At 41.3% G+C, this 72,089-nt stretch overlaps 2 protein-coding genes across 4 annotated transcripts in view; one reads left to right on the top strand and one right to left on the bottom strand.

Moving 5' to 3' along the window:
• ppp2r5cb (protein phosphatase 2, regulatory subunit B', gamma b) overlaps positions 1 to 2,108 on the top strand; it is a 29,918-nt gene extending 27,810 nt beyond the window's left edge. For all 3 annotated transcript variants that reach the window (XM_028604936.1, XM_028604937.1, XM_028604938.1), the window contains one exon: positions 1 to 2,108. This exon is cut by the window's left edge and continues 764 nt beyond it. The gene's annotated coding sequence lies outside the window, so the exon portion shown is untranslated.
• A 29,222-nt stretch (positions 2,109 to 31,330) lies between these two features.
• Positions 31,331 to 32,522, bottom strand: LOC114573444 (thyroxine 5-deiodinase-like). Its single transcript, XM_028605659.1, has one exon. The coding sequence runs from the start codon at positions 32,466 to 32,468 to the stop codon at positions 31,671 to 31,673; it is 798 nt and encodes a 265-aa protein (XP_028461460.1). The 5' UTR covers positions 32,469 to 32,522; the 3' UTR covers positions 31,331 to 31,670.
• Between the last annotated feature and the right edge of the window lie 39,567 nt (positions 32,523 to 72,089).

The raw sequence follows: 72,089 nt of genomic DNA on the forward strand, positions 1-72,089 counted from the left end.
ACATAGTGTATATTAGGAGCTCTTCCCAGAGTAAAACACACTTCCTATCCGTATAACTGCTCAGTTTGGAGCCAGCTATTTTTTTTTCTCTTTTCTTTTCATTAGCTGTGAAGATTCATTGATGGTTCTGGTAATCAGGACAGGGTCATCTGGGACTACCGGTAGAATGTTCAGGATTCAAAGCTACAACACAACTCTGTTCATCCAACGGGGCTGGCCGGACAGGGGTCCAGAGTGTGTCCAAGCCTAGTTTGGTGCCAACTTCTCTTCAATTTAGTTCCTTTCTTTTAATTGTGTCGGCAATAAGTTAACGCAGGTTTGCGGTGTGTGTCGGTGGCTCAGATAGTTTGTTGTTACGTGGCTGGATCCGTTCGATTGGTCCTTGGGATGAGTCCAGCCCGAGCCTGGTTTGCTTCGCCAGTTACATGAGAGGGGATTGTTGGATTTATTTTTGGTTGCCCGTTCACATCCAGCCGTGGTCGGAGCGTGTTCAACAGCGCTCATTAGCATTCAGTACAAGTCGCTGTCATTCATGTGAGGCTTACGAGAGGTCAAAGAGATGGAGTTGCTCGTCTGGGATTTACACAATGCTGCTGTGTGTTGACAGAAGTCAAACGGGGGCAGAAACTGTGCTGATAGCGATCACTTTTTCTACTCTTCTCAAGCAAGACCCTTTTATTTATAAAACACGTGTTAGACTGCTCCATAGATGAGGTATGTTTGGTTTGAAGAGGTCAAACATAAGCCTTTCTTTTCACAGTGCCTTTTATAGTCTAAAGGGATATTTGCTCAACCGAGAATTGTGTAGTAGCATGACCTAAAAAGCCAGATCATTGAAAAAAACAATTGTAACCTTAGTTTCCAAAAAACAAACAAAAAAAACATCCCCGACGCGTTCAAGTCCAAACTTGGCACACCTCCAGCCGCTCGGATTCAAGCACATGCCTTGTTCAAGCTGCAAAGTCGATTTTGTAATTAAAAGCTAAAGAGGAGAAGCAGAGTGGTCGCCCCAAGCCATTTCAGTAATGAAGCACTTCCTGATAAAACTTGAAAGAAAAATAGAAACACAACTGAAAAAAAAAAAAACCAAACTATTAAAGGATTGAAATCCGTGATGCTGTCTGTCTCGGTGTGTGGGGCGAATAAGAGCTAGCCTCCACAGCAGAGGAAATCACCTCCGATTGTGACTTTTTCATTCTGCGCCCCCACTGTCCCACTCCGCTTCTGATTTGTGCCATTTTTTGACCCCCTCTGCCCAGACCTGCACACTGACTGTAACCCCCTTAAGTAAAAACGCACTACCCTCTAGGGCTCGTTATTTGGACACCTGTTTGATCTGCTTCTGGATGCTTGCAAGTTCTTTTATTTTTGTCGTGGTTTTATTCTTCCTTTGCCTGCAGAACCTCTTGTCAGTGTTTCAACTGAATGTGCAAATTGTAAATAATACTGCAGTCACGTTGTTTTCTTTTTCTTTCTCTCCATGTTTGTCTTGAAGAACAACATTCACCAAAGGCTTTTTACCAACCCCGTATCCCCCTGTGCCCTGGGTATTCCAGTGGATTTGATCAAAGTGATTCCATCCCTTCAGTAATCTGCTTCCTCTGCTTGTTGGTTGTCATTGGTGACTGTTGTTCTTCTTAAAATGGCTTTAAAATTTGCTTCTTTGGAGCTCTTCATTTTACATAAGCTTTGTTTTAATTTTCTTTGAAAAGAATGAAGTGTCCTTTAGTATACGTCTCATGCTAAATGGCTTCATTTGATATTGTATATATAATGTACTTTTATTTTATGTAATATTAAATGGTTAGATTTCACATTTTTTACAAAACACCCTGTGTAAAGGATACAGAGGTTATTAGCAACCACAGACAGTGGGTATGTGGCACAGACTTCAACACGCGTGACTACATTTAGAAACCGTATAGAATTTGGATAGTTTTTTTTTTTTTAAATCTATTTTTAATCCAACATCTTTTCCGTTTTTGTTTTTCCATCTTCAGACGTGTTGAGATTCTAAATACATGAGCTTTTTGTGTGTGCTTTTATCCAAATCTCCAGTGGTGTACATCTATCTATATACAGCAAATAAAGAGAACATGTGAGTTTTATATTTTCATCCTAAAAAAAATTCTGTGAGTCGTCATTGGTCATTTTTCTCCCCCCCCCTTGCAGCTCTCTTGATGAACACCAGCCCACCTCTGGCCCAGAAGCAACCACACGTCACGTTGCAGCTTTTTCGTGCCTTGGTTGTCAGGTTAGCATGAACATGAGCTTCTATGTCAGAGTAGACATTTGGCATTTACACTCTACTCTCTGAAAAAGCCTCTGACATGTGTTACGAGTGGTGAAAAAAAATGTCTTTCTGGGTATTCTTTCTCGGCAACCACTTCATGACACTTCCACCTATTGGGACAGTTGAATTAACAGCAGTCAATGTCATTAATGTTAACTGAAATTTAGCGTTAGATTGTATGACTTGACTCTTTATCCATTTAACCTTCTACCCATGAAGTAACCGCTGGAACTTTACACGATACTGTAATAACTATTGTAAACATTTTCAAAAATGTTTCTATTCTATATTGAGTAAGCAAGTCATGCACTTGCCTATCACCAGGTAGAACGGGTATACAGAACAGTTGGTGAAATACAGAGAGGTAAGTTTAATCTTTTACCTTTTTTAGTCCTTAGAAGATCTGGTCAAGCATTCGTATAAATTATTTAATTTCTTTAAATTACATTTGAACAGGTTTGTAGATATGAAATATGGCATTTTTGTTTTAAATCTTCAACCAAAAACAATGTAAAACCTAAAGAAAGGAACCAAATCTAATCCTAAAAATACGTTTCATCTATAATCCCTGTCAAATTTGTCCAATTTAAATGGCAATGTAATCCTTTGCTGCCATCTGCTGGACAATATTGTTAAACATTTAACAGCATTGAAAGCCTGATGATTCATCTCGAGGCTTATCATAATCGGATCACTGCGATGAGGAATTACACTATTACTGTTTTATCCTATTAAAAGGTGAAAGTCTCTCGCTGTACAGTCAACATGGACTACTATACTTCTACCTTACAATGGGATCCTTTTTAACTGAAGGTTTCATGAAGCGTACTTGTAGCCTATTACTACAGATCAATGCCTCTTGATATTTCTTTGACTCTTATTTTAAAGCAGTTTCTATGAATTCGTTAACATCACACAAACAAAGTTAACTAATATAAGAAATGTTGCATTTTCTCTGAATTGTGCTGCCTCTTGTTTAAATAGTGTGTGTTATGTGTCTGCTTTTGTTGTTTTGATCGGTTATTTTATTATTGCTGCAGAAGTGAATTTGAGTCAATTTGTAAATGACTGAATAAACTGCCATTGATATTCTGGTAGATGCTGCTGGGCGCTGCCATCAGCCAATAACAGATGCCCTAACACTCTCTAGATTTGGCTTGTCGGAGGTCACTTAAGTTCCTCTATTCATTTGAAAACAAAAGTGAGGTTTGGCACCCGCCCACCCTCTTGTGTCTGTTACCCCTGCTGGGATCTGCACTGAACCCAGATGAACCACGCGGGGATTCGGAAAACAAATAGACTCGCGCATATTTCGCCTCTAAAACACAAACTATAGGCCTACTTGTTGGGCTGCTGCTGTAGCAGTGATGATGACGACACGGTGAACAAGACATTGCAATCGTTGATTTGTAAGTATCCCCTTTGAACTTGTTTTATTGCTGCATATTTTATCTGAGGGATTCACCCTCGGTGCATTCCACAGATCCTATTTTTCAGAGCCAAACATAAATTCATGTATTAGCTTTGGAAGAGCAAAACACTGTAGCATAATAGACTTTTTCTCTAAATGACTGCCGTAATGAGGATGCAAATTGTCTCCTCATTATCAACACATTGTACCCCAATTATCTAAGAGGAAATATTCCCCAGGGCTGGATACGTCATTAAAAATCAAAATACGTCAGTGGCTTTTGTGCGTGGTTTAAAGACTATGTGCCTCTTTCTCTCTCTCTCTCTGCTGTCAGATGAGGTCACTTGGGTTCATAGGTTTTGCCTGCAGTGGGAGTGCTGTGCTGTCGATCTTGACTCAAAGTATGTTGTGTTGCTTTCTATGTGTGATCAGGATGTTCTGACAGCCTCCTTTGACTGTCAGTGTTCAGATCTCCCCCATAAAAAACCCCCTGGTCTTTGCATCCAAAAAACCTCTTGTCAGAACATATCGTCATGGAAACAGAGCTCAAAAGTATGGAGCATCAACCCCATTGTGACGACATCCAATCAGATATAAGGAAAAGCTTTCAGCGCTGCATTACTTTACTCTGAAGTGTAGTGTTGGTACGTGTGTGTGTGAGTGTGAGGATTAGGAGCCAGACTGACTCATCACACCACCCAGGGGGACTGAGATCCGACTTAGCTCAGTGGTCCAAAGTGACGAGTCACACCTTGTCTCCCCCCCGCCCCCCGCGGACGAAGTGTTGGGGTGCAGCCCGGTCCCACTCTCTTTGATGCTCGACCCTCAGGCTTCAAAGTCTTTGGCATCAAAGCAGGGGACTTGGGATCAGGCCCGGCAGCGGCCTAACACACACACTAACTTCCTAACAGGGGCCGTGACAAGACAAAGTTGGTGAAATGACACTTTAAAAGACAGAAATGTTTTAATCCCAAAGCCTTGTGAAAGTATTTTTCTCAGGGGGATAATCAGATAAGAAGTACAAAACATTTAATAAGGACAGAACTACAAATTCTAAGGTAAAACTGCTTTCACCTACTTTATGCACGTTAGAGACTATACCTGCTAATAGTTAATAGCTTATTTCTAGTATTTTCTATGTTAGTAAAACCGACTACAGACTAGAAACATTATCATATCATTCTGAAAAGCATTACTTACTTTTTTGGAATTTTCATTATCAAGTTATCTGATGATTATTGCCTCAATTAACTGATTAAATGTCAGAAATTACAAGTTTAAGTTGACATCTTCAAACGTTCTGCATTTCCCGCCTCTGCCCCTCAGACAGCCACCACTGGGTAAAAAGTGTAACATTTGTCAATTGCTTTTATTAAACAGACAGCAGAGTCCTATCTTAGTATTACTACTAATTTGAAGTTTTAAATGTGTACATTTACCAATTTTCAGCAAAAATCACAAACACCATATGCTGGCTCTGGCGTCTGTCTGTTTATGATGTAGACAGCTCAGGTCTGATAGGTCTCAGAGCTCTGGCTCCAGATGAATAGGAAAATCAGAGTTATCACCCACCAACCCTAAATACCACTTCTGCCAAAAAAAAAATGGAGTGAGTGTTGACATTGTTAGTCTGTTCTCCAAAAAAAAACATGTGTTTGTGTATGTGCAGCACCATGTGCATATCTGTGTGTTTGTGGGATAAAAGTGTGACAACCTCTTGAGCAGTAATCCTGACACAATCTAGGCACACCAGAGCCACTTTGACTGTCTGGATCTCGCACACACACACACACACACACACATTTTATTATCTTCCAGTATCTGGGGCACCTGGGGGTGTCCCATTGTCTGAAGCCATGCAGACACATAAGCCTCAGTCTGTACAAGGGACACAGGTAGCTGTTTGATTATATGTAGAGCAGTGTAGACACTGCAGCCCCACCTGACCGTCTGGAGCCTCGTTTCTCTCAGCACACAAGGTCTGAACACACTTGAGGGACACGGAGGGGAGAAAACACTGAGCCGAGCACTGGCTTGTGTTTGGAAATGAGGGACGAGGAAGACAGAGGGAACTGGATGCAACTGACAAGCAGAGAGAGAGAGAGAGAGAGACACACACACACGCAAAAGTCTTTCACACTCTTTTGCTCTTTTTCCACCTGGCTGAGCAATAGACGGCTGTGCAGAAAGTGATGGAGGCAACATTTTGCAGATGGGGATGTTCATATGAGAGGCTTTATCCATATAGCTCGGTGAACGTTTTTTCTCAGCATGTGCATGAGTGCATTATGTGCTTTATGTGCTTAGCAGGTAAATTGTTTCTGGGCACATTTTTCCCAAACTATAGTATACTATAGTATATATATATATATATATATATATATATATATATATATATATATATATATATATATGTGTTACAATGATTTGTACTAAATCAGGATTACATGTATTTAAACACGCACCAACTTAAAATGTACAACTAACTTACAGTATTTATAGTAAGAACAGGCTACATTAATAAATCAGGATTCCACCTCATCTAACCCCTTTCATGTTCCACTCAGAGAAGCCGTAAGCACACGTGTCTTCTGCAAACAGACCCAAGTTCAAGCTTGTTTCTTTGGCCGGTTATCAGCATGGCCTCCCATACATCATTGCTGGATGTAAACATAAACGGTTCAGTGTTTTTACAGATTCATGTGAATATAAACACATCACATAGGAATAGTGTATGAAAAATTTTGTAGAAAAGACAAACATGATTATACTGAGCACGTTCTGCACTTTAGAAACGATTCTGTCCATGAAAGTCATGCTTCCACACGAGATCTTTTAACGGATGCCCTCCATTGGTAGAAAGCAAATAGGAGCCTCTTCTGCTGGATCTAATTGAAGCGTTAGCCTGATCTCTGGTAGCCACGTGGAACGCATGCTCGGGCTCTAGAGCGTCTCATACGAACACAGAAAGAAACAGACTTTACTGATTTTGTTGTACACTGAAAACCCAGATTCAGTTGTAATTCAACTTTTTAGTGGTCACTACTTATTCTTTCATGTTCTGTTAAAAACCATAATTCATTACTAAATCGCATTAGTTGTTTGTAATTATCAGCTTAATAATGCAGTGCACAGATCTTATTAAACAGGGATAACTTAGGATAAGTTTCTGTCTGGGAGGGGCGTGGTCATTTGAACTGTTCGGTGCTGAAGCAGAGGCTCATAAATAATATATGTTCTGAAAGATTTCTGTCTTAGTTAAAGTGTGTTTTGTTAATGTTTTGAGTGTGCATTTATGTTATCTGGGTTTTAGTTTTGTGTGGTTGATTGATTTAGTGATCATGTTTAGCTTCATTTATTGTTGCACCATGACTGAGACCCGGCTGGGGACTGATGAGGTCTAGACAGCGCTGCCATTCCAACGGCATACACAGATTGGAAATTAGTAACTCTAGAGTCAAACTTTCCACTTTTCTAGAATCTACATATTGAATACATTGTTTTTTGAGCTATGTTGTCATAAAGGAAAACAAATATTTATTTATGGAAATTATGTCTTTAGTTGTGAAAAGTTTTGTGTTTGTTGTGTTTCTTTGCATGTTAAAAGTGTCTATGCTTAAAGGCCTTTTCATGGTTGTGCGTTGAATCGGCGCCGTGCCCCTGCAGACCCCTCCGCGTCTACGCCGGACCCTACGCCGTAGCCTGATGTGCACCTCTCGGAAAATGTTACTACACGTCGCAGCGACGCACATCGCCTGGCCGTGGCTTGGTAGCGTTGCATTTACCCCGGCTCATTTCCTGGTTCTCCTTCTCCATAAACAACATGAAATCAAGGAGAAGGTGAACTTTTCCTGCTACAGATTTCCCACCGTGGTCAGAAAACACAGGGGAGACACTTTGTTTCTCTCGCTATGACTCTAGAGTCGCTACTCGCTTCGAAGCTAATCGCTGTCACTCTCTCTCCCTCGCTCTACCACACACTCCAACACACACACACACACACACACACGCCGGCTCGACGCACACACCAGCGCACAAGTATAAACATCAGGCCACTTACGTAGGCTACGGCGAGAGCTCTGCGTGGAGCCTGCACAGGACCATAACGGCCTTAACTTTAACTTGGTGTTGATGCTAGTGGCCACTTTGGACAAAAGCGGTAGTGTTTTTACCACACCTACTGTCGGAAAGGTCTTTTCTTTACGGTGCTTTATTGCCCACTGTAGATTACTGAGTTAGCATTACCGGGAGGTCATATAGTCGCGATGAATATTTTGCTCAGACAGAACATAATTCATTTACAATAAGAGAATACAAGTGTTGCATATGGTAACTAATGGCTGTTTTATGGTCCTGTGCAGGCTCCACGCAGAACTTTCAAGCCACGGCCAGGCGACGTTTAGTTACATTTTTTGACAGGTGCACGTCAGGCTACGGCGTAGGGTCCGGCGTAGACGTAGTAGGCCAACACAAACACAGACTAAAAGGAAACACGTCCGCGCTAAATGGAAAGGGGGGCGTAATTTAATGTTGGTTACTGACACACAACCACATTGCGCATTGTAGGCCTAAAGTTATTTTATGAATTACATAGACATATTACATACCTGAGGGCCAATTCAGGGACGTTTTTGAATCATTTACAATCCCGTAATTGTCTCCATCTGTTGAGCGCCCGACCGAGATTGCCTCGGTTTCGCCCGTCGTCTTTCACTTTCCCTTTTAGCTTTAGTTGTTCTTGATTTAATTTCCTTCTTTTCTGTGACCTTTTACCTGACTGGATACACTAATACAGGCTTTTCCAGTAATACACTGTGTGAAATCTGTGACCCTTCAGATTATGTGCTCTGTAGCGCCGTCTACCTGCCGCAAATCATTTTGTGAATTTGCGGAAAAAAAATCAAAATCCAGGCAGAGGCTTTACTAAAAACTATATAAAACTAGCGTTCTTTTCACCGTTCGTCTCATTCACTGTTACAGGTCATTTATGATCATCAGATGGAACTTTACACAGTTTCAGAAACGTGTAAAAGTTCCATGTAGTCACTTTAACTTAACATGCTTATTTTAGACAACATGACTCCAGAAAAAAAATTATTGATGTTTAGCATACAAATGATTTTTTTGTAATGATTACTAATGTAAACTTGATTTGTCTAGTGCATCAACTCACTGCTCTGTGTTAACACAACTTGATCTGGTTTAATGCAACGGGTTTTCACGCAAATTTCTAGTAAAATCAACTCATTTGGGATAGTGTAGGTGGCGTTGGAAGGATTATCTGCTGGATGTCCACCCTTAGTGTCAGGATAATAATAAACTAATAATATATTCTTTATTTTGCCAAGTACATTTTTACACATACAAGCAATGTATCCTCTGCATTCAATCCATCCTAACAAATTAGGAGCAGTGGGCAGACATAATAGGCTACAGCGCCCGGGGCCCGGGTTTTCTTCAACAAACCTCGAGTTTCTCTCAGTCTCCTCCCTCTGACACAGCGCTCTTTCATTTCCTCATTCATTCATTCAGTCAGTCTGTATCAGGCGCATTTTAGCAGTTTGTTATTTGCATGAATAAATAAACATCCTTAGTTTATTAACTGTGTTAGGCAGACTATACGTTTTTTTTCTCAAAACATGGTATTTCCTTTTGTCGACAATCCCTTTGATGAAGAAGCTGTATTACCTCGCAGGGAGTTAAACATACGTCGGGAGATGATATTGAAGCCCCGACTATAGATGCATTTTCATTTCCAGATACTAGCCTACGGTGCCTACCTATTTGAGCGGTATCGTTTTTTTCAGTTATGTAGCCTACATAACCTTATCAGTCGTCATATCACTAACGTCACCCATCATGGACATGCTCTACATCCCAGCAGATTATTTGTGTCACATAAAAAAAAATGTCATTTGTTTTCTTTACAACATTGGTAATGCGGAGCATATTAGTAAAGCCACTGTAGCAACGTGGTGTCAGAAGAGTGTGACTCGCTCTGAAACGTGTTTTAAACGTTTGTATAGCTAGTGTTCCCTGGACACAAACCAGTAAAAAGGAGTTCCACAGTATTGCAGGTGAATGATCATTTGAAATACAAGATTATGAATTATAATTCTGTTAATGATGCTGCTGTAGCCTCAGAATGGGATTAGTAGGCCTAATATTTTTCACCCGCAGTATTGCACCTAAATGAAATAGATTATAGGTAATACCATTTCACCAGTGATATTAGGCTATACTTATGATTAAATATGAAATACACTATATTGGAATATACGCATTTACTCTAGCATGCCCACGCAAATTCTCTCTCTTGCAGCAACCGCTGTGTTGCTTTTTTTAACGAAATACATGTTCAAACTCGCTGTATGTGAGCATGAGTATTTCCGCCGACCCATTTGTTTGTGGTTGTTACCACGGTGAATCGTAGTATCATGGTTCCATTCATGCTGCCTTTTTATTGTGGTGGTGCACACACATTGAACCAACTCAAATCAGCTATTCTGGAACCGAAAAACTCATACCCCGTTTACACGTACATGGTTATTTTGGAAAACTGACACATTTCTCTTCGTTTGTGCCCTTCGTTTACATGCAAACGGAGAATTTGCCTCTGAAAATGAGTCTTTCTAAAAACTCCGGCCAGAGTGGAGATTTTGGAAAACTTTGTTTGCATGTAAACTTACTTTAGGCAGCCAAGGAAGTGAGGAAGATAAGAGAGAGGAAGTAATTTGTTGCTGTTGTTGCTCTTTTCAGGATTGTGATTGGCTAACGTGGGCTTGAGCTTCTCGTTACACTGCCACCTACAGGTTTGCCATGCTCTTGATGGCATTGATGGCATATATACACGGGTATGTGTAAACAAACACTTTTCTGAAAACTGACAGCTCTCATTGAAAATGAAAAACGGAGAGGTTGAAATGTCCGTTTATGAAAATAGCCGGCCACGTGTAAACGTAGTGTCAGAGTTTCAACTCAGACATCAGGGTTAGACTCAGAGTTTGTTAAACCTCCTTCCTGAAACTGGAACACCTGGAGGAAACTCCACGCAAACACGGGGAGAACAGGCAAACTCCACACAGAAAGGCCCTGGCTGGACCAACGATCAAAACCGATACTCAGCAGTGCCTACTTGCTGTGAGGCAGCAGTGCTCACCACTGAGCCACCGTGGTTGCTGCTTGGACTAACTTCCACCCCTCTCAAGATAATTCCCAGTTCATGGCTGTTGGATAACCCTGTCTGCACATGTTCTAGGAAAAACACTTATGAAAGCACGTTGCCTCAGTTTACCTTAGGAGTCTTGTGCCTGATGATCCTTGAACACTCATGAGTGAGAGCAGCGCTGAGTTCAAGGATGTTCAAAGCGTGCACTGAACTGACACATGGGTTTCTGTTTGTAAAGTGCATCTGAGGATAAATAAATCATTTGCATTGATTGTGTCAGATGCACATGAGTCAGAAAGAGACACAATTCAACTTAAAACCATATCAGACAAACAACTGATCATCCAAGCCTTATACTTGCGTTCTGTGTGTGTGTGTGTGTGTGTCTCTGTCTGTCTGTCTGGAGGATTAAAAGTATGTCCACTTGGCAGCTGACCAGGGCTGAATCAATCTTCCTTGACAACTATAGATTTTGCACAACGGAAATGCTCAATGAGGTTTCTACTGTATAATGTTAAGATCATGGCAGAAAAAGTGACAGCGGTGACAAGCTCTATTGGGTTTTCTTCAAAGCTTTCCAAAACTGTTATTATGGTTTGTTCAGAGTCTGCTGCCGGCCTTACTTGACATCCTTACTGGCATCTTTCTGAGAGGTAATTTCCAAGGATGCACACAAGAAGCACCCATAAACACAGGATACGCCAGATGGCCATCATATGCACATAGACTTTTCCCTTATTGCCTCTATGTTTGAGATTACATTAAGCAGTGTTACATTATTTTACAAGGATATCTAATGGAAACAGTACATACTGGGTGAATAGTGTACACAATGGACCAATAGTATGGGGTCAATTTGCAGGTGTGTACAGTACTGTATGTAGATTGTTTTTATTGACTTTTTTGACAACATATGAACAAAATATAAAAAACAACACCCAAAATACAAACTAAACACACACACACACACACACACACACACACACACACACAGGGAGAGCTACAAGTATGGCCAGTTCATCTTAACCCTACATTTAGCCCTATATCTTAACTTGCATTATTTTACACTCAGGTTTTGCTTTTGTTTTACAGTAATGAGCCTTGTTGGAGGTGCCTGAAGCCTAAGATTTTCATTGCCAACGACTACTTCTGTTATTGTTGTGCAAATGACAAATAAAGATCCTTGAACAATGTGAAACAGGCAAGGTAATGAGATTTACAAGGGACTGAAAATCAAATCCAGTTCCACAGCTTTGGTGATTCAATCAGTCTGTGTGTTGTGGTCTAAATATAGATTTTGAAAGGGTTTTGCTAGTTGAATTTAAGTCAAATGCTGGACCATCACGGAAATAACTGATTGGTATTTCTTTTTCTTTTTCACATGCAACACAACAGCGCATCCATTGCTAATCAGATGAAACCCTCTGACACTGTCAGTTCCACTTTAGTCTTTCCACACACTGGCTCGACTGAATCAATTTGTTATTATGTGATGAGATGGTTAAGTCAAATGTCAACAACAAAAAAATTGAACAATCTCAGCTTCTATGGTACGCTGCGTTTGTCCCACAACTAGAGTGTACTTAGTGTACGTCTATTCAGTTACAACTATATAGTGAACAGTACTTGTGTACTGATGTAGCCACATGACAAACTTGCGTTACACTTCCCACGAAGTGCAAAAGATACGCATCCTTCCGTAAAATGTAAATTACTTTATTACAGTACTATAACTTTTACTGTTACACGCACATATTGCTAGTAAAGTTACTGCAAAATGATGGTACTTTAGTTAGCTATATATTTTATCATTAGCTACATTAGAGGAGGTCTGGTCTTCCAAAGCCTCATCCTCTCTTAGCTTGTTGTGAGCAAAGGTTTCTGAACCAACATTAAATGTAGGTTTTGAATTTCTGATTTCAATCTCTCCTGTTCTGATATTTTCCATCAGAAAAATAATAATCTGCTATCCTGATCTAACCTGACGCGCCAGATGGTTTGTTAAACAGAACCATCTGAGAAGCCGCTGAGAAGAGCGATAAAGAAAAACTTTTAGTGCCGTTCTTTGTTCTTCTTTCAATGAAGAAAATTTCTCCAGTTCTGATGTAACTGATGCTATTGCAGTACCTACGCTAACCTCTTGGCGGCCATTGTTGTTTTGAACGAACAGTCGCCTCTCTGTGTCGTCACACGCCTAAACCACGCCCGTAGGTGCCAGTAGCTCTTTGCATGATGCTGATCCTGTGATTATTACTTGATCTTGTGATATGGTGAGACTTCATCTGGTGTGCATTTAAACCCTGAGCAATTGTGGTGCAAAAAACCCCAAGTGCAAGTCTTAAAGTCTAGAGGTATGTTCAGAAGAAATGTGAAGGGAATTTTTGAGGCAGCACGGTTGCAAATAAAGTCTATCAAAATACACAAGTGGATGCAAATTTGCCCTTATAACACAGCCCTGTCTCAAAGTCTGCGTAGGGGGAAGTCGGGGGCGATGGACAAACACAGGACTTTCACCCAGGAGCCGTTGGTCCTGTCCCGTGTGAAACGTTGACTTATTTTAACTTACTTATGATAGTTAAGTTATGTAACAAACATACTTATTTGAACCCAAACCATAATCTTATTTTCAACCAAAACCAAGTAGTCGTTTTGTCAAAACCTAAATTGTTTCCTGGCACGTCATTTTAACATATTATGTGCCACCACCACGTAAGGTAATGGTCATTTCACGTATTTCTGTAGGAACAGGATGCAGCTAATCTATATTGGCTGTTTCGATTAAATAAACGGGCAATGCAAAAAACAGTCTAGCAGCTGAATTTGTGGGACTTACTCCCACCTCTGGCACTGACTGGTGTCCATCATTCAGGTCTGAGATGTTGGGTGTAGGGGAGCTGATCATTTTGGAAGCGACGTGTGTGATCTTGGTGAGTTTGTTTTTGATTCTCCCCCACCTTTGCCTCTAATGATGAAACAGGCTAGCACGGCTAAATGGATTCAGCTTCTGTTCATGGGCAGGCAACAGGTGGGCAGCGTTCAGAGGTGTCGTCAACACTAATGGGACGCACCTGGAACTGATAAGCTACTGCTGAGTTTAAAAAAAGTTAAAACAATGCTGATCTTTGATATCAATGTACTTGTATGTTTTGATGTATTCACAATGTAAGCTGCAGCTGAGTTAGGAAAGAAAATTGCAACCCAATCAATATCCTTCTCTTTCATACTGATTCCACAGTAACAATTAGCAGTAGAATTAGCTTCTCCACGCACTTGTAAAAAATATTCACACATGTGATCTGAATTTGAAGTCACAAAAAGAAAAAAAACGAGAGCTTGTAAAAAAAATCTGAACTTGTAAATTGAAATTTGCACTTGTAGAAAAAATATTCACAAATGTGTAGATTGACATTTGTACGAACACAATGACAGCTGCAAACTTGTAATGCAACATTTACTCGTGTCCTTTTTTTTTTTTTTTTTACTCAGGTTCATTTTCCATCACAACCACAGTTCAGTGATTACAACCTCTCAAATCTGTCACTGTATGCGCTCTCTCGCATCACAAAGTGGCGAATCTGCGCCTCGACTTTTGCAACACTTGTTGCGATACATTTGGTGCAAAAATTATTTGTACCTGTGGACTTCTGTAGACTTCTGTAGACGGAGCATCACCAGTGGGGATTGGCCAGCGTAGCGGCATCGCTATTATTGCCAGAAAGCTTCGCTGCCGACCACGACCTGCACACGGTAGCAGCGGCACATCCCCCGGCCATGACCACAGCTTGCTTTGCTGATGTTGTGCCCACATTTTGCATCACTGCCAATCATTGCACCCGCTTGGGCAGCAACAATAGCTTCTGCAGAATTAGATCCACCTCGCGGGCAGCAGTAATCATTTCTGCCGAATAATGCGTCATCTCTTAACCCTCGTTGCTGCCGAGAATTGCACCCAGGTAGCAAGGAAATGATAGTCTGATAAAACATTGATGTCTCTAAACGTTCTAAAATTATAATCATCATTGATGAACATGACAAAGAAATGTATATAGCCTAAATTTTAATTAAACAGTAGCTACTTTGCCTTATAAAATCATTATTTCCCCTTGTGGATGGAAGTCTTGGCAGGGATGCAGAACTTGGCACGTGTTACCCGCTGATGACGGTCCATCTGCGGCTGCAGGACCTGGAGCTCACCGCCAGTGTTTCAGTTTGACTGTTAAAGTGTTTAGATAACTAAAAGGTATTTATTTAGAAGCTGGTTAGTTAGCTAACGCTAACTTGCTATTCCACCAACACTGGCAGTGAGCTCCAGGGGGGGATGTGCCGCTGCTACCGTGTGCGGGGCTCTCCGTGTCCCGCTGGAGCTCCGACTGCAGGTCGTGGTCGGCAGCGAAGCTTTCTGGCAATAATAGCAATGTTGCTCCGCTGGCCGATCCCCATGGTGATGGTCCGTCTACAGCTGCAGGACCTGGAGCTCACCGCCAGTGTTTCAGTTTGACTGTTAAAAAGTGTTAAGATAATTAAAAGGTATTTATTTAGAAGCAGGCTGGTTGGTTAGTTAGCTAATGCTAGCTTGCTATTCCACCAGGCTTCCATGCTACATAGCTAAATAAGCCGGACAGAGTTGTCCCTCATCTGGCGATAGAAACCCTGCTTTCCCCGTTCTGTTGCTCCACAACTTAAGTCCACAGGTACATATTAGTTTTGCACCAAATGTATCGCAACAAGTGTTGCAAAAGTTGAGGCGCAGATTCGCCACTTTGTGATGCGAGAGAGCGCATACAGTGACAGATTCGAGAGGTTGTAATCACTGAATTGTGGTTGTGATGGAAAATGAACCTGAGTAAAAAAAAAAGTACACGAGTAAATGTTGCATTACAAGTTTGCAACTGTCATTGTGTTCATGCAAATATCAATCTACACATTTGTGAATATTTTTTCTACAAGTGCAAATTTCAATTTACAAGTTCAGATTTTTTTTACAAGCTCTCGTGTTTTTTTTTCTTTTTGTGACTTCAAACACACGTGTGAATATTTTTTACAAGTGCAAATTTTAGTTTTACAAGTGCAATTTTAATTTTACAAGTGCAAATTTTAACATACAAGTTCAAATTTTTTGTTCTGCAAGTTCTCACATTGTATTCTACAAGCTCTCACGTTTTGCACCATATTTACCTTCATAGTATTAACTACTGGAAAGCAAGGATGTGGTATTCCCACTCCTGTGCAGATCCACGCGTCAGAGGTGCAGAGACATGCGTCATGCAGGGGCTGCCCAGCAAGGGTCTGAAATGGAGGAGAATGGGAGAGAAAAAAAGAGGTTGGAGGGGAGGGACTGTATGTCAAACTGCTAATCTTGACTGGCATCTTATGGTATTCATCTGATATAATGAATACTTCACAATATGCATTTGGTTCAGTGTTTTTGACAAGATGATCAGAAGAGGTAGAAAAACAAACTGTGAAGGATTCACTACCCCAAGATATGTTTTTTCTGTCAGTCAGGGTCATTATAAGGAATGAGTGTGAGCCTTAACTGTAATTTGACCGAGGCTTTTTTATGTAGAGCAGCACCCAGTGACATCTGCAACTGCCAGATCTTCAGATAAATTGATCTCATAGCAACCACATTGCCATGGTAACCAGGATACAGATGCCATGCTGAGGTGATATGCAGAGTGACTGTCTGCCAGACTGACACTTTTTCCAAAAGAAAAAAAAAAACATAACTGAATGATTCATCTAGTTTCCATCTCTGAATTAGTGTCTGCATCAATGGCCTCCTACTATTTCCGGCCTATTCTTCTTACGCTAATTGCTTACCATTTTTCCAAAGCAGCCTCCTCTCACCATGATTGATGTTCCTCTTTAGTATGGATCAGTGATGTTTGGTAACATTTGTAAGTACTTTATTTTTGTGTTAGAAATTCCATTTTGTGGTTGGTTATACTTCCTGTAAGGTCCTTTAAAGGAGAATTCTGGTCGATTTCAACCCGTAGCTCTGTTGTTTGTAAATCAGGAGTACTGTCAGTAGCGAGAAAAACGAAAACAAACGGTGCCGCCTACACCGAGTTATCCTCCTGCTAGATTTTGCACCCAACAGTCTTAAACAAGGCTTAAACAGGGCAAGTTTTAAATGTGTTTTTAGCCTCTAAACATGTTCAAAATGCCATTACTAGTGCTTAGCCATGTGCAGTTATTCCTTACGAGGGAACACAGCAAATTTGACGGCAGTAGATGTGACAGAAAGGCATAAAAGTTGTGTTAATCCTTGCCTCTGTTTATGTACTGCTTTCCGGTCAAGTCCCCACCAGTCGAGTGCCGATCTCATACAATCAAATATTCCAAAATGTATTTTTTCCACAAAAAAACGATTTGCCGAGGTCCTGTCCATAGTTATGAGCATGTATCAACAGGCTGTAACCTGACACCGCAGTGAAGCAGAGCTGACCTACAGTTCAAGAGTTCAGGAGCTCATTTGCATAGGTAACCTAGCAACGGCGGAGCCTGCCTGTCGGCAGAAGCAGGGAGGAGCTCACAGAGCTGACAGATGGAGCTTGGAGTTAGATCAAGACTAATATGAGAAAATGCTTCGAGTTTGTGCTTTTCCAAATTGCGGCAACCAAATGAAGGGATATTTGAGCTTTCACCGTCTACAACCTCCGCAGCCAGGAGATTTTACGGTGGTGACTGGTTGCACTTCAGCTCCCTTGATAACTTTAGCTACATGAGAGAGATTACCGTGTTTGTAGCGAACATTGACTTCACCGAAAAGAGCGTCCCGGTATCTGAAGGAAAATGCTTTGTTTATTCCTAGTAATGGCCATACCAAGTATTACTAGAAATGATAGTTTTTGACTCAGAAAATGTCTTCTGCCTCTTTGAATCCTGTGTAACTTCCAGTTGGGGAGGGGTACTCTTGTCTGATTGCGGCTATAACACAGGTAGGCAATGTTCTTCTGGTGCCACGGCCAAGGCGCTCTCCTCTCAGAACCCACTCCGGAATTACCCGGTAGGCCACGAGTCTGCATTGGCTTGGGGGGGGAAAGAGGGCGAGCTTTGGTTATTTCACTAAAGAAGTGAGGCATTTATTTATAATAAATAACAATACATTTCATTTATAGAGGGCTTTTAATCATACTCAAAGACACTTTACAGTAAAAACCAGCACATATATCACATTAAAAACAGATAAGCAATAAAACCAACACATACAACAAGCATATTTAGAAGCAATTAAAAACAATAAAAACAGTAACTATCTGGTGAGAAATGTAAGATTATTGTATGTGGAAAGCTAATCTGAAGAGGTGTGTTTTGATTAGTGATTTGAATGTGTATACAACTAAAAACAAATGTACCTAAGCTAGACAGAGTCACGAAAAGTTAGGTTAGGTTAGGCTAGGTTGTACTCACTCATTAGACAGCTGGCCATCAGGTCTGTCCGGTTAGATCATCCTTATAGATCAGATGGGGAAACCTCTCTGTATGGGCGAAACAATGTCCGTTGACCCGTCCAGACCAGGCTGGATGAGATCCCATTCCTTACAGCACAGGCTTTCTTCCTCGGTGGTCATTGCGATACAGTATCCACACGAGCACCACCATGTACCCGCATCAAGTGCAACCAGCCATAACGGTAAAATCTCCCGGCTGCGGAGGTTGTAGACGGTGAAAGCTCAAATATCTCTTCATTTTGTTGCCGCAATTTGGAAAGGCACAAACTCGAAGCATTTTCTCATATTAGTCTTGATCTAACTCCAAGCTCCGTCTGTCAGCTCTGTGAGCTCCTCCCTGCTTCTGCCGACAGGCAGGCTCCGCCGTTGCTAGGTTACCTATGCAAATGAGCTCCTGAACTCTTGAACTGTAGGTCAGCTCTGCTTCACTGCGGTGTCAGGTTACAGCCTGTTGATACATGCTCATTACTATGGACAGGACCTCGGCAAATTGTTTTTTTGTGGAAAAAATACATTTTGGAATATTTGATTGTATGAGATCGGCACTCGACTGGTGGGGACTTGACCGGAAAACAGTACATAAACAGAGGCAAGGATTAACACAATTTTTATGCCTTTCTGTCACATCTACTGCCGTCAAATTTGCTGTGTTCCCTCGTAAGGAATAACTGCACATGGCTAAGCACTAGTAATGGCATTTTGAACATGTTTAGAGGCTAAAAACACATTTAAAACTTGCCCTGTTTAAGCCTTGTTTAAGACTGTTGGGTGCAAAATCTAGAAGGAGGATAACTCGGTGTAGGCAGCACCGTTTGTTTTCGTTTTTCTCGCTACTGACAGTACTCCTGATTCACAAACAACAGAGCTACGGGTTGAAATCGACCGGAATTCTCCTTTAAGCGATAAGGGTGGGCCAAGTATCTCCTATTGGTTTCCATGAGACCTGGCCATTGGGGTTAATCTATTATGACACAGGGGCAACACATCAAACCAAAAGTACAATTTTAAATGAACCCTAACCCTAAGCCACCATTGTGTTTACTTATTTGTATTGTGGACAACTTAATATGTGTTCATTTACCAACCCAGAACATTTTTAAATGACTTTGTTTAATTTTTCCCAGTAGTCTTTTGGGGATGAGGGAGTATCATATTGGAACATAAATTTACTCTAGGGAGAATATCAATCTTGATTATAGAGATTAAAGCTGAAAAAGACTCACATATTTTTGTCCATCTATCAAAGTTGTCCTCTATTCTTAGGATATTTTGAAAGTTCTTCATGAAAATAGATTGTAAAGAGGGATGTATATGAACACCCAGATACCGTACATTAGTTGGGACTTGGACCAATTGATCCTTTATCCAGAGAGAGACTTAAATTAGGCAAAGACATCCAAAATGTGAGGAACTGAGGAGGGGGCATTATTGACATACAGTAATAGGCCTACATCGTCTGCAAATAAGGACAGAGAATGGTGTGTATTGCAAAAAGTGATAGGTTCAATAACGTTGTCTTACCCTTTGGCCTAAAGGTTCTTGGGAAAGAGAAAATAAAAGAAGAGAAAGACAACAGCCCGGGCAGGACCCTCTAGAGATGGAGATTTGGATAGATAAGATGTTGTTAGCTGTCACAATGGCTAAATGATAAAATACAACCAGCTCAATGAAGCCCTGACAAAAGCTAAACCTCTCAAGCAACTCCAATAGGTATTGCCCTTCGAGCAGATCAAAGGCTTTTTCTTCATCAAGTGACAATACAGCACAAGTTGTTTTAATAGCTTTTGAATAATGTAACACAGAAAGAAATCTGTGAATGTTGTCTCCCGCCAGACAGGACTTTACAAAACCGGTTTGGTCATGATGCACAAGTGTCATATGTGTCTCAATACTGGCGTACAATCTTTACTTTAGCACATGAATGTCATGATTGCGATTTTCTGTTTTTCCTGCTTTTCCTGTTTTATTATGTTAATGTATTCCTTGTTGTTTACTGTCTCTTGTGTTCTCTGTTGTGTTTTACCTTGTTTTCATCCTTTTGTATGTTTTATGCTTCAGTTTCCTGTTTTATTTTGTAGTCTGTTTTCTCCTATGTCATGTCCTGTTTTACTTCCTGCCTTGTGTTTTCCCGCCTTTGTGATTGTCTGCCCAAGGGGGTAAGCTTCGCTTCAGAACTCGAGCCATCATGGCGCCATTTTGTTGCTAACTGGCCATCACCTCCTGTTAGCATTCCGCTGACCGCCATTTTTTTTTTACGTCACTTGACTGCGAATAACTTTACATCTGAAGCGTTTAAAGACTCTATTTGTCCGTTGTTTAGTTCCAAAGAAACACGACAATGTATAAAAGGCTCCATTACCTGTACCTCACGTTATAGCTCCGTAGCAGACGTTTTTGTAAAAATAAGCTAACGATTGTGTCATAACCAAGTGACTTACTGTCGCATAGTAGAGGAATTACCGTATAGTACAGGAGAAGCTCGCAGGCAGTTTCGACTTACATGAGATGTTTAGGTTTAATTACTAATGTTAACTAGCATGTTAGTGATCAATAATTAGCCTGTGCCCATGTTATCTCCTTACATACACCTACAGTCTCCGTATCTGTAAGATTGGGAATGTTTGAGATTTCTCTTGGCACAGCTACCAGAAGACTTACAACTTTCAGACACGTTGCTCACGTCACATTCTCTCAGTTGGAGGCTGCGCAGTAAAGCTGGCCATCACCGGAAAAGTGCTTCTAATATCCTTCACTGGTCTCCGTCCAGAGCAACGGGGTCTATTGGTCCATTATATACTGTCTATGTGTCTGCCCCACCCTGATGTGTTTCACCTGTTCCTGAGCACTCGTGTCACCTGTCCCTTGTTTCACCCTCGTTACCTAGTATATTTAGTCTCTGTGTTGACTTTGTCTGTTTGTCTGTTGTGTGTATGTCTACCCCCTTTGTCCTGGTGTGCCAGTTTATTTTTGGATGCCTGGTCTTTTGGTTCCTCAATGGTTTTTGGTACCGTTTTTGGCTGCTTTCTTCAGGACTCCTTTTGTTGTATCCCTTTTTATTTTATTAAATCCTCAAGTTCACCACTACCCTGTTGTCTCTGTGTTTTTGGGTCTGCCATTTCCCTAATCGTAATAATGAAATGCTTAAGGATCTATGGGGGACCCAACTCTATGTAGTATATTAGTTTTTAGAGTGGGGTCCTTATTTGGTTCAGGCAAGACAGCAAGTAAAGCCATGTTGACATCACCAAGAACAGAATCCTTTTCAACTGCAGCTTGAAATATAACCTAGATTGTCCAAGTTCATCCCTGAAAGTTGAGTAAAACTTGGGGGCAATACTATCCCACCCTGGAGATTTCCCTTCTTTTATACCAAAGATTGCTATTTTATAGTTGAACTGGTGCATTTTACACTCTCTCGCAACCGACAGTGTTATTGTTGAAAAGGGTTCCTTTAGATAGACCCTTAGGCATTTTATGTGTTGAAGAACTGATTCACATCAAAGTCTTGGTCTCCAGGATTGAGACACATACTGCATGATTAAACTTGTGCACCATGACCAAACCAGTTTTGAAAGTTCTGATTAACTAAAAACAGCACAGTGTTTTAATATCACCCCTTCCCAAATGGTTTCCTTCTTTGAGTGACCGGAAAATTGATATCATGAGAGCTCACTGTATCAGCCCACAGTGAAAGCCTCAAATTAACGTCAGCTGAATTTAGGAAGGGATCTCTTCACAGACAGTAGCCTATAGAGAGAAGGAATGATAACGGAAATTCTTATAGTTGTACGTTTGTGAGTAATGCTTCAAGCCAGACTCTGAAAAAATGTGAACCCATCTTGCAAATGCATCAATGTCAAGAACTGAACACTGGTCATGTGACTTTTATATATTAGTTTAAACTTATATGAACTTATATCAAACTCAAATACCAGCATACTGTCATCTCTGGTCAACTCCCCACTGGAAATGACTCCTCTCTGCTCTTATGATACTTTTAATAATAATTTTATTGCTTGTGCTGTCTGTATAGTTTATGAAACTGAGTGGTATTGTCTAGTCCATTCTATTTGTAATTAAGTAAGTACAGTATACCCTTGCTGTCAGGTGAAAACCTTGTACATCCAAAACCATTGCTTTTCAGGAAATGAAAAAAGGCTAATTTGTTGAGCTATTTTTCTCCAACGAAGTCAGACAAAATCACCTTGTCCCTGCTTGTAAAACCCTTGTAAAATACTTGTAAAACCCACAGTCAGGCATAAAGGGGGTGACCAATAGCATTGATTTAAGCAACAAAAATGGGAATGATAAAATATGGAGATACAAGGTTTCTGCCCGCTAGCGACGTTATGTTGGTTTCACAAGTTATATTGTGTGTGCATTTCTACACACTGATTTATGAGACTTCACCCTCAGGAACTAATATCCACAAGGCTCAGGCTTGTTTCTCTAAAAATGCTGCTCTTCTCATAACAGGTGTGAAGCCACTGCATGTCATTTGTTTTCCTAATACCTTCCGTCACGTGTATGCTATTTATGATATAATATTAGGTGAACCTGTCTCTGATAAACAGCCAAATCTCTGCATTCAGTCTTATACCAAATAAAAACCTCCTGTGATAAAAAACAATTAAGTAAACCTGAGGGTCACTCAGGGACATCTAAAATTAAAGTAAGTAGCAAAGTGTGTTAGAAAGTGTCTCCCTACATGGATACACTGTCCCATGGCCACAAACCTTGTTTTCTACATCATATGACTTCAAGTGCTTTCAGCTAAATGGAAAGTCATGGGATTGGCTAGATGAAGAGATATGTTTTTAACAAGGCATTTTATGTCCTGTCAAGCTTGTCTCCAACAGCATGATGATCGTTTTATTTCATGAACCGTACTCACCAGAATAGCTTTGGGATTTTTTTTTTTTACATGTGCTGAGTCCTTTGGCTCGGATTTAGAAGCATGAAGCCCATTTTTGTCGCACCAAAATGGGCCTTGTGTGCTTTGCAATCCAACCTGCAGGGGGTGCAGTCATGGGTGGAGTTGATTTATTGGAACAAAAACAACACAAGAATATGTGCATACTTCAGACACAGATACTTCAGCAATCAATAAATTAAAATAATTTTAATACCCTAAATATAAAATATGCTGATTATGAAAACAAGTTTTGTTCTTTCTATGAAGTCAACTTTATTATCAATTCTCTCAAAATATGTGCTAGACATACAGAGGAATCAAAAATACGGTGCAATAAGTACAAAATAGATACAAAGTATATACAAAATATATACAATACAATAAATACATTCTAATTAGTGCAAAAATGAGTCAAAACCAAAGAGTATAGAAAACTAAAGCAAACTAAAGAAATTGAAAATGTGGATGAATGAGGAAAATATTAAATATTAAAAAAAAAAAAAAAAAAAAAAATATATATATATATATATATATATATATATATATATATATATATATATATATATACAGTACAGGCCAAAAGTTTGGACACACCTTCTAATTCAATGCGTTTTCTTTATTTTCATGACTATTTACATTGTAGATTCTCACTGAAGGCATCAAAACTATGAATGAACACATATGGAATTACGGTATGTACTTAACAAAAAAGTGTGAAATAACTGAAAACATGTCTTATATTGATTCCTCAAAGTAGCCACCCTTTGCTTTTTTGATAGTGCTGAAAACCCTTGGTGTTCTCTCAATGAGCTTCATGAGGTAGTCACCTGAAATGGTTTTCACTTCACAGGTGTGCCTTGTCAGGGTTAATTAGTGGAATTCTTTCCCTTATTAATGGGGTTGGGACCATCAGTTGTGTTGTGTAGAAGTTAGGTTGATACACAGCCGACAGCCCTATTGGACAACTGTTAGAATTAATATTATGGCAAGAACCAATCGGCTAAGTAAAGAGAAATAAGTGGCCATCATTACTTTAATAAATGAAGGTCAGTCAGTCCGGAAAATTGCGAAAAACTTTGAATGTGTCCCCAAGTGCAGTCACAAAAACCATCAAGCGCTGCAACGAAACTGGCTCACATGAGGACCGCCCTAGGAAAGGAAGAACAAGAGTCACCTCTGCTGCTGAGGATAAGTTCATCCGAGTCACAGGCCTCAGAAATCGCAAGTTAACAGCAGCTTAGATTAGAGACCGGATGAATGGCACACAGAGTTCTAGCAGCAGACACATCTAGAACAACTATTAAGAGGAGACACAAGGAATGGACATTAGAACAGTGGAAATCTGTGCTTTGGTCTGATGAGTCACAATTTGAGATCTTTGGTTCCAACCGCCGTGTCTTTGTGCGATGCAGAAAAGGTGAACGGATGGATTCTACATGCCTGGTTCCCACCGTGAAGCATAGAGGAGGAGGTGTGATGGTGTGGGGGTGCTTTGCTGGTGACACTGTTGGGGATTTATTCAAAATTGAAGGCATACTGAACCAGCATGGCTACCACAGCATCCTGCAGCGACATGCCATCCCATCCGGTTTTGCGTTTAGTTGGACCATCATTTATTTATTACAGGACATGACCCCAAACACACCTCCAGGCTGTGTAAGGGCTATTTGACCAAGAAGGAGAGTGATGGAGTGCTGCGCCTGATGACCTGGCCTCCACAGTCACCGGACCTGAACCCAATCGAGATGGTTTGGGGTGAGCTGGACGGCAGAGTGAAGGCAAAAGGGCCAACAAGTGCTAAGCATCTCTGGGAACTCCTTCAAGACTGTTGGAAACCATTTCAAGTGACTACCTCTTGAAGCTCATCAAGAGAATGCCAAGAGTGTGCAAAGCAGTAATCAGAGCAAAAGGTGGCTACTTTAAAAAAACTAAAATATAAGACATGTTTTCAGTTATTTCACAATTTTTTGTTAAGTACATAATTCCACATGTGTTCATTCATAGTTTTGATGCTTTCAGTGAGAATCTACAATGTAAATAGTCATGAAAATAAAGGAAATGCATTGAATGAGAAAGAAGAGAAGGTGTGTCCAAACTTTTGGCCAAACCTTTGGCCTGTACTGTGTGTGTGTGTGTGTGTGTGTGTGTGTGTGTGTGTGTGTGTGTGTGTGTGTGTGTGTGTGTGTATATATATATATATATATATATATATATATATATATATATATATATATATATATATATAAAAATAAAAAGCTGCATTAATTGATGTGGCCACTTGGGGCAGCGCAGCAAGCTGTACAAATTGACATTTATTACCTTCTAAAATTGATCAGGTTTCAGCAAACAGTTGCCTATTACACACTATTACTTTGTATGGCTGTAGTATGGTGTTGGACAGATAGCATACAATGGGTTTTAGCTTATTTTGTGTTGGAAAATAATCTCAACATAAAACACAGCGCTTTCAAGTTGGAGAGCAGAGTCCACTTTGCGGTGAAAACAAAATACTTTCACCCAGGAAATGCTCGTTTGTTCCTCGGGAGTGTTTTAGCCACGATCTTTTTCCTAAACTTAACTTGTCGTTTTGGTGTCAGAAAGGGGGAAATCCCACGTATGCCACTTACCCCCCCCCTCAGCAAATCACACCCGGCATAAAGTCATTTAATTGATTGTTACTATCGAAACATTGATTTGTGCAGCTTTAAATTAACATCTATTTGTGGTGCGATTACATGTAGCACCACACATGTTATTTATCTAATTCGCTGCCCATGTGGTTTAGCTTATGTGGGTAAAACAACGAGAGCGATACGGACCAGAATCAGTGAACACAGAAGCACCATTAGAATAGGGGATGAGCGCAGCCCTGTAGCAGCTCATTTTAAACAGGCAGGGCATAATGTTAGCGGCCTCAGATATATAGTGGTGGAGCGAGTCAACAAACCTAGAGGGGGAGACCAGGATAAAAGGCTCCTCCAACGGGAAACCTTTTGGATTCATTATCTAAACAAAATGTCTCCTCATGGCCTTAATGAAGAATTTGATATAAAACCATTCTTATAAAAAATGTTGTAAGATATTGTTTGTTTCTTAATGAAGAATTTGATATAAAACCATTTTTATAAACAATGTTGTTAGATATTGTTTGTTTCTTATATAAAATATTGTAAGATATTGTCTGTTTGTGTTAGTACTAATGCAGCAGATTTTATGAATATGTGGGGTAATGTTCATTAATTTCTTAACTGTTTGTGGTAACTTTATATGGAATTGTTTTCCTCTTGAATGTTTATCTCTTTATTTTTTATTTTTCCCTTTTTCTCCAGTTTTGTGCAGGGTAACATCATGTGTCTATTTGGATATATTGTATTTTAAAAAGCGCCGGCAGCTCACACCTAATCAGGCTAATTGAAGCTAGATGGTGTGTCAGCTGAATGTGAGCCCTACATATATCCCTTCATCAAATGTGTTCACCATTTGCCTGAAGAAGACCCAGTTGGGTCGCAAACGTTGCATTTTTATATTAAATATGGGAGTTTAAAGCAGTGTTGTGGACATTACATTATTTTCATTTGTCCTGCACCTGCCAGAAGGTGGGATGTGCACACAGTTACTTTTATAAATGTCACGTAAGTTTTACCTTTAGACCTGACTCCAATACATCTAGACAAGAACTAGACTAACTAGAAAATATATTTACAAAATGAGTGAATAAAAGAATGCTTCATTTTAAATCTGATTCATATTTTTATAATGACAAAACATGAGTTAAAACCGGAATTTTAAGTTATTAAACACATAGCAAATATCCTAGCTGACAGGTGAAAACCGTGTATGTCCAAAAACAGGCTAATTTGAAAACATATTATTGAGCTACTTACTTCAGACGAAATTGCCTCGTCACTCTTTAAATATTTGTAAATCACACAGACAGACGTAAAGAGTGACCAATAGCATTGATTCATGAAACAAAATTTAAATGACGAAATATGGAGATGTGTAGGCAATAAAAATGTTTTTCATCCGTAAATGAAATCAAGTATTAGGAGTACAAATCTAGTCCAGAATCCAAAAAAAAGTGCTCATTTTCAAAATGAAATAGTTTTTTAATTTAGTATTTATAATTTAGTTTTGCTCTCACAAGTCAATAATAGAAAATGAAAACACACTTCAATTCTGTGTATTTTGAGAAAGAGCACTTTAACTAAATCCTTGAGTCTAGTCTGTCACAGCAACACTTGGTCCAATGGAAATAAGATTCCCTGGAGGACCATGTTGCCTGACAGAGGCATTATCTGATTAAACTCCAAGCTTTGACGTAATGGCTCCTTATGCAAGGCACATTACGTGTCCCAAAGCTGCAACTGCAGTGTTTTTTCATTGGTCAGTTAGCCTGACCCTAGTCTCGCTTTGCCAGACTCTCCTCCCAGGCGCGCTGAAGGAGGGTCTGGTTACTGTGCATAGCATTTGGGGAGAAAAACGTGCTCTGGTTTAATGGCATTTCTTTAAACCAATCACAATCGTCAAGGGCGGTGCTGAACTCTGCACAGAGACGCTGCAAAATAGTCATGCGAAAAGATTGGACAGATAGTCTAGCTAGCTGTCTCAATTTACCCTGCAGAGGTCTGAGGCGCAGTCAACAATAGTCGTCATTAATCCATCAAATTTAAAATTCCAACACAAAGAAAGCGGAAGGAAACGGAAAATACATGCATCCGGTGGAATTTCCTGCAGCACCGGAGCAATCCCGGAAGTGGAACGTCAAGGATATAGACTAGCCTGACCCTAATGCCGTCCAAACACAATTAGTTGCTTTTAAATTTCTGAATTTTTGAATTTTAAATTTCTATTCTGAAATGGGATTTAAAAAAATTACTTTGAAAATATTTCCTATTACAAATCCCAGATTTCGGGAATGTTCTCAAATCAAGTGCTCTCCGGATTTTCGTGCAACATTCTGAAGTCTCTCTCTTTTTTTTTTTTAAGACACAACACACATTTCTGGAAAAAATTGTTCTAGTTTAATGACTGCCGTCAGTTGTGTTTAGAGTTTCAGCGGATTATGACTTATTGGTTTGGTGTTGGTCTATCCTTACCTGACACTGTGGAAGTGTGACTTCTTTCTGACCGTGAATGTCACACTCTACAGTGCATGCAATTAACAGTGTTCTTGACACCATTAAGCGAGTAGGCCACAGTTTCAACACCCTTAACTTCAATCACCTTCCAGCATCTCTGCACAGATCTCACATCTACATCTCTACTGCGTGGTTTTAAAGTATTCAGGTTCCTCCATGCCTTAGATATTTCTTATTATATTACCACATGCATGTTCTGTATGGCTGTGTGTGTCCTTATGCATTCATACCGCGTGCGAGGGGTGAACTGAGGGCAGGAGAACCCACATGCCCCCCCCTTCTCCATCTTGAAGACTCCTTCACTGTTTCTATGCTAAAAAGGAAGGAGGAAAAGTATGTCCTCATGTAAACTTCCACTTTCAAATCAATTACAGCCCTTCAGACGCAAACACCACGATAAGAGATCAGTCCAAAGAGCTTTTTAAAATTACAGCAGCGACCTGAAACTGACTGATAACACAATCAGGGGAAAAAAAAGAAGGCTATCACTGCTGAGCAGGACAGAACCTCTGATTCTCTACAGAAAACATTTGTCACTCTACAGCAGAGAGACTGGAAAGTGACTGGAGTTGGGGGTGTTGAAACTGTGGCCTACTCGTTGAATGATGTCAATGCTTATGTTGTTTTTTCATTAGTTTGGATGCCAATGAAACTTATATCATGTAACAACTATTTTAGATTGTATGCAACAGCGTAGCAAAATGGCCAATTTGAACAAATACCCCAAAGTAATCACACACAGCAAGAACACTGTCAACTGCACGCATGATAGAGCATGACTTACACAGTCGGACTCGTAAGAAATCACAATTTGTGTGTGTAATATAATTAATATAGTCAGCATAGGCAATTATTTCACGGCAGAAGTAATTAAAATATAACCATCTTTTAATGGTTTAATTTAGATGTGGTTGTGGAGATGCAGCAGTGCCAGATGAGTTCATTTCCAGATGAGTTGATCATGAGTGTTACAGAGCCAGGTTTTCAGCTGACAAAGCCCTGGGAAAGATCTCTGTGAAGATGCAGGAGACACAGGTAGACACAAACTCAACTGAATCAACTATTCCACTTCACTGACAAGTCCCCTTGTTTGTGAAAATTCTCCAATTTCATGTACTGGACGCAGCATCCTCAGTTGGAGGTGTAAAGATGCTCTACCAATGTTTTTTGGAAGCTGAACGAAGGGCAGGTGGGCCTTAGTTAGACCTGCGCCCCTTCTGACCTCACTAGATCAAGCGCCTCATGAAATTCTTAAGTTCTTTTAGCGCCTTTACACACTGAAGTGTGCCTTGCTCACTCTGAAGACTTGCCACAGCCTCACAAGACCAAACAGTACCTCCGTCAGCAGTGAGCCCCTAATATTTACAGTCAGATACCCGAGAGACAATATGGCGCTGAAACGCATGTGCAAGGTGTTCTATTATTTCATTCTGTATCATATCAGACTTCCAATTGTGTGTGGGAGTGGCAGCAGTCAGGCTAATGTTGGATAGCAGGAACAGGTTCCCAATTACCACACAGCTATATCAATGTCATCTCTAGTTGGGGTTGGGTTTAAAGTGTGGGTGGTAGGAGAATTTGGGTTATTTAGATTTTATGGGACTCGGACTCTTGAAAAAAATCCCAAATCTTTTTCCGTGACATTATGAAAACACATGCAGGAACAGGCTATGTGCACCGTAGAGTGAAATGTGACAGCCCAGTTTATTTGGTAATGAATCTTGATTGACCAAATTAAAAGAATTAATTGCCACAAACACACCTAGGCATATACTTCATCCAAAATACCCCCCAAAAAAGTTGATGTTACATCTATCCATAGTCCACAGTAATCACACTGCTCTCTAATCCTAATTACATGGCGGAGTGTGTGAATTCCTGCTTGTGTGTGTGTGTGTGTGTGTGTGTGTGTGTGTGTGTGTGTGTGTGTGTGTGTGTGTGTGTGTGTGTGTGCATATGTGCGTGCGCACAAAGGTATTCACAGGAGAGAGGCGAGGAAAGAGATTGCAGAAATAACGAGAAAAAGATATAGATGGATTAAAGATGCTGCATCACACCCTATAATCGCTTGGTTTTTCTGTCTGATCCACGTTTAGAAAGTGTCACGGCTCTTATGTAGTTAACATAAAAGAAACATTTGATCAAATAGGATTTCTTCTAACAATACTTTGATACAATGTTTGTGAGTGTGATTTCCTCGGGACATTTTTCAGTTTTTTTTGGAATTGTGAAATCCTGACTTTTACCTTTCACTTGATCATCACTAGGTTTCATGATTAATTCTGGTTATTAACAGTGTTACACAATATGAAACAGCCCTGGCTCTATAAATAAAACTCATTTTGATTCTGTTTCCTCTTTTCCCCACACATGAAAAGGCTTTTTCTTTTCTGGCCTCCTTTTTTGTGCATTTTTCATAGCTGTAAGTGGGTTAATTAATCAGTCACAAGAACACAGTATTAACATTACAGTTATGCTTTGACCTGAATTAGTCTGATTTTATATATATATATACTACAGGATGAGCATGACGTCATCAGATGTTGGGGCAAACACAAAAATTTACATGAATTCATCCCATTTTCTTGTGTATTATAACAAATACCTCAATGAAATGACCAAAGGAAGAACTTTAAGGTGTTTGTTCCACAAGTCAACAGTAAATCTGTGTGATCTGGTATTTATTAAAAACATTTTGTTCAGTTACATCGTTTCAACATTACATCGTTTGGCAATAGATCATTGAGGAAGGCATCCTGCTAAAGTGGACCCGGTGTCAGAAACATCAGTGTCGGCTTTCTGGCTTCGCCTTTTAAAAACCGAACTTCACAGAAACACCAGTGATACATTAGCCTGATCGCGCACACACACACACACACACACACACACACACACACACACACACACACACACACACACACACACACATATACATACACACACACACACACACACACACACACACACACACACACACACCAGTATTGTGGAAAAATAGAGTGATCGCTAGGCCTAATTGAATCCAGTTTCAACTGATTGGAGACTTTTCCATACAAAAAATAAAGACAATCGCTAATAGCAATCAATTAAGGTCAATACAAACACAATAGAACAGCCTGCATTGAGGCTTGAACATGACTTTAGGCTATTTGTCAAAGAGTCCTGAATATCTTAACAACATAGTGTGCCGTGTGTGAACATTTGATAGCAGCATCTGAATATTTGCACTGTGAGTTGGACACTAAAACAGAATGGGCAGAGCAGCAGGCAGTTGAGCATCTTTAACTACACATGGAGCACTGATGTTTGGGAATTCGCCAGATCGTTCCTGTATTGCTCCAGCCAGTCTCTAAGCTCGGAAATCTGGTATCCCTCTGGACCCCTGCCCCCCTGGTACACCACTCTCTCATCCCTTACGATGTAAAGTCTCTCAAAGTAGGCTCCGTACGCGGCGTTGGACGAGTTGTCCATACTATCCACCACCACGTTGCTCCCGGGCACCTGGGCGAGCATCAGCTGAGCGGCTCTGAGTCTGTCCTCCAAGCAGCGGTGCTTGGGGATCTGATACGGCGCGTCCGAGCTCACCCAGCCGTCCGACGGATGCGCCTCCTCGATATATACAACTAAAAAGTCCGCAATGTCTAGGTACTGGCTCACGACGCGCTGAAACGCCGCCAGGCGCGTCATGAATGGCGGTCAGGAGCAGCTTCCAAAGTTAAGGATGAGCGGTCTCTTCCCTTTTATGCAGTCCAGGATCCGGACCCTCCGCCGCTCCTGGACCAGCATCACCTCGGTGTTGGGCGCCGCGCGCCCGAGGTGCGCTGATTTGAGAAAGTCCAATTTCTGGCCGTACCACACGGCCCTGAGGGACTCCAAGGTGAACATCTTATTAGAGTCAGAGACGCACACCGGCGGGTCGTCCGGGCTGTCCTGCCTCCCTTTCATTTTCAGCAGTACTTTTTTCCTAATACACAAGAAATCCAGGAGCCACAACATGAGGGCGGCCAGGAGGAACCGGGGCAGCAGCATCAGGCACAGGGCTGCATGCTTCGCCATTTGGACACCGCCAGGCTCGTGCATCATCTATTCACCTACCGATAGGATGCGACTGGGCCAACGAAAGAGCCTATTTAGTCACCTTTAACCATTGGAGAAAACTATCTGACGCACGCATGCACTCTTTTTATAGGTACAGCAGCATTTGAATAATAGGGGGGAAAAAAAACACGCCTCCGGTACCTGCACCGCCCACTCACATGGTGGGGATTACCTCCCGTCCACTCTGGGATTCAAAGATCCAGAGAGAGAGAGAGAGAGAGAGAGAGAGAGAGAGAGAGAGAGAGAGAGAGAGAATGACACGCTGTCTTCAGTCCACATGTGATCAAGAAAAACATGGCATGGGTGTTGGAGTAGGCCTAGTTTTAATTGGCTGGTTAAAGTCGGAAAAAGAAACATTTGACTCAGCTGTGGAATCAGATCTGCCTGTAATGAGTGTAAGAGCCTCTGTGACCACTACACGGCGCTGGATTCATACAGACTGTCCAGGCTGGATGACTCATTCACTGATCTGCCAGGCCCCTGAACACCTTGGAAGGAATAGAAGGCAGTATAAACCCGCCATCACCAGATTCAAAAGTGAAAGATATTCAGTAGGCTACGTTCAAGTTTTGTTATGTCCATTTTGTAAGGAAATAAACTCATTTCTTGTATTGCCTGTTTCCCTAGCCTATCATTCACATGTTTATATTTTTTATAAAACCTGATTTGATATTGTATAGCCTGTATTGTATTTTGGATTTGCACCTTATTGTTATTGTTATCTTTGACTTTATCTTGGCACTCCTCACACTTTGTATTGCAACTACTGCACAGCAATTTCCTTGGGAGAAATAAGATTTAGCTTATCTTGCTCAGCACTCCTCTGAGCATTATACATACATACATACATACATATACATATTATATAAAAAAAGAGCATTACACCTTCATAAAGGTGTATACAGGGTGTGATTTGCCTGGGGGGTCTATGTATCCCTGCCTCTGATCAATTGTTTTTATCCCTGGTGGGGACAAAATGTATGCCCCCCTCAAAGTGATCATCCACTTCACCAATAGCCTAGACAATATATTAATTATATACCTAAAATAGAATTATTTTAAACCAAGAAAAGCGCTGTAATGTGAACAGTCTATTGCCATAGAACGATAAAATCCGAGCGGCAGTTGCTGGTTGTATTTAGCTGCTACAGAGATCCGGGACACCGGCTACCAGCGGCAGTTGTTTAGACGCCAACAGGTGGCTGCGAGCCGGGTACTGACACCACCAGATGACGAACCTTTCAGAGGCCATGGTACAGGAGTTTAGCCAGAAGAAGTGAGCATCATGTGGCGATGACAGTTTAGGCACCTGGATTAAGTTTAGGCACCAATACGACTAGTTAAGTTTAGGAAAAAGATCGTGTTTTGGATTAAAACACTCCCGAGAAACTAAAGGTGAAAGTATTTTGTTTTCGTTGCGAAGTGAACTCCACTCTCCGACTTAAAAGCGCTGGGTTTTAATGTTGACACCACGTTGTGCTATTTCATTTTAAGATTATTATCCATTGGATATTGAAGTTCATAAATACGTGTTTTGGCATGCCTGGTAGAGTGGCACTATATCCATGGTAATGAAAGGGGGATTTAATTCTTGCATGTTTTGTTTTGTTGTGCATGATCTATTCTTTTTGGTTTTCAGCCTCAGTGCGACATTTCAGGTAAATCAAAAGTTAATTCCAAGCAAAGTGAGATCTGAATGTCAATCACATCACCTCACCCCCAACGTATAAAACGCCCCCAAAGTCTTTTCATTACCCTGGGGTTACCAGGCAACCAGCGGAGACTCAAGGAATTTAGTCCAGCATATAACCCCCAGTAAAACCTCAATGTCTGTTTTTTTGTATAGATCAAACAAACATAAATACAAATAAAACATGTTCATTTGTGAGTTTTAGATTTTGTTTATCTTTGGACAGAGCCAGGCTAGCTGTTTCCCTGTATCCCGTCTTTATGCTAAGCTAAGCTAACTGGCTGCTGCTTCATATTTACATAACATACACGAGAATGTCAATATTGTGAAAACTAACTTATCCCTTATTAATTCATGTACATGAATGAAATCCATTCAACATAAATCAACAGTCAACACACTGAGGAGAGTTGAAACAAAGCTTTAGAGCATAATTCCCATTTTGGTTGTGATAACACTGAACTAAAAGTCAGAGCAAGAAAATACAAGTGGTAGGACAATCAGATGCGGTGTGAACCAGCCAACAGTTATTAGTCACGCTTTTTTCCCACTTTATGTGAAGGTGAAACTGAAAGTAAGCACAACCTAAATGTCTGTTTCAATCTTTCACTGCACAGGAAAACTGTATTTCTGGTTAAATTCAAGGCGCTGACGCACCAATCCGATTATCGGCCGTCGGACAGCCTGGCGAGGTCAACGACTCAAGTCTGTTTGGTGTGTTCCGTGCTGTCGTCAGTCGGAGGAGCCGTCAGCGTTCATTTGGACCGATTTGACACGTGGAATCGGCCAGTGGGCAGTCGGACTCAATGACCAATTACCGGAAATGACGAGCGGAATGAGCGTGACTAGAGTATCTCAAAATCTGACGAAAATCTTTTAAACTGACCTCTGTCGATCTGAAATGAAGACATTCAGCAACTGCATGGCCTATTTTTCGCTTAAAATGTTTTCAGAAACACCTTTTGGTGAACTATTTACGTAAAATACGAGATCGTATTCCGAACGAGCCGCCATTATGGTTGGTTTTGAAATTCGGGAGAAGCCAGACCCATGGAGATGTATTACATCTTGCGCACATGCAGAACGTACGCTCGCTCAAGTCGGTGTTGCTTCAGTGTTCCGAGGCACTTTTTTGACCAACTTGGGGAGACTGATCAGTCCGACTGCCTTTTCTGCCGACAGTCGGCCGTCGGGTTGGTGTGTCAGAGCCTTCAGGGGCAGTTAGGGGAAAACTACAGCAAGTACCCCGGGGATTTGCTTAAAACCAGCGTCAGACTTGCCTTCTTTTTTTCTTTTTAGTTGTCTCTGGTGAGTGTATCTTTTATAAAATAAGAGCCAAACCCAAGAAAATAAGATTAAAGTTGTAATGAACTCAAGGTAATGTAACTTTGGGTTCAACATTGTGGTGGGGGGGGGGGGTTGAGATCTCCACCTATCTTGCGAGGCCCTCCCCCCGGGAAATTTTGAGCATCAAACACTTCATTTCCTGCATTGTGGTGAATGTTTTTGCATCAAGTTATGGTACAAACATCTTTAATTAGGTAAAGGAACATCTTTTTCTCCTGTGTTTGTTCAAAGCTTTCTGCAGATTCAAAACATCACACATTTTTTAAACGGTTGATATTTTTCATTCATCATTATGATAGGAAATTTGGGTTTTTTTCACTGGCCAGTTTTGATGTTACGCTTATGAACTAAAATTACACATGTAGGTCTCTTCTCCACCTTCAATCACAGCACAGACGTCCAGGCTGACAGGAGGCTCCTGGGACTGTTTATCAGCTGTTGCACTGAAGGCCTCTGGTTTTCAGACAACCTGGTGAGAAATGGCCGTAACAAACCAGATGTGCAACAGCCACGCCTCTGACGTCTCAGCTTCTTTTACACAAACATCTGCGAGTGTGAAGTTGGTCTCTTTAATAAACAAAATAATAGAAAGGGATGCCAGGCGCCATCCACTTTGAAAAGCCATTAACTGGCTACATTTACTCAAAGAGAGGTGTGATATCAGAAAGTTAGCTACATGTGTTTCACATATAAGAAGCTGAGGTGTCAGTTTTGACCACCCAGTGCTTCAGATATAATAACAAACATGGAGTATCATGCCTTTAAATTATATCTTAGTTATATAATGCCATTACACATGAAAAACATTTGTTGCCCTTTTCAAACTGTCACAGTATGATTGTTTGGACAATATATACAAAATAAAGGAATATGTAATATTTAAGAGCTTAGCATAGAAAATGTGTATTGTAATTGGATCCACAATTTGTTAAAAAAAATAAAAACAAGTGAAATTAATAATGAACGTGTTTTGATTAGCAAATTAGATTGTGTTGTTCTATCCTATCCAATATTTCCTATATTTCTAAGCAGATTTCCTATGCTGTATTCTGATAAAATCCCCTGCCCCCCTCCCCTGACTGATTATTCGCCCCCCTGTGCCACCCCATTTAAAAAATCCTGAAATCGCCCCTGCCTGTGACAGGATGGAACAAAAACAACTTGACATCTGAAAATAAGGAGTTTGTGCCTGAACTTGCAAAAAAAGGTTTTCTTGCAGGTCTGACATCATTTCACATTGTTCAATTTCATTTGGTCAACATTTTCTAATGAAATGGATGTGACTCAGATGCTGATGTGCGAACGGATCACCCTAAGGCACCAAAGATCCAGCAAACTGATGACATACTGTTTTGTCTTACTCTAGCATGCAAACTCCATTCCTTTCCTAAGAAAAATAAAGGGCGACAATGGTGCTCATGGAAGTGCACCATAGAGGAAAGCACAGTTCTCCCTTAAAATAAATTGATGACATTGTACAGAGTAGCTGTCCCTCATCTGATGCTTAATAGAAGTTGGGAGATGTAACACGAAAAGGCCCCTAAACACAGGTAACAATGTACAAAATGGCTTAGACATAAGAAAAGTAATGTAAAGTCAATCCTGGCCTCAAATCAATTGAGATTATGTGAACTGAAGAGAGTCCTAATGAAAGACATTCCTGAAATATCAATATAATTACACAGTTTTGTTCAGGGAAATGGTCTATAATTCCTCCCGGCCACTGTGGAGATTCAATTCAATTAAATTTTATTATAACACATGCAGGAAATATTTGGTTGGGGTCACTGTTGTAAAATAAGGGTTCACTTAGGCTAATTCTTCTAACTCACTTTGAATCTTCAAGCAAATAATTCAATAAATACAACACTTAGCACTCTTTAATAAGGAGTTTCTCCATACCAGTCTGTTAAATTGCTGTTGTGATCTGGATTAAACCACTGGCGTCTTTCAGTTGTTTACACTCAGGCTAAAGGAAGAAAAGAGCATGTGTGTTGGCTTGGGAAGAAGTCCTGGCCAGTGTCGGTTACACGTACTGAATCTGATTTTCTCAGAATCATTAGGACCTCTAAGATCAGCCTTGCGTGACCCAGCGCTCCGAGAGGTCACCACAGAAATACTAAATCCCATAAACTCATTAAGTCTAGCAACGATTGTCTACAAACAAACACTCAAGACATGGGTCCCTCGAATCATGGGCACACACACACACACACACACACACACACACACACACACACACACACACACACACACACACACACACACACACAAATACCATCTAAGTGGTTAAGTCTAACTGGCACTTCCTTACGCTGGCACCCTCACACCAATCACCTTTACCTTTCATGAACTTTTGTTCAGAAGTTTTGCCAGTTTTTGTTAGCAAGTCTCATAGTTTTACATCCAAATTAGAACCATGATATTTAAGTCTAATTTATACAGTGTGATCATGCATACACACAACAATACTATATCAATTCATTAGAATTAGATGAATGAATCACACAAGATGCAAGACAAAAAACAAAGATAACTAGAAGGGAACTCGGAGAGTGCAAACCTTTGCCATCTCGCAATGTTCACAAAAGTGAAAGATAATTAATTAATAATTAATCTGCCCCGTGATTCGGATCTGCTCCAAAATGTAATGGGTTCTTCTTTGGCCCATGCTGCACCCTTCCACCAAGTTTCATAAATATTGGGACAGTAGTTTTTTCTTTTCATTAGGATTTTTCTGATCACTGTTACCACATTATTTCCTAGAAAAAAACCCACAAAACTCTTTTCATTGTGTTAATACCTCTTTCTCTTTAAACCTCCCAGTCTGCCACCACAATCCCACAGCTACTGCTAATTTTCTCGTTCTCAACCGCCGGCTTGACAAGTATGGCTTAATGAAACACTGGCGGGCTGAGCCTTGATTCTGTTTTGTTTTTCTGAAACAAACTGCTGGAACGTTACTTTCATTAGACACAGCCTGGATCTTGGCATGGAAGCTTGGGTCATACAAGGACATCACAGAATAGGAAAAACAGCTTGGCCAGAGCCCGCAGCAAAGCACTAAGAGTGGCAGGGATCCAGCAAAACCACTATTAGTACACTGGCCACTAGAGAGTCATTAAATACACATGTCTCATGTAGGATACACTCACACGCAACACTAGTCAAGTGTTGTTAGGTGTTTGTATTGAAATATATATCACGTGTATGTCACCTATCATGTTGTATGTAGTTCAATGTTAGGTAAGGCTGCAATAAAAAGCACTTTGGACTATTCATGGTCAAAATACAGCCCTGTCCCTTATGTTCATCAAGCATTTGAGTAGGTTTGTAGTTACTAAGCAACCGTCATGTAGTCCCTCTCAGGCTAATCCGCCTAGGCCGCTGTGACTGCATGGAGCCTTCGATGCACACTAATACATCACCTTGGATCACCAGCGTCCTTTGTCCACGGGAGCAGCGCTGAAGCACCAAACTGCATGACTTTAGAGAGAAGGCTTTTTTTTCTTTATTGCATCACACAGCCTGGTCATTTAGCCCTGAAAAATAACTAATCTGCTGTATTGATATAGAGTCAGGGCTGGGAAGATGGGTACATTTTGCACCGTGTCCCTCGCTGTGGTTTATCTGCTCCACAAATGAATCCCGCTGCCTCTTTTGACTTTCCAGCCAGAAACATCACCAAAACTAAGTAGATACAGCTGGGACCAAGTGTGTCAGCGGAGGTCTGATATGATACTGTTGTGAAAGTGAGACTATTTTCAAAGACATTTCCAGTAATGCCACTAATGTGATTTTGATTTAGACAGGAATTTCACCTATTCCCCCAAGACAATCTTTAGTGTGTTTCAAAGAATTGCTTGTTAATCGGACGTGATAACAGAGGCTTTCCTGGGATAGGTCTTCCTGGAATGAGTGTTTATTTGACCTATACTTGGAAAATAAAAACTATTAACAAGAAAAAAATCCCCCCATTCCTTCTACGTTGGACAGTCAACAGGTTTCAACAAAACCAAACCCCATGTGTCATTAATGTTCTTTTTTTTATGTAGTTTTAAAAGAAGTCTACAAGTTGATATCACAATTCTCTATAGGCTTCCTCAACATAGAATGCAGAAATACAGAATATAGTGCTGCATTATCTGTCAACATCCTTGGTTTAAAGTGGTTTGGGACATTTACGTTCATCCACTCTATGTGCTGTTTTTTGTCTCGATGTTACACTGTCCAATAAAGGCATATGAAAAATCTTAAAAGTATGTGCCGTCTAGATTAGTTACATCATTAGTTGCACTGGCCTACTTGTGTATACAATATACCTATGTTATTTCATACAAGCAGGAAACCGATGGAATGCCTTCTCCAGGTAGGGAATGAGTCCTTACCCCAAGTGAAGGAGTTCAAGTACCTTGGGGTTTTGTTCGCGAGTGAGGGGACAATGGAGCGGGAGATTGGTCGGAGAATCGGTGCAGCGGGTGCGGTATTACATTCAATCTATCGCACCGTTGTGACGAAAAGAGAGCTGAGACAGAAGGCAAAGCTCTCGATCTACCGGTCAGTTTTCATTCCTACCCTCACCTATGGTCATGAAGGCTGGGTCATGACCGAAAGAACGAGATCCAGGGTACAAGCGGCCAAAATGGGTTTCCTCAGGAGGGTGGCTGGTGTCTCCCTTAGAGATAAGGTGAGAAGCTCGGTCATCCGTGAGGAGCTCGGAGTAGAGCCGCTGCTCCTTTGCGTCGAAAGGAGCCAGTTGAGGTGGTTTGGGCATCTGGTAAGGATGCCCCCTGGGCGCCTCCCTAGGGAGGTGTTCCAGGCACGTCCAGCTGGGAGGAGGCCTCGGGGAAGACCCAGGACTAGGTGGAGGGATTATATCTCCAACCTGGCCTGGGAACGCCTCGGGATCCCCAGTCGGAGCTGGTTAACGTTGCTCGTGAAAGGGAAGTTTGGGGTCCCCTGCTGGAGCTGCTCCCCCCGCGACCCGACACCGGATAAGCGGATGAAGATGGATGGATGGATGGATATTTCATACTAGACACATATACCCATTCCCACTGGTCAAAAAACCCACTTACACTCACTAACATCTGGCTTTTGTCTGCAGTGGGAAAGGTTACAATCTGCATTTATTCCCGGTATTTATCGGCTCCAGCTCCAATCGGCAGTGATGAGAACACGACAGCCGTGTGGACATACACATTTTTACCCCTTTTCCAGCGCGATGCTATGACATGCATCGCCTCCGTGGGTAACTTCTGTCTCAAATTCTGCCCAAGCAGCGCTCAGACATCGTTTCAGATTAGTTGTCATCGAGTTTGAAAGAGAGACGGAATAAGTAACACATAAAAAAGATGCAAACACCGTAACATTGTCAGTAGCCTCCATGCTGTTCTCTACTACTGTTTACTAACCCTGTTTTGTGCCGTGTTAAATGCGACACACCAGAAAAAAAACAGAAAGGCATACTCATCTACTGGCGATGGAATAGGATTCGATCGCCTATTTTTAAAGGGTTTACCCGCTTTTGAATAACCTCTATATACACGCTAATTTTAGTGGAAAATGGTAACAGACACACTGGAAGCAGGTACATTTTTGAAGAAGTAGTTCAAAATTTTGAGAAATACACTCATTTGTTTTCTTGTCAAGAGTTAGATGAGAAGACTGATACCACTCTGGTGTCTGTATGGTAGCTACAGCCAGCAAATGCTATCTTAGCTTAGCATAAAGACTGTAAACAGGGAAACAGCTAGCCTGGCTTGTCTAAAAGAAGTCTTGCTTTGCCAGACCTTCCTCCACAGCGCTGCGGAGGAGGGTCTGGCTAGTCCACGCAGCATTCCGGGATGGGAAAAGAAAGTGCTCTGGTTTATTGGCATTTCTTTTAACCAATCAAAATCGTCGGTGCTAAACACTGGACGGAGACCCGGTGCCGCTGGAAAATGGCCTCAGGAAGGAACTTGTTTTGGTGGAACGTGTGTACGTTCAAAAGTTGTTTTAGTCATGCAACAGAAAACTCAGATTGGACAGATAGTCTAGTTAGCTGTCTGGATTTACCCTGTAGAGATATAAGGAGCAGTTAACCATAGTCCTCATAAATCAGTGTTTCCCACACATAGACTAATTTGTGGCGGTGCGCCACACAATCAACACCGGCCACCACATATTGCGTTTTGTTATTCTTTTTTATTTGAAACGCTATTTAAAACACACAACTTATTAATTTAGCTGCATTACCTTTCCCTGCTCTCTCTGTCTCTCTGTCACACACGTGTCTCTCTCACATAGGCTACACACACACACACACACACACACACACACACACACACACACACACACACACACACACACACACACACACAGCCCCTATAACATATTTTATATTCTGAATACAATGTTGTCACTATGTTAATGTTGGAGTATTGGATGTAATTTATTAAACAAATCAAAAACAAATTGCCCTTGCAAAATAGATAGTGAAGATAGCGGAAAGGGAGGTGAATGCCTGGCATCCTTGATGTAAGGCTTTATACCTGCACTGTACATCCGGTGAACCAGTTTATCGTGCAGATAATCCGTATGGATTACCGCCTGGTAGTCAGATTTTACCTTTGGACGGAGCCAGGCTAGCTGTTTCCCCCGTTTCCAGTCATTATGCTAAACTAACTGCTGGTTGTAGCTTCGTATTTACTATACGGACATTAGAGTGGTATCAATGTTCTCATCTAACTCTCTGCAAGAAAGTGTCTTTCCCAATATGTCCAACTATTCTTTTAAGAATGCATAAACAACATATGGCTAGTGTATGTGATTCTTTTTTATAAATATGATTAAAAGACATGCAAATATTTTGATGGACAAAATGAAAAATATGTATTCTCTTTACAGTTTCCCTTCTATGGGCTGTGAAAGGGCTTCTTTTCTCCCTTTTCACTAGGACCTGTGCTCAAAATTAATACTGTTTTGTGTCTGCTTAATCCTTAATTTCAGTGTAATGTTGTAAGTCATTGTTTTAGTTTATTTGTTACTTTATTATTTGACGTAGGCCTGTTCAGTAGGTTTTATGGATTCGTAGTGTTTTGCTATGGTTCTGCCTGTGATGTGGGGGGTAGATCAGCTGCTCACTGGCTTAATTGAGGAGAGTGCATGCAGGTTTGCCTCATTAGGACCTTTGTGTAGGGAGGGGCTGGGCAATCCTAAAGTGTAGAGCAATAGGTAAAACCATTTTTGCAGCAATATATATATTTGCAGCTATATATATATATATATATATATATATATATATATATATATATATATATATATATATATATATACACACATATATGTATATAACTAGGAATGTCAACAATCACATTTATCTACATGGTATGGTGTTCCACATTCAAGTGTCTTGTTTCCCCTCTAACCACCGGTACAGGTGGTAGGTGCCAATTGGGTGAGGCTGGGTTAAAAGAGTTTGAGGAGAAGGGGAGCAAGAGAGAAGGAATGGGCAGTTTGCAGAGAGGTTGCTGTTTTCATTTGTTTGAGGGTGTTTTGCCCTAAAGTGAATAATTTTTTTTTTTGTATTTTAGTTTGAGTACGTTTTGTTAATAAATACACAAATTGTGCACTAGAAAAGGCTCCTCTCCAGTCTTTAAGCGTGACATGAGCATTGCCTCTAAACAGTGATAAGAACATAACTCCTTTATGAAGTTTTAACACATCCATATATTTTGGGGATTTTCCAGTATTAGGAGCTACACACACACACACACACACACACACACACACATATTTAGAAAAGGGAACTATATTTCTGTTCAGTTTGTAAAATGAATGGTGAGCCTGTGTATGTTACTAATATGTAACAAAGTTTGTAGGCTATACAAATTTTTTTTTTTGCCTTTGACCGTATGCAGTTACTTAATTCATGTGAGCATGTACCTCTGCCAAGGCTGCACATTCCTCTAAATTTGTGAGAAAAAAAGTTGTAATCTATATTTTACCACCTTTTTTCCCTTCAATTTGAGTCGTTGGCCTTCAGAATGTCAGTGCAAATTCTTGCTTATGTTTGTCCAGCCCATCCAGTATCAGGTTGACCTACAGTAGCCTGCTGCTATCTGTCAGGCAACTTATAATAACATGTAATGGACCATGTGAAAACCCTAACCTGACATGCAACATATAGTTAAAAGTTCTCCCAGAAACCATTGCAATTGAATTACTTTCTTTAAAGAGTGGAGCTGAGTTTTGCATAATTTAGAGACCCATTTCCTGTTCCCTCATTAGCTGTTTTCACCTCACATGACCTGAAGCATGGTTTACATGGCTGAGGTGTCATGGACTCAGAGTTGAAACTGAGCTGCTAAACAGTCTCTTGCACGAAGAATTCTTTCTGTGCTTGCAGCTTCCCATCAATAGAAGCAACTCAAAATGTTTACCATGGTTTATAAGGCATGTCTATCCAAAACTGTTAAATGTTAACAGTACACCAGAAAGGAAAATAGGTAGTAGTATATCAATTGGATGTTTTTGTCTTTCTTAGATCATGTTAAAAGCCTATTTTAATCAATATAGCAGATATTAAATAAGGTCTCCAAGAAAACATGCTAGCTACATTCAGACATCTTCCATGAGCAAACACAACACACTTGGTACTCTTGTGTTAATATAACTGTTTTTATTAAAAGCATAATAGAACAATGATGTGCCTTCATCAAAAATAGGAGATTTTATCACAGCTGCTTCCTGATGATAAGAGCTTTTAAACACAATCTGTCATGTTTATGCTCCTTATTTCACTAGCAAATACACTGCCTTTTTCTGACAGAGATGGCTTATTTGCTCTTGTTTAAAGGAACACGCTGACTTATTGGGAATTTAGCTTATTCACCGTAACCCCCAGAGTTGGACAAGTCAATACATACCCTTCTCATCTCCGTGCGTGCTGTAATGCTGTCTGACGGCTCCAGCGGCATCAGGCCAGCACAGAACATGCAGGTGAATGGTTCCAGCAATCCTACTGCTCCGAATAAGTGACAAAATAACGCCAACATGTTCCTATTTACATGTTGTGATTTGTAGAGTCACAGCTTGTACAAAAAACAACGTAACATGAGACACAGCCGTCTTCTAACCGTAAACAAACTGGGAACTATATTCTCAGGCGGAAGAATATAGTACTTGGGCGGAGTGATATGCTCGCAGCAAGCCTGTCTGAGAATATAGTTCCCGGTTTGTTTACTGTTAGAAGATGGCTGTGTCTCATGTTACGTTGTTTTTTTGTACACGCTGTGACTCTACAAATCACAACATGTAAATAGGAACAAGTTGGCGTTATTTTGTCACTTTTGTCACAATTGGGAGCAGTAGGCTAGTTGGAACCAGTTGCCTTCAGGATCTGTGCTGGGCTAAGCTAATGCTGGAACCGTCAGACAGCGTTACAGCACGCATGGAGATGAGAAGGGTATGTATCGACTTGTCTAACTCTGGGGGTTACGGTGAATAAGCTAAATTCCCAATAAGTCGGCGTGTTCCTTTAAGGCCAAATAGAACAAGACCACTTTGGGACTTTCCCCCTGAAAAACAGTCTTAAGTACTCTTAAATACCAAGCCAACTAAGCAAGGGGGTTTCCACCAACATAGACAAGACTGCAAGGAGATTATAACATCTTGACAATAAACATAATTTAAATATTAAAAGTTATAGTTATAAGGGAGTGCTCAGGAAAAACTAAAGAGGCTGTAAGCTGATATGGACATGGGTATGCCCATTGTAATTTTAACCTGCTACCACATGTCTGGAAACACCTTGGAAGTGATGTAAGGGAGAGTCATTGTTTACTGTAAGTACTGTAACACTCAAAGTTAAAGTGTGTGAAAGGTTTGTATGAACTGCTGGTATCAGTTCAGCTGCAGTCACTGACTCAAAGGAAAACCAAAACTTAAAAAAACAAATACTCAGTAGAGCACTAAATCCACAGCTAAAAATTGTCCTTCAAAAATACATTTGCACCTGTTTGAGTCACATTTACTAAACATACAGTTTCCAGCTGTTTTAGGCCTTTTTATAATGTAAGTATATATTTGGGATGTGTTTTTCAGTAGGAACACATGCGCTTGGGGCAGAGAACCATTGACATGCTGGGGAACTTATTGAGCAACTATCTTATGCACTGTTGGTCCTGATCTTTTTGTTACTATGAAAAATATAGAATGACACCGGCTTTATCCCTTAAGGCATGAGTAGAGCAGTCAGTAATCCTGTTTCCCAAAAAACAACCTACGCAATAGAAAAGGCTGGCGGAAAGCAAAGCACAATTGGCAGGCCTCCTTGATTAAAGGTGCAGTCACATCAGCATTTGAAACCGCAATGAATGAATGACAAATCAATTAATCTCGATAACATTGATGCGGTCAGTGGATTTGTTCATGGGTGTGAAGTAAATCTGTTCCGATTTTTCACATTGTGTTCAATGTGACTTTGACGAGCAAATTTGCGACCAATAACAAGTTGTCTTGTCAGACCGTTGAGGGGTCAGAGAACCGGACCAACCATGATAAATTAACAAATACGTTAACGCGACCTGAAGCGTTTATTTACGCTTCAAGTTAATTTTTCTGACAATACACACATGAACATAAGGTTGTTGCCTAATAAAAAGGCCTGAATAAATATATTTATCTACATTTTGCAACCTAGACAGAGGTAATGTGTCTCTCTACAAAGCCAGAAAGCGGCACACTCTGCTTCGGTTTGCAATCCCACCGACTCTCCCTTCACTTTTGCCCAGCAGCATGGAAGTAAGACACAAGAACTTCTTCGGTATTGAGGAGCTGCTGTGTTTATTCACGGACAAACTGCACTAGACAACTCTGCTCCGATCGGCAAAGCCTCACTGCCCTGCTGCTCGAGACCCATCAGAACGAACCAGAATAAACACTCGCCTCAGTGTCGCATGAATGCTGTCGGCATGCGAGTGTGTTACTGATGTGACGATTGTGGTCGAGACGGCGGGTAACTGCTATTTGTCATCTACTTGTAGACAACAGTCATGCCAGTGGCAAAGCAGTGGAACAAGTGCAGGCATGTGGAGTCATTTGCTGCAACCATGGAATGCAACGGGACACCAGCACATGAGAGCCTTTATGGGAGGTTAATATTTATGTACACACACACACACACACACACACACACACACACACACACACACACACACACACATCTGCTTAACTTTATGATTGGAATGCTTCACAAGGCAGCGCTACCTGACCTACCAGACCGGTGCTACCGGTTACATTGTGTTCTGTGTTTGCAATAAAAAGATGTGACTTACATTTATAGAATGGGGACGCGCCACAATAACGGGATGGCGGAGGTTGGGTTTAGGAAAAAACTTACGGGGAAAGGGCGCCTTAAACACCGGGAGACGCGCCACAGTAACACGCGGGACAAAACGCCACACGCAGGGACGCCATCCCCGGGAAACAAAGCTCCACACGCGGGACGCGATCCCCGCTCGCCCGGGTGAAAGTCTATGTTGTTTGACCCATCCACCACCCCGACCAACCTCCTTTTCGGCTTTTTATATTACTCCCTACCATTTTCGTGCTGTGGCCACAAAATATGCTTCCCATTGAAATACATTACTTCACATTTTCGTGTTGTCCACCACGTAAAAACCGACAAAAATGTCTCCGTGAACACGAACTGCCACGAGACCTGGCTGTGATGTAGCCATGGAGATTTTCTCTTTAGCACTGAAATATTCTCCACTTTCAGTCTTTAGTTAATTGTAACTAAAGACAACGTGTGGTAGTTTTATATCTTCACTGAACGAATCAGAGGCAAGAAGAGACCAATCAGAGAGAGTTTTTCTGGGAAATAAGTGGAAATACCCGCATCCTATTGGCTACCAGTTCTGTCAATTCTTCAATTGATGGGGTAACTATGCCAAACTCTAGCTAGCTAAGCTCACACAGTCAGTCAGTCAGTCATGGATATATGAAGATTTGTATTACCCAAAAGAAGTGAAGCAGTGGCAAAAACATCCTTTCATGCTTTATGTATGTTGATGTTTATTTATTTGTCGTAGAGCTGAAGAATTTCTTTTGTTTCTATGGACCCAATTGTTACAGATGAAAGGAAAAGTGAGTATAGGAGATACAGAAGAAACGGAGTCAGAAAAGGGAGATAAAATAGACAGTAAAGATAAGGGACACCAGAACAGAAGGCAGGTGTGTGCGTGAGTGTGTGAGTGAGTGAGTTTAATATTTCAATAAACAACTGTAAGTAGAATTAGTCTGTTTCTACTCAATACTAAGACCAATTACTTACTAGCAACTACTAATATTTTAACATCACAATTCATAATTAATTTATCTGAAAAGTAAACAACAGTTTTTGAGGTACACAAACATTTCCAGTGATTAAGACATGTACTTTAAAATGTAAATAGGATGCCATATGTGCATAAAAATGATCAAAATAAAGCTTGTTTAGCAAAAACATTCCCGGGGGAGGATCACCCTGGACCCCCCTATAGAAAGTCTGGGCTAAGCCCCCAATGTCCTCACATACTAGAATTGCCCGTGGTACCATTCGTCACACCAGCCACATGCAGTCCTTTGACAGCTTCACATGTTTAAGGTCAGTCTGTTTCTTAGCAACACTTACACTACAACAATTTTGCTGTCTTCAGTGTTTATGTTTCTCTATCTAAAATTAGCTGAGGAGAACAAGATGATCAGATGTATATGAGGGCCTCTTTTTCCTCCCCTGCTATTTCTGGGTTGTGGACATGTTATCATAGCATACTGTACGTTCAAGAGCCATAGGTTTTACTTGCCACATGCTCATACAATATGTGCAGTGGAATGAAAGGCCACTCTTCATACACTTGAGACTGTGCTAAAAATATAAAAGTGTGTCCAGTGTGCAATAAATAATGTCAATTAGAATAGATAAAAGGTAAAAAAAAAAAAATGGGTTACAGTTAAAAAATAAGTAATATTTTATGCCACTTTTGTTACTGTTTTATATTTATATACTGTAGTATGTCACTGACATAATGGGTAATAATATTCTTATAACGATGCATTTTCACAATAAAAAGGACAAAGTTACAAACACTATGCTGTATCAGCTGCTTAATGACAAAATTATCATTTGCATTATTACAGGAAAGAAAACATTATTGATTTATACCACCTAAAATGTCTGGGCTGTGATATGTTTGATGCAAAGATATGACTTGTGTACAACTTTGTTAAAGAGTGACCTTTCCCATTACTCTAGCTTCTCTTTTTGTTGTATTCATTTTCAAAATTGGATCTCACTACTGTTTTTATTTTTTACTTTTAGGGGTTTCTTTTCTTTTTTGAAGTTGGATTTGATTTCTGCAGTGCAAAAAAAAAAATCCTCTCAACAGTCCTATGTGCTTTATTCTTTCAGCAGTTTGCTAGATTTTAATTCAAAGAACACAATGTATCTACATTGGCAGTGGCACATTGTGCTAAAGCAAATAGAGACTCGCCTAAGATGCTTATTTACATACAACAGTGTATCTCTTTTTGATTTCAATTCCTTTCATCAGAAAATCTTTGACTGATCTATGGCATGCGTATGATCATCCAGTGTTTCTGACCCTCATAGGGCATCCCTGACAGGCTGCTGCATCTTCATGAAATGAGGAGAGCTGAATGCTGAACAGCTTCAGTTACCACATCGAGCCAGAGGGTGTTTATACAGCTGTTACTATGGAGATATGCCTCTCCACTCTCTCTTATGTAATAAAGTTTTAAAATTAATTTTTCCGAGGATGAAACAGCGAGCCTCAACCCCAGAGAGAGAGAGAGAGAGAGAGAGTTCTTGCAGCCATCAAGGTTGTTAATGATCTAAACAACCTTGAGGATTCTAAAAACTTGCTTTTAAGTTCATTATCACCAGATATTGACACCATGATTGAATTTATGAATATTTTTTCTTTACTGTTCATTGATGTTTTAATGATTTGTGGCAGCTAGTATCCTTGGTTCCTCCAAACCTACAGCAAACCACAGTGAAAGGTAATGTACATAGGATCAGAGCTTTGTATCTGATAAGGATGAAGGCACAGAATTCAGTAGCTGCAAATAAATTAGGACCAACAACAGACTGTCATTTTCTGTTATTTGCTGGCTTGGATGAATAGTCACCATTTCAATCAGGAGAGACATCGTTTGCAGATATGCAAAGATATTTATTGTACAACTGTATGATATTGAATGTACAAAGTGTTTTGGAGATTGGACTCCATCGAATTAATCTTCCGGTTTAAACAAAGGTTAATGCAGCACCTTGGTGCTTGTTTGTACAGCATTTTGGTCAGCTTAAACGTGTTTAAATGTGCTAGGAAACAAACTTTACTTACTTACTTTACAAGAGACAGGGTTTAGAGAGCAATTCTCAACAAAATAAACGGAAGTACATCATCCTTGTGTGGTCCTTCGGGTCCCAGTGACCCAAAGGACCACACAAGGGTTAAAGGGGTAGGGAATAGGAACATAACCCCCCGATGGAGCCCAGACACTGGTGGCGGCGGTGAAGAGACCAGAGACCGGGCCGAAGAGGTAACTGAGCGGTCAGCCGGAGAAACACAACTACCGGAGGAGGCAGGGGAGGAGGAGGGTCAAGCGCTTTGCCTGAAACGACAGCTGACAGCACAAAAAGAGAACTGATTTGATTTAAGAATGAGTAGTGAGTGGGGTAATGACGTCTTCCTGAAAGAATTTGCGCTGAGCTTCATTTCAATCAGGAGAGACGTCGTTTGCAGATATGCAAAGATATTTATTGTACAACTGTATGATATTGAATGTACAAAGTCTTTTGGAGATTGGACTCCATCGAAATAATCTTCTTAAAGGGGTAGGGAATAGGAACATAACCCCCCAAAAATGTGACGGGAATTATAGATTATAGATATAAAACATTTAATATGTAGACTGTAACATGCATTCTTAAAGGTATAGGCTACATACAAACTAGCATAGACACTTTAATACATACCTCTTGCAGCAACAGATCTGAAAATAAAAATATTGGTTAAGACTTAACCGATATTTTTATTTTTTTTTATTTTTATTTGCTTCCGTTTTGGGGGTGTATCACTTAACCGTTAAGTGATACACCCCCAAAACGGAAGCAAATAATTCCCGCAGCACAGGCACGGAGTAACATAGAAAGGCAAAAACTGAGGCATGACATGCGGCAATTTGGGCCGGCATCGGCCACTCAAGCGGACATCGGCCGCACCAGCCACACTGGCCGGCATCGGCTGCACCAGCCGGCATTGGCAGGACAGGCCGGCATCGGCCGCACCAGCCGGCATCGGCCGCACCAGCCGGCATCGGCAATTCAGGCCGGCATAACACAGCACCTCCATGGATCTGGAAGTAGAAAACAAATGCAATGATCCATCCCTAATACAGCAGGCAAAATACATCTTGGAAGTCAGTCATTGGCAACACCAGCCAGCATCGGCCGCACCAGCCGGCATCGGCAAGACAGGCCGGCATCGGCAACAACACCAGCCGGCATCGGCAACACCAGCCGGCATTGGCAATTCAGGCCGGTATCGGCAACAACACCAGCCGGCATCGGCAACATCAGCCGGCATCGGCAAAACCAGCCGGCATCGGCAATTCAGGCCGCCATACCGACGGCATCTCCCCTGGGACGAAGCACAGGCAGGCATATCTGCCGGTATGGCAAGACAAGCACGGCATGCCCGCCGGAGTGTCAAGTCAGGCCCGTGCACCGCAAGGGCCTGGTATATGGAGGGGAATCACTCCTATCAGACAACAGCAGGACCAAGACTGAGGACCTACTCGAGTGGTACGTAACTGGGCACCTACAACAACACCACCTTGTTCGGAGGTAAATATGAAAACAAGAAAATATGTAACAAAGAAACGTGCAACAGAAATAAGTAATGATCGACTGACTAAACATTGAAAACACATTTCTAGCATTACTCAAACATAAGCGATACGAAACCCTGAGCCCTACCACTACATATAGGAATTAACTCCACTTCCACGCCTTGCACCAGCAGGATGAATCACGGTATGCCGGGGTGGCAATTCAGGCCAGCAACAAGCAAAATAAAGTCCCAAGTATGTTTAGTAACGTTGGTATGTGGCCGGAATGCAATACTGGCCAAAACCAAATAAAGCCCTAGCCTAACTGATTTTATTAACCTCGGCGCGGAGACCGGAATGGCGATACTGGCCAAACAAAGTAAAACCCTAACCAGTCTGAAGAACCACGGCACGATGACCGGCAGTACAATGCAGGCCATGAACCACGACAAGCAAAGAATAAATGTGACACAAGCAGGACAACATCCTAAAAGAGACACAATAACAGAGACGTGAAAACACAGCACCACCAGTTATATGCATGCTCACCAGAATCAAGGCTTCAATGATCTTTGGATGGTGAGAAGGTCGTCAACGTCAGGACGAATGTATGAGGAGTAAGCAGCAGATGACCAGCGACCCAGCAGTTGCAGGGAAGCACAAGATATGCCCTGGTTAGCTGCCGTCGTCGCAGCCCCAATCCTAAACGAATGGCCCGAATAATGCTGAGGGGACATATTAGCTCTAAGGACAACGAGCTTTAGATGAAGCCCAAACCAAGCTCTCGACAGGGGCAATCCCCCGGGGACGATGAACAGAGGCGCTAAGGAGCCAGTGCGAGGCCGCAACAGTAAATAGTTTAGCATGGATTTGAAGGGACAAAAACAAGTATCAGTGCGGGCGACGAGGACCGAGCAAGCGCTACCGCGTTTAGAATGTTTGAGAGATAAGCGATAATGACCAGGATAAAAAGCCAAATCAGAAAAAGTGACATCACTATCAGGGTTAAAAGATTTAGAAGGGGTCGCCGCATCTGAGAAAGGCATAAAAAGCCAGCAAAAACACGGACTCCAGTAAGGAGTCAACGTAGGGAGAAACCACCCCCGCCCAAAGAATCGAGCGCTTTGCCTGAAAACAGCTGACAGCACAAGAAGAGAACCGATTTAAAGCAGAGTTGTAAGGCTGTGATTGGCCCTTGAATCTCGTGGCCGAGTCTGATCGGTTTAACTAACACGTCACTTCTTGAACAGCTGATTTGATTTAAGAATGAGTAGTGATTGGGGTAATGACGTCTTCCTGAAAGAATTTGCGCTGAGCTTCATTTGTCTAGGGTATTAAATGGGAAATTCTGTATATTCAACCTGGACCCTATTTTCCCATGCATTTGTGTCTAAGTGACTAATGTGAACCAAAATCTTTGAAATTGGTCCAGTATTGAGACGCGAAGTGGACTGCATTGTAAGGCTATAGGGAAAATGCCCACTGTCATTTTCCGTCCAATAGAAGTGCTTGTTTGTTGCCATTGAAAGGCTCAGATTGTTATAACTACATTATGGGAAGGAGGTTTGTAGTGTGGAATGCGAGTGCGGAGAGAGGAGTTCTGAGGAGTTTGTTGTTTTGGAGTATCTAAAAGATTTTCAATTGCGCATTTCCAAATTGTGCCAACGAAATGTTGAGCTACACATTTAAGTACTCACCACTCCTGCAGGAAAATCCTCACTAGTTGATCTGCATGTTCAATATTTTTGGAGCACAAGCACCCAAGCAGCATATTTGTCATTTGTTTTCGGTTCCAAACTTATCCTACTGGATGGATCAACAGGAAAGAAAGGATTATGTTGTAGGAGGGGTTTGAGAGGGTTCTATGGACAGTGGCCCTCATTTATCAACCTAACGTAGAAACCAGCGCAGATATGAGCGCAGAAATCATCTTACGACAGGCTTCACGTGTGATTTATGAAACGTTCGTATCACACCAATCAGAGCGTAAGAATGGTCGTACATTGATAAATGCAGCGGCTGGAAACGATCGTAATTTAAATATCACGCCCCAATATATTCTCGGTTTTGAGGCCTCGCCCCTACAATTTACGACATGGTGAGACGTAATCCGGCTGAGAAGCGGCACTTTTCAGAGGTGGAGATTGAAACCCTGATATCTCTGGTTCATTTGCACTAACGTGTGTACTTTTTGGCAGCCTGAAAACTGTTATTAAAGGCTGTAGAAAGAATGCGGGATGGAAAGAGATCACTGATGCGGTCAACAGTGTTGCCTCCAGCTGAAGTTTAGCCTATTTAATTTATACATCCATACTTTTATTTTACTCGTGTTTTTTTTCATGAGTCAGAACGAGACAACAGCTGAGGGAGAGCGCGTAAATTTGATGTTCTTTGAAAGATTCCTTAAAAGCCCCTGCAGACAGACATTAGGGGATGAAAGAGAGAGGGAGGGTGACATTCAACAAAGGCCCCGAGCAAGATTCTAACCAGGGATGTTGCAGTTATGTGATCACCAAGCGACTACTGTACTCACCATCTGCCTACCCACCACTGATTTCAGCACTATGATGTCATCTCTTTTTGCCATTGCACAGAAGATTTATTGTTCAACAACAGAGCAGCATGAATCTCTCACTATAGTATTACAGTTAATTAACGTAGCAAGTGAGTTAGCCTAGTATACAAGTCATTTAGTGGTCAAAAACTCCACAGTGTACCTTTAAGGTATAATATCAATCAAGAGTGATATGCTCAACATGTCATTTCTACCTTTTTGTTTGACATTTGGTTGGAGATTCTCTCAAATACAGTGTTATATTTTCAGCATGTTGACTACCTAACCAAACAAATGCAACCTGACTGCTGCAGTTTTGTGGTCTGAACTACTGTTAAACATAGGGGCATGTGTTTTCACACATAGTATGACTCACATTATCACATTTTAGAGAGTGTCTGCTGAGGGGAAGGCGTCATTTGAATAGCTACAGAGCAGCTGTTCCATAAAGGGAAAGGGTTAAAGAGGGATTACTTAACAGTATTTTTGGGAAGAATTATTGATTTGTGTTCTTTTCAGTGAAATGAGGACAAGAAAAATAAACGTATTCTCCATCTTTGTTTCCCTTACACTATCACTCTAGGTTTAAGTCTAGCAAGCTCAGCTGTGTGAAATGTGTTAAACAGAGGTGGAGCTACCAATAGACTTCTTCTTTTTTTTTTTTTTTTTTATCTAACAGCAGGCTCTTGCTTTGATACTCGGGAGAAACAGCAGGAGGGAAGAGACATGGAAGCAGAAATTGCGCAGGAGGACCGGGGTCATGTGAGCCCAGAGTGCCTCCGAGGAACAGCACAAGGGTACAAGACAGTTATGACTTAAAACCCCAGATCTTATCTTCAAGGAACATTCCAACAATGGTGCCAGCCGCACTGATGTATTTCATACGCCTGTGATGAGTTGTGGTTATTCATGAGCATTGATAAAACTATACCCACGGGACACTTGTCAGAGCACAGATTCATTTATCAGGCTTATTGCATGGCATTACATAACATGGGTGTTCTATTAGCTTAGAGCAATGAGAGAAGATGACTGAAAATTGAATTAACTGAATGATACAAGGAAGATGAAAGAGGCATATGATAAATCCAGAGAGATTACTAAAGAAATAGAATCTCTACCAGGCACCAAGTGTCCGTCTGAGTAAAACATTACTTTACTGTATATAGGAAGGAATGGCTGTTATTGTATTATAAGATTGCATTTGCAATGATATACATATACTGTTTACGTACTTCTGTTAAATATAAAATCTGTGTGATAGCCTAAGAAAAATGTGTCAAAAACAACTTCATGATCTATTTTTTTTGGGCTTTCAGCATTAAACGTCGTAGCTGCACATCATGGCTGATGAAGTACTTTCAGGAGCGTTCAGCACCTCTCACAAGAAGGGGAAATTACAGGGTAGATGCTAGATCATAGTTTTCAAACGTGGTTACCAAATGTAACTGACATAGTGTGCAAGTGTCAACACACGATTATTTTAATCCTGCTATAACATGTACAACAATAAGAAAACCCTTCTTCCTCCCTGTACCTTGTGAAAACCATATTTTTTTAACTTGGTCATGCTTGGACATTACTACGATCTAGCATCTACCAAATTATGGCTCATAGGAAAATTAGAAGTGTGTTATTTTTGACTATTCATTTTTGGATACGTGACCAAGGAGTGATTTTATTAATGATTGATGAGGTTTTCATTATGTTGGTTTGTTGGTAATTTCATAGTTCCCAGTCACATAGACCCTTGCATCTTTTTTTTTTATTTTAAGATTATTCTTTGGGGCTTTTCCCTTTATTATGTAGTGACACCGGACAGACATGAAAGGGGGAAAGAGATGGGGGATGACACGCAACAAAGGGCAGCAGGTAGGATTCGAACAGGCGCCGCTGCAGGACTCAGTCAACGTGGGGCGAATATATTGAATGAACGTCAGAATATATTGACTGAAAGTCAGAATATATTGAAAGAATGTCAGAATATATTGAATGAATGTTAGAATATATTTAATGAATGTCTGAATATATTGAGTGAAAGTCTGAATATATTGAATGAAAGGCGTGTTGAGTGAGCCTGATGAAAGGGACCGGCCTGACCAAAGAGGTTCCTTTCATTCGGTCTTACATGATGAAAAAGTGAATAAACTTCTTCATTGGGAGAACGGTACTGGATACGGTTACCGTTACTAGTGTTCTGGCCAATACATGCATTCACCAGTGTGTTAATAATCTCTTCATTGCTTATAATTGCTGACACTAGATTTCTTGCTGATTCGCTCATAGTGTCACACTTCGGTTAGGATTAATAACAACGAAAACACAATGATGTCAGATTCCATTTAAACTTTCATTAAATATATTTGGACATTCATTAAATATATTCAGACTTTCATTCAATATATTCGGACTTTCATTCAATATATTCAGACTTTCATTCAATATATTCGGACTTTCATTCAATTTATTCACTTTCATTCAATATATTCGGTCTTTCATTCAGTATATTCAGACTTTCATTCAATATATTCAGACTTTCATTCAATATATTCAAGGTTCATTGAATATATTCAACTTTCATTCAATATATTTGGTCTTTCATTGAATATATTCAAGGTTCATTCCATATATTCAGGCTTTTATTCCATATATTCAAACTTTCATTCCATATATTCAGGCTTTTATTCCATATATTCAAACTTTCATTCCATATATTCAGACTTTCATTCAATATATTCAGACTTTCATTCCATATATTCAGACTTTCACTTTCATTCAATATATTCAGACTTTCACTTTCATTCAATATATTCAGACTTTCATTCAATATATTCAAACTTTACATATTTGTTTTCAAGGTATAAATACATTAATTAGGTGGTTACTCTTACATTTTTATGTTTTCAGGTCATTAATTTGGCTGAAACTTTCTGAGTGTTTCTGAGGCTGAGTCTTTATATTCTAATCTTTACACTATATGAACATGTGAGCCATGTTATTTTTTATGAGCACATTAGCAATAACAGAGTTGTCCCCTCTTGTATGACTAGCCACACTGTTAACTGTTAATATGTAACCGAAACCCAGAAAAGACCACACACAGGACATACCATCTATACAAGAAAACAAATTATATGGGCAAGCGCAAAGCTTGACAAAGCTAGGAATAATATCATGTTTGTTTTTTGTTGCTTGATACAAGTGTACAAACTCTACAGTCTGAAACTAGGCCAATATAAATAGATTTTGGGAGTGGGTTTGTCACTGATTTTAAGTCTCAGAGCACGATGCAAACTCTTCCATGTAGTTAAGTAAAATCTATACAACACAGCAGGGAACAAACGGCTGTTCAAGGTCACACTAATTAAGGCAGGCAGGGAAAACATACCATCAAGTTACTAGAAAACAGTCAGCAACTATAAGCCTGATCAAGGCAGCAAAAATAGCCGAGAAAATCCTGCCCTCCTGCCTGCTCCAACTATAAAGACATAATACTGCCAGGATTAGCAGTTGGCCACCTTAAACACAAGGACACTGATCTAAAGGTTTCATTTGTAACAACCATTCTCTGACTGAAGAGGCTAATTCTCCACCTAGTTACATATGCTATATGAGGGACTGACCTACTGACATCAGGTGATCTAGATAAATATTTTAAGACAAGGATATTTTGGGGAGCATGTGCTCCTTATCCCTACAGGTCACCATTTTGATGGAAAGAATCTCAGAGTGGCCTTGAAGAGGAGAGTTTAGTCTCTTCTCAGAAAACCATGGTTACAAATTATGTAACTTTCCATTCTCTCTTGTATAAGACTATCTTCCCCTAGTTACGCATTCCATATATAGTCTGCCAGACAGAAAGCTGATTGAAAAACGTAAGTAGCCGTAGGTGACCTCTCTAATCATCAGACCATCTTAGAGCAGTACAATCAAGTGTGATTATCAGTTGGCTTTTGACAATGGCAGAGCAAGGTGCTCCAATCTGGTGAATTGGATAGATTTATTTCTCATGTCAGCATGCTAACTTGCTCACAATGACAATGTTAACATCCTCATGCTAAACAACCACGTTGAACACCTACAACATAGTACAAGTGTCTATGAGACATTTAATGTAAATCTATTTATATAAGCACCCGATAGAGACTCTAAATGAGAATTCTAAATGTTCAAAGGAAAACCCCAAATAACGCCTCTTCGAGCAGAACTGGGACGTTTCCCATTACTGCTAAATATACAGAAACGAGCTATTACATTTTGGACACATCTTAATTTAAGCCAAAAAGACACACTTTATTTTAAAGCACTAAAAACCCAAGAGCTGAATCCTGAAAACGGTGCCCTCAGTCAGCTGATGGTGAAGCTAACCAATGAGGCTCCCATTAGCACTGGTTCAAAACAACACAACAGAACAAAACAGATTATGAATCATTCAAAAGATCAATATTTAGAACAGTGGAAAAGTCAAACAAAAACACAAAGTAGACTAAATTGTTATTTGACTCTTAACAGAGAATATAAATTGGCTGAGTATCTGCACACTGTCAGAGATCTAAAGCAGAGGCAGATCCTGACTAAATACAGGCTCAGTAACCACCAACTGGCCGTAGAGACAGGAAGACTCAGACAGACATGGCTGCCCAGAGAGGAACGTATATGTGCTCACTGTTCAACAGGGGAGATAGAAACAGAGATACACTTCCTCCTCCAATGTGAAAAATTCTCTTCACTAAGAGACTTACACTTTGGAAAAATAGCCAACGAAATAGCAAATTTCCCAATGTTAACATCAGAAGAGAAGCTGTTAGAGAAGGGACAGCAGCCCCAATGGCAGCTAAATATGTATCTGCCTGCTTCAACCTAAGGGACATAAGATTGTACAAAACTGTTAAGTTTGTTGTTATGTTAAACTGCTTTGGCAACAACATGTTTTCTTTGTTCATGCCAATAAAGCAAATTGAATTGAATTGAGAGAGAGAGAGAGAGAGAGAGAGAGAGATTGAGATTTCCTACCCAAGGATGTAAATTTACAAAATGTTACCACTTGAAAACCCGACCCATGTAAATCGTGTAGATCTGTGTAGAAAATTATAGCTCTGACTTCCTATCTACTATTTATTCCTGTTTGTGATGTAAAAAATATGAATACGCTAAATGCGACTACAATCACAATGTTTCGCCTGAACTCATCATTGATCAAATTAATTCATAAAAAACAAAAAAAGTTACAAAAAGCTTAATATTGAGCCCTGAGTGTCGTGCTAGAGAGGTAGACTCATTGCTTCTTGCAAGTTCCACCAGTTAAACAAACAAAAAAGCAATATAATATATTAGGGTGGTATATAACCAGGGCGAGGTGGTATGGACATGGGTGGATGAAGGACACTCTGTATAGTTCCCTGCTTTACCAATCACAAGTCTGCCTGCTGACTCATCGACATTCATTTTTGAAGTTCCACCAGTTAAACAAACAAAAAAGCAATATAATATATTAGGGTGGTATATAATCAGGGCGAGGTGGTATGGACATGGGTGGATGATTGCCAATCACAAGCCTGCCTGCTGACTCATTGATATTCATTTGCAGATAGTAATTAACAAGAAGCTTCATAAACCTGACAGGAGCACAGGTAGGTTGGTGGGGCCATGCTGGTGGCTACTTCATAAGGGAGCATTAGTGACTTAAACTTAATGCAGTGCAAGTTAGTAAAGAGTAATGAATGGCCATTCATACACTATTTTTTTTAAGATTATTTTTTTGGGCATTTTAGGCCTTTATTACCATAGGACAGATGAAAACATGAAAGGGGAGAGAGAGGGGGAATGACATGCAGCAAAGTGCTGCAGTCGAACCTGCAGCCGCTGCATCGAGGAGTAAACCTCTATATACTGTATGTGTGCCTGCTCTACCAACTGAGCTAACCCGGCCACAGCAAAACACATTTTAATTAGAACTGTTTATTCAAATTCATTTATACATTTGTATGCATGTCAACATGTAAACACAATGTTAAAACAATGTAAAAACAGAGGACTGCATTTCAGGGGATGAGGTAATACCTAGTTCATCTGAGGTGAATCTCAAGAGCCTGATAAAAGCAGTATGCCCCATGGATTTCCCCCTTTGACATGCTGCCAACCGGTCAGAGTGAAAGTGTGTCATGACCTTGGATGTAACTGTGTGGGTGCATGTGTGTGCCTTTCCTAACAAAAACAGCTGTTGCAAGTGTTTTGATTCATCCCTGTGCGTGAGAGACCATATGATTACTTGATTTTCTTGATTAATTCAGTTTCGAGATTAGTGTGTGTGTGTGTGTGTGTTTGTGTTTGTCCGTGTTTGTGCCTGTGCTGTGTTTGCGCATTCGGAACATCCCCCACCCTATCAGCAACCTCAGCGAGTACATTCTATGTTTGTTGGTGTGTCTTACGCAACCTTTATCAACCAACTCAAAAGTCATGTGAAGTAGCTCCCTTCATTATCTGCATTACGTGTCAGCCGAGCCTGCGATGCTATCAAATAACTTGGTGTCCCAAAGGTTGATTGGAAATGCTGTCTGACGGTAAGAGTAAAACTTCTGTCAAGTTTCCCAGCCAACATCTGAGTCATGAGCATAGCATTATGGGAACAGAGAAAAGCTGTAAAGCATCTGATGTAAAATGCTTTCAAGATGAAACATTGATTTCTTGCAAAATGTAAAGGCTTTTCAAAAAATTTTTGTGCCTCTGATTTTCAAAATCTTGTTTAATTCTCACCTGGCCTTGAGCGCACATAAAATCAACTTGTTTGACTCTCATTCAAACCAAGTGCTGCACTCCATTCAGGTTCTTCTAAGGTGTCAAAACTACAGTAGCTTTGAGCGCTCTCGCAGAGGCAGTAAACACATAAAAAATATAAACCTGTTCTTTACTACTACTACTACTACTAATACTACTACTACTACTACTAATAATAATAATAATAATAAAAGTAATAATAATATGTTTCTTCAATATAGCAGCTTTTACAGAACAAAGTCACAAAGTGCTTTACAAGAGTAAAACTGCTAAAACAGTACAGTCAGTTTGTCAGTCTCATCAGGCTTAAAAAAGACATACAACTGGATATCATCAGCGTAACAGTGATATGAACTTTAAATTAATTAACTGATAATATGACCAAGGGCATATACAATGCAAATAATATAGGACTCAACATAGAACCCTGACACAGAAAAACACCTATCCGAGAGATAGGAAGGAAAACCAGTCCAGGGCGCTCCCAGAGACACCCCCCCACTGCCTAAGCCTTTCGATCAGGATGCTGTGATCCCCAATATCAAAAGCTGCACTAAGATCTAACACCACCAAAACAGAGCGTTCACCCACATCAGAACACACCATTATATAATTGGATAATCTGAGAAGAGCGGTTTCAGTGTAATGTTTCTGACGGAAACCAGATTTAAATGTATCTAAAACAATTTTAGAAAAGGTTGTCAAGACAGCGGTTGAATTGTCTAAATAAAAGGCATCTTAGAAATAGGCCTATAATTTTTGGAAGTGGATGTACCCAGGTTATTCCTTTTCCGAAGTGGCTGAACGAAAGCATGGTTAAATAAGCTGGGACAAAGGCAGCTTTGTTGATGGTGTCAAACAGGACTTTAGGTTTGCGTTTACTGGATGAAATGAGGTTAGCAAAGGAAGATAACCTCTCCTCCTTCACCATATTGTTAAATAAACTCAGTTAAAAGGTCTTTGTGATAGAGCGTGGATTTTTACTGCATATACTGTATGTATGCATGTTGTACCATTTGAAGAAAGGAGGGAGTGGCAACCACCTACACATAAAACAAAATAGTTATTTTAAAAAGACTTTTGTAAGAGAATGTATGCTGTGTACTGACTGTCATCTAGTTTATTTATTTGTCCGCTATTGAAACACAGTTGATGCTCATAACCTGGGCCCATCTTAACTTTACCTCTCTTCACCTCTTCTCTCAGCCTTTAACAGGCATGTCCCTGGGTAACAACCAACGTGCAGCACACTAAGTCTCAACATGCTGAGCAAGCGAGATTATGACATGCTCCAAATCATAAAGAAAGAAAAAGAATGTAACAAGGGTCAGAGGTCAACACAAAGTTGAGATGAAAGGAAAGTTTGTAACGTGCGTTCTGTTAGATTAAGGACAAGTTGGGTCCAATAATTGCAATAATAATTGACAGACACCCTTATCTCTTGAGTTCTACACTTGTTCTTTTACAAGCCCTTGTTCCTGTACGTTAACAGACACAAATATACATTTCATATGAAGTCTGCCACATCAGCAGCCCTGTTGTGCAGGGATATTTTATGAAGATCACATCTGGTGATCCCTGTGAACTTCACGTTACTTATTTGTGACCCATGCGGTCCAGACTCATGTAGAGATTGGGGCCCATCTCTTTTTAAGGGCTTTGAAGTAAGCCATTCATAAAAACAAAAGTGCGACAATTTGGGAAATACACTTTTGCTTTAAGCTGAGAGTTAGATTGAAACCACGTTCACGTCTGTCTGTTTACTGCATAGCTGGAGCCAGCAGACTTGTTCAACACGTTACATCTTGTTTGTTTGCACTGAAGTGATAAAATGACAACTTGTGGATTAGTGGGGATCATTTGTCATTAAGTGTGCTTTAGAGGCAGGCATATGGATTTTATCACTTTGGAAAGAGACAGGCTATCTGTTTCCCCCTTTCTCCAGTCTTTATGCTAAGCTAAGCTAACCTGCTGCAGGCTCCACAGCTTCTAATTGGACGGACAGATATGGGAGTAGTATTGATCTTCTCATCTAAATGATGAACTACAGTCATGACTGAGAACAATTGCCTTTTTGTGTTGCAGAAATGTCTTTGTCCCACTATTGATTTGGTCTGGGTGGTGCTGCACGATGTAAATCAAAACAGGACATTCTGCAGACACCTCCATGGCTCTCTGTTTGTAAGTTATAGTGTCACGACAGAATTTAAATATGTGTATTGTACTTGGACTTGTCCAGCTGACTCACTTGTCAATTCCATGCAGGCATGTAAGAAAATATGAGCGGTTGGCCAACATACACAGTGTGGCCAGTACACATGGTTGACATGGTTGATTCTACAAAAATGAAGTGTAGTGTAAACAACACACAGTGTATTTATAGAATATACATTTATTTATAGTACTGTATCTTTATATAGGATACTTCTAAGTGATCAGATTAACTTCTGTCACTGAGGGTTGAATTAAAACCTGTCACACTATCTTTGTTCCTAATTGTGGCATGAGGAATTTGGGCTCCCCTGGATGCAAAGGGTTCCTTACATCAAGTCCTCCAAACCACGAAGATATCGGTAGTTTATTCCTTCTATCTAATACGACCCACAGGAGCCTTTCATAAATCCCAGTCCCTAGCGGTGGCAGGAAATCTGGCCCATAGGCACTTTCTCTCCTCATATCTAAATCCGAAAATGTAACAGTTGTGTTTTTGAACGCGTCGTTAACGTTGTGCGAAGTTTGGTTAGTTTAGACAAATATTTAAAATCAAACGTTACATCACTTATGGTTACGCATGTGACACAGAAATTGACGCAGCTCCGTTTGTAACCTATGTTCTGTAAAGTTACATTTTTTTTTTTTTTTTTCAAACCGGAAACAAACCCCAGTCTTCTGGGTGAAAGTCCTGTGTTTGTTTAACCCAGCCATCACCCCAACTTGCCTCCTTATGGGAATTTGGTACTCTTATACTTAGTCACCTTACTTTCTGCTTTGCTCCCAACATAATTAAAATGGCCACTAGAGGGTGCCGCCACTATAAAAGTAAATATGAGTCGTAATTGCTGCTTGAACAAGCAATTTATGTGGGCGTTTTTTGGGGAGGACAGTCTCAATCCTTATATGCCCACTGACTGAACCGCATGTTACGTAATAATACACTTTTGAATTATACTCAAAATATGCAAGTAGAACTTCTTTTGACCTTTTATAAAAACATTCAAATATCAAACTTTTCCAGCAGTGCGTAAAAAAGGTGTAATGAAAATAAGGCTGCAGATGAGTCATGACATGCAGCACATTAAGCACGTTACAACACCCTTTTCCCCTGTGATGTTTATGAGAGCAGACTGTCCTGGTTTTGAGGACGTGAGACGTGTGCTTATTCACAATCACCGCTTAGCTGACCTTAGCTCTCTTCCATCTGCTGGGAGTAAATCTGTCACCTACAATGAACTATATGGATCCCCTGAGCTCAGGCCCACACAAAATTACCCATCCTCCTCTACCCAACTACAACTGTTAACGCTCCCTGTTCAATAAATCTTCATACTGACTGGAATGACACAGAATCCGTAAGGTTAAAGCAGTTAAAGGTAATCCACAGTGAGCTGGAATCTAAAGTCATTGTTGATCAGCTACTGTAAAACAACTAATTAAGAACACAGTTTGTGTGCATTTGTATTTTGCCCCTGGAGGGGGGACACAATGTTATGCCAGGTGGTCTGCAAATGCAGCGGAAAATTACTCAGTTGTACCATGTTTCCTCTTGGCTTTGGCCCAACAGATGGCTAAACCACTTACTCCGCATCTTGGGAAATCTCTTTACATAAAACACATGAAAGTAGATTGATCAATAATGTAGTCCATATAGAATGTCATTGTAAGATAATATATGCATGTCTGTGCTGCAATACAACTTTATATGGAAGTATTTTTCTGGGATGTTTTACATTTCACTGCTTCTGCCAGAACAATTCCAATGTAAACAATAGAGTCTTTAAAATATGTGATGGTCTGTTGCACATGAAATGAGGACATCCTTTCAAAAACATGCTGCCCTTGCAGTGGTATCCCACCCTCTGTCACCCATGCCCCCTTTCAGCTGGTCTTTTCCCACTCACAGGCCACAGTTTTTGGACCCGGAGAAATGAACTCTTTGAGCCAACAGTGGGGACGTGACCCCTGTGTTTACTCCTTTGTTGCCGATGATGTCCAGTATTGACGTGCTTTCAAGCAGTGTCATCACAGCGGGCAAATCAATTTACCTGAACTGACCCTGAAAAGTACACAAACAACTGCAATGTGAAAACACTCGACGATCTCTGACGTAACGCTGTCTGCGGTAATACCAAGGATACAGTTTAACACTGGAGTACCTCTCTCCATGTGAGGTACATTTTAATGGGAATCCGCCATGCGTTACTAGTGCCATAAAGAATTTATATGCAGTTGGGATAAAAATTCTTGTATGTATGCTTTTCCATTAAATCCTTCAATTTATTTATGTGTGGAAAGCCACACATAAATTCTATGGTTTTATGGGAAAGTACATCCAGCTTGCAACCGAGACAATTGTTTTTTTGGTTTCTGAATGTAAAATATAATTTGCAAAATAAAATAAATCAGATTTTCTCTCTATCATGTGTGTCAATATGAGCAACACGGACACTGTCACAGTTTTCAGTTTAATTAATTGTTGATGCAATTAGTAGTGGCTGTGTGGATGGCAAAAAGCTAACTTTTCTGTTCTCTCCCTCACACACTCACGTACACCAACCGTACACACACGTGCACGCACATTACATTACATTACATGTCATTTAGCTGACACTTTAAGCCAAAGTGATTTACAATTGCTATATATGTCAGAGGCTTCACACCTCTGGAGCAACTATGGGTTAAGTGTCTTGCTCAGGGACACATTGGTTGATGTATCGCAGTGTCATATCCACTGCGCCATCACCACCCACGCACGCACGCACGCACGCACATATGCACGCACACATGCACACACGCACGCACGCACGCACGCACATATGCACGCACACATGCACACACGCACGCACGCACGCACGCACACACACACACACACACAGACTAGACCTAGAAAAAAGCAAATAATACAATACTTTTAGGATAAAATATATTTGCAGATGAGTGAAACAAGAATGAAACCGTGTATGTCAAATAGATATGACAAGTCCTCCAAACCATACGACGATATAGATTGTTTACCTTCTAATACAACCCACAGGAGCATTTCATAAATTAGCGCCCCTAGCGGTGGCAGGAAATACGACTCACAGGAGCATTTCCATAAAGGTTGCGGTTTTAAACATGTCGTTAACGTTGTGAAATGGTCATAGTTTGACCTGGTAATTTGGTTTAGGCACAAAATTGCCTTAGTTAGGTTCAGAAAAAGATTTTGGTTTGGGTTCATACCCGACGTTACTTCACTTCCTGTAATGCACACGATGGGAACATAACGCAACTAGTTTTTTCTGTAAAGAAAAAAAAACAACTCTACTTTTATTTTCAAACGGGACACAAATTGCTGTCTCCTGGGTGAAAGTCCTGTGTTTGTTTGACCCATCCATCACCCCCAACCTACATCCTTACACGGAAAAATGGCGCAATTATACTTTGTCACCTTACTTTCTGCCTTGCTCCTGACATAATTGCTACGGCCACTAGAGAGTGCCTACACTATAAACGTAAATGTACAGTAAGTCCTAATTGCTGCCTGAACAAACAACTTATCTGGGCTTTTTTTGGGAGAGGACAGTCTCAAATATCATGATGGTCGATTATCAGGATAAAGCAAAAGCAATGAGCTGCGTCCACCTATTTGGTGGCCTTTGGTCTGGTCTGAGAGGGCACACAAGTGGTAGCAGCTGGGAATTAATCAGCTTTGTCTGACCCGATTATTGTAATAGTCAAAGAATTTTAAATGACACATTGTTTATTTTGTAAACCTAGAATGCCAAACCAAACATACATAAGTCTGTTCACCACCCCTTAAAGTTTGCATGTTTCGAAACTTTGCCTATAGTACATTTCTTTGATGCTTTTGTCACATTTGCCATGTGTTACGGTCTCGCTCTAGGCCAGTTGTGGTGTGTGTATGGCGGAAGAAAGAGGGCCCAAATGCAGATGGAGGCAGACAGGCAGGAGATGGTTGAACTCAGGGATTTAATATAACAAAAAACGGCAGTACAAAGACCGGAAAACTCACCAAAACCACAAACTGACGGGAAAAACACAGGCAGGAGCAATCTGACGCACGCAGGAACAAACAAAAGTCACAGGGAACACAAGACGATCTAACAAGAGACAAAGGGAATACAGAGGCTAAAGACATGAGGTGATGAGTAAATCAGGAACAGGTGAGACAACAGGTTACATTACATTACATATCATTTAGCTGATGCTTTTATCCAAAGCAACTTACAATTGCTATATATGTCTGAGGTTGCACGCCTCTGGAGCAACTAGGGGTTAAGTGTCTTGCTCAGGGACACATTGGTTGGTGTATTGCAGTGGGAATCGAACCCAGGTCTCCCACGCCAAAGGGACGTGGCATACCCACTGTGCCATCACCACCCCACAGGTGAAACACATCAGGGCGGGGCAGGACAATCAACAAAGGAGGGAAAATACAGGAAGTCACTGAACAAGACAAGACAGAAAACAGAATATCAAAATAAAACAGGAAACAGAACATAAACAGAGAAGTCACAACAGGGAACACAACTAAATATATACAGACCACAATACACAACACAGGATACATTCACAAGACAGGAACAGAAAATTACAGAATAAACATAAAAATACAGGAAACATACAGAAATCAATAATACAGACAACAGAAATGAACAAACAGGTAACAGAAATGTCCATAGCCATCACAGAGCCTGTGGGGGTGGATTCCAGACATCCCAAAAAAAACAGAAAACAACCCAGGGAGGGCGAGAGAAAGTCCGGGGAAGGCCAAAAGTCCATTGGGCACAGGGAACAGAGAGTCCTGGGGGCACAGGGAACAGAGAGTCCTGGGGGCACAGGGAACAGAGAGCACTGGCGGCACAGGGAACAGAGAGCACTGGAGGCACAGGGAACCATAGAGGGCCCGGAGAGGGGGGAAATAGAGGGCCGCTAGGGACAGGGAACAGAGAGAGGCCTTGGCAACAGGGGGACAGAGAGGCCTTGGTAACAGGGGGACAGAGAGGCCTTGGCCACAGGGGGACAGAGAGGCCTCGGCAACAGGGGGACACAGTGAAGGCAGACGCCTTCAGGCGGCCGGTGACGAAGGCAGACGCCTTCAGGCAGACGCCTTCAGGCAGACGCCTTCAGGCAGCTGGCGACAGAGGCAGAAACCTTCAGGCGGCCGGCGACGGAGGTAGAAACCTTCAGGTGTCCGGCGACGGAGGCAGGATCCTTCAGGCGGCCGGCGACGGAGGCAGAAACCTTCAGGTGGCCGGCGATGGAGGCAGGATCCTTCAGGCAGCCGGCGACGGAGGCAGGATCCTTTAGGCGGCCGGCGACGAAGGCAGAATCCTTTAGGTGGCCGAACTGGACGTCGAGGGCAGCGCCCCTCCAGGGGCCGAGCAGGCGACGGGTCAGCTGGGCTGGGGCCAGGTGGCGGGTCAGCCGGGCTGGGGCCAGGCAGCGGGTCAGCTGGGCTGGAGTCAGCCAACGTGGCAACCATGACAGAGGTCGCCAGGGGTGCCGCCAGGACACGAGGGGCAGGAGTGGGTCCGACTGCCGGCTGGGGCAAAGTCTCTGGGGGGCCAGTCAAAGGCCAAGTCTTTGGGGCGGTCTCAAGGGTGGTCGCAGGGGCGCCAGAGACCGGCAAAGTCTCAGGGACGGTCTCAAGGGTGGTCTCAGGGGCGCCGGGGACCGGCACAGTCTCAGGGACGGTCTCAGTCTCAGGGGCGGGGTCAGGGGCGCCAGAGACCGACAAAGTCTCAGGGGCGCTGGAGACCGGCAAGGTCTCAGGGGCGCTGCAGACCGGCAAGGTCTCCGGGGCGGTCTCAGGGGCAGTCTCAGGGGCAGTCTCAGGGGCGGTCTCAGGGGCGCTGGAGACCGGCAAAGTCTCAGGGGAAATGGTCATAGCCAGTTCAGGGGGGCTGGACACCAGCTGGGATTCAGGGGGGCGGCTAGCCAGCAGGGGATCTGGGGAGCTGCTAGTCAGCTGGTATTTTTGGGAAGCTGCTAGCCAGCCGGGGTTCGATGGGCCTGCTAGCCAGCCGGGGGTCAGGAAAGCTGCTAGCCAGCCAGGATTCAAGGGAGCTGCTAGCCAGCCAGGAATAAATGGAGCTGCTAGCCAGCCAGGGATCAGGGGGGCCGCTAGCCAGCCAGGATTCGAGGGAGCTGCTAGCCAGCCGGGATTCTGGAGGGCTGCTAGCCAGCCAGGGAACAGGGGGGCCGCTAGCCAGCCAGGATTCAAGGGAGCGGTTAGCCTGCCGGGAACCTGAGAGGCTGCTAGCCAGCCGGGATTCTGGAGGGCTGCTAGCCAGCCGGGGATCAGGGACACAGGGCAACCTGGGGACACTAGAAAACTCAGGGACTCTAGGAAACTCTGGGACTCTAGGAGGCTCGGGGACACTAGGAAGCTCAGGGATGCTGGGCAGTGCTGGGACACTGGGCAGCTCGGGGACACAAGAGAGTTCGGGGACACTAGAGAGCTCGGGGACACTAGAGAGGCTGCTAGCTAGCCTGGGTTCTGGGAGGCTGCAGCTAGCCCAGGCTCAGAGAGATTCCTAGCTAGTCAGGACTCAGGGAGGTTGCTAGCTAGCCTAGATTCAGGGGGCTGCTAGCTAACCGGGACTCAGGGAGGTTGCTAGCTAGCCTAGATTCAGGGGGCTGCTAGCTAACCGGGACTCAGGGAGGTTGCTAGCTAGCCGGGGCTCAGAGAGGCTACTAGCCAGCCGGGGCTCAGTAAAGCTGCTAGCTAGCCTGGATTCAGGGGGGTTGCTAGCTAGCCGGGACTCAGGGGTCAGGAGAGCTACACGTCAGCCCGGGAACAGAAGGGTTGCACGTCAGCCTGGGAACAGAAAGGTGTCACGTCAGCTCGGGAACAGAAAGGTTGCACGTCAGCTTGGGAACAGAAGGGTTAAATTCCTGCTCCACTTCCTCCCATCGAACCATCATAAGGTGCCAGGTGAAGGTGGGGTCCACCTCATAAAGGGAACGGAAGAGAGAACTTAACCGCTCACCATCAGGCTCCAGTGGGTGTAGGAGAGGTTTGAGCTCTGCTGGGCCCATGTCTGGTTAGATCGTTCTGTGGTGTGTGTATGGCAGAAGAAAGAGGGCCCAAATGCAGAGGGAGGCAGACAGGTAATTCCTCTAATTCCTCTACTGTGCGACAGAAAGTTGCGTGGTTATGACACAATCGTTAGCCTATTTTTACAAAAACGTCTGCTACGGAGCCATAACGTGAGGTACAAGGTAACAGTGCCTTTTATACATTGTCGTGTTTCTTTAGAAATAAACAATGGACAAATAGAGTCTTTAAACACTTCAGATGTAAAGTTATTCGCTGTCAAAGTGGCGCCAAAATGAATGGCAGTCAATGGAATGCTAATGGTAGTTGAGTGCTTGTTAACATCAAAATGGTACCATAGGAGCTACGCGTTTCCCTTATTTGCTCTTGGTTATGTTTTACCTATGTTCTTTCTGTGTTCTCTCTGTGGGTTTCCTAGTTTCTTCCTTGTGCTTTCATGCTTCAGTTTCCTGTTTTATTTTGTAGTCTCTCTGTTTCTCCTGTGTCATGTCTTGTTTTACTTGGCTTTACAAACACTGGCTTGTGTTTTCCTGTCTTTGTGATTGTCTGCCCTTCCCTGATGTGTTTCACCTGTTCCCCAGCCCTTATGTCACCTGTCCCTCATTACTACCCTGATTCCCTTGTGTATTTAGCCTGTTTGCTTTCTATGTCTGTTGTTGGTTTGTCGTCATTCGTTGTCAGTCCTTTGTTGAGAGATCTCTGCCTGTGCTAGCTTTATTTCTGTGTTCCTGGATTTCTCTGTGCTTCCAGGCTTTTCCTGTGTTTGGATTACTCCTCAGTTTATGTGGAGTATAGTTCTATTTGTGATTCATACAAACTTCTGCTCCCTCCTTATCTTTCTGCATTTGGGTCCAAACCTGAACCAAGTTGTGTCACCATGACTGTAAGTGGAAACAAAAAATCTATGACATCCATCATGATGTCTTTTTGTTATAACGCATGTTGGAGGGAAAAATCAATTTGTGATTCATACAAACTTCTGCTCCCTCCTTATCTTTCTGCATTTGGGTCCAAACCTGAACCAAGTTGTGTCACCATGACTGTAAGTGGAAACAAAAAATCTATGACATCCATCATGATGTCTTTTTGTTATAACGCATGTTGGAGGGAAAAATCAATCTTATTATTTTGCAATTAATTACAGCTGCATTTAATTGTCAGAATAAACTAAGATTTAGATTTGTCACGTCTGACCTGCAGGTCTTCACTTTAAAATATTCGTCCAATATTAGCAGGTGCTCTACTTTCTTCTTACTCAAATTTGGTAATCCTGAAAGAGACATACAAAGAATTTACAGTATAATGTAAGATTTTAAGATAAGAACGTCCATAATGCCAAAGCACAGTATTTTACCAGGAAATTAGGTATCTGTAGGTAGAGTTAGTCAAGTCATTTTATTTGTATAGCACATTTAAACGAACAACAGTTGACCCAAAGTGCTTTACAGGTAGAACAGGGAAGGCAGAAACAGTATGCCTTAAAAATACATAATCGTATGTGCGAGGTACCATGAATATAATTCGGCAAAGGAAGAATTAAATAATGTAACATAGAATAAAACAACAAAATAAAGTTTGTAAATACAAAAAGATACAAAAAAAACAAAAAAATACTAGGAATCAAAGGGAGTTAAAAGCAAGAGAGTAAAAATGCATCTTTAGATTTGATTTAAAACTAGCAATTGTATTACATGATTTGATATGGGGTGGGAGGGAATTCCAGAGTTTGGGGGCTACTACAGAGAAGGCTCGGTCCCCTCTGGTTTTTAGGCGTGTCCGGGGGATGACGAGGAGTTGTTGGGTTGTGGACCTGAGTGCCCTGGTGGCAGAATAAGTAGACAGGAGATCGGAAATATACGGAGGGGCTTGACCATGGAGTGCTTTAAAAACAAAAAGTAAAACTTTAAAATCGATTCTGAATTTCACTGGCAACCAATGAAGCTCAGCGAAAACGGGAGTTATGTGGTCATACTTTTTGGTGCCAGTGAGGAGTCTAGCAGCAGCATTCTGGACTAATTGGAGTCTGTTCAAATTATGTTGGGTTAGGCCTGTGTATAGTGAGTTACAGTAATCTAA

This window comes from Perca flavescens, chromosome 18 (genome assembly GCF_004354835.1).
Source record: "Perca flavescens isolate YP-PL-M2 chromosome 18, PFLA_1.0, whole genome shotgun sequence".
Lineage (NCBI taxonomy): Eukaryota > Metazoa > Chordata > Actinopteri > Perciformes > Percidae > Perca > Perca flavescens.